The 72,089-nt window shown below is 40.2% G+C and overlaps 1 protein-coding gene across 4 annotated transcripts; it reads left to right on the top strand.

Moving 5' to 3' along the window:
- Positions 1-47,246: 47,246 nt before the first annotated feature.
- On the top strand, positions 47,247-69,361 carry PLAAT1 (phospholipase A and acyltransferase 1). Of its 4 annotated transcripts, none has more exons than XM_006050002.3 (5): positions 47,247-47,402; positions 55,212-55,345; positions 55,954-56,092; positions 62,059-62,327; positions 69,112-69,361. In XM_006050002.3, the coding sequence occupies exons 2-5, from the start codon at positions 55,283-55,285 to the stop codon at positions 69,211-69,213; spliced, it is 573 nt and encodes a 190-aa protein (XP_006050064.1). In that variant the 5' UTR covers positions 47,247-47,402; positions 55,212-55,282; the 3' UTR covers positions 69,214-69,361. The 4 variants fall into 4 exon arrangements, with proteins under 4 accessions (XP_006050064.1, XP_044799473.1, XP_006050066.1 ...); XM_044943538.2 differs by lacking the exon at positions 69,112-69,361 and adding an exon at positions 65,471-69,104; XM_006050004.4 differs by lacking the exon at positions 47,247-47,402 and adding an exon at positions 47,552-47,890.
- Positions 69,362-72,089: the final 2,728 nt, after the last annotated feature.

Raw genomic sequence — 72,089 nt, 5'->3', positions numbered from 1 at the left:
TCTTCTCTATTCATTACTGTATTCTGTGTGCCAAGAACAGAACTCATACTTAGTTCCTCAAATGTTCTTGCTGGTCACTTAAACTCTATGAAACTTGAACAAAGGGAGAAAAATCAAACTGTCTTGAAGTCATGTGGCAGAATCAGAATGAAAGAGAATTCATTTCCCTGACCTCCAAGTCTGGGTCAGAGATGACTCCTAAATTCTCCTCCAGCACCCAGAGATTATCCTTATGGTGATACTTGTTATAAAGAGCTTGCTTACTTTGCTCTAACTGAGGTCTATGTGATACCTGTGATGCTTAATTACATGGTAGATGCTCAGAGTTTTCTAAGTGAATAAATAACATAAAAAACAAGGTTTTAAAAAGTAATACGTCATTCTATGCATTCTTAGGCTGCTGTCTGAGGAAGGAGGGCTGCTGCTGCTGCTGCTAAGTCACTTCAGTCATGTCCAACTCCGTGCGACCCCATAGACAGCAGCCCACCAGGCTCACCCATCCCTGGGATTCTCCAGACAAGAACACTGGAGTGGGTTGCCATTTTCTTCTCCAATGCATGAAAGTGAAAAGTGAAAGTGACGTCGCTCAGTCGTGTCCAACCCTCAGCGACCCCATGGATTGCAGCCCACCAGGCTCCTGAGGAAGGAGGGCTAGCTTCCTCTTTAAACAATACCCAAGCTGGGGAAGGAGAGGGTAAACAGAGAGCCTGAATGGTGACAGCAGTCACATTGCAACTGATGGAAATGGGTAGAAAATGAAGGAAAATAAACACTGATTAGCTCCAAACTATTTCTGATTCCAGTTATGTAGCTGACAATCACCACTACACAATGCATAGCAAGCGTTTCTTTCAGTAACACGTCATATTATGGTTCTTTCCATTTTTACTTATTATAAATAAACTCTTGCAAATTGAATCCCACAGTGGAATGTCCTGCTCTAAGCAATATGTAGTCTTTCCTAATGGACTGATCTGGGTGAGAAGACTTTCCCATCCAACCTGTGCAAACTGATTCTGTGAGCAAAGTCTAGATGGATCCAATGTCATCTATACTGTTTTATTGAGATGAGATAATATAATTTCCTTAGTCAACAGTTTCTAGTCTATGAAGCCATAGGTCCATTTCAGGAAAACATCTGTCAGGTTGCTTTTATTCCTATGAAAGAGGTTGTGTTTTTTTTTTGTTTTTTTTTTTTGTTTTTTTGTCATGGGAAACTAATCTAGGAGAGAATATTCTTGTCTGGACTTTGCAACTTATTAGCTATGTGATCTTGGCACAATTAAATAACCTCTATGAACTATGATTTATTCAACCAAAAACTGGGATAATTGTAAGAGATGACCCCAAGGGTCTCTAATTCAACAATCACTTTCCCCAGCATCTAGTTTAGTTCAGTTCAGTCACTCAGCCATGTCTGACTTTGCAACTCTTGGACTGCAGCACACCAGGCCTCCCTCTACATCACCAACTCCTGGAGCTTGCTCAAACTCATGTCTGTTGAGTTGGTGATACCCTTCAACCATCTCCTCCTCTGTTGTCCCCTTCTCCTCCCATCTTCAATCTTTCCCAGCATCAGGGTCTTTTCCAATGAATCAGTTCTTCGAATCAGGTGGCCAAAGTATTGGAGTTTCAGCATCAGTCCTTCCAATGAATATTCAGGACTGATTTCTTTTAGGATTGACTAGTTTGATTTCCTTGCTGTCCAAGGGACTCCCAAGAGTCTTCTCCAACACCACAGTTCAAAAGTGTCAGTTCTTCAGCACTCAGATTTCTTTACAGTCTGACTCTCACATCCATACATGACCACTGGAAAAACTATAGCCTTGACTATACAGACATTTGTCAGCAAAGTAATCTAGCAGCATCTAGAAAAGTGTGTTAGACATAAAAGATGCTTGATAACTGTTCAAAGAATTCTGATACATGATACTGAGAAACTATGATTGGTCTTTTGCATTTTTATAGCATATCAACTCCTAGCACATAAGTAGAGTTCTGTACATATTTATTAAAAAGGAAATGATTTCCTTTTACTAGTAATAAAGAGTTTCAGATATTGCAATTTGAATTGTGGGTAATCTAGAGTTCATAATTTAAAAACTGTATTATTTAAAATGAATAAATAGATACAAGAAAATCAATCCCTGTGACTTGTGCTTCCCCAATCTTCCCTGGAGAGCTCAGTCATGTAGTTGCTGATTCATTGCTTTCATAAAGGGACTGTGTCCACATAGAGGAGCATCCCATGTGAATCTGAATCTGAAGATCTCAGGGCATGGTTTTTGACATGGAAATTGGGGAGAAAGTGAGGTCTCAGGTGGCTCAGTGTTTTCAGAGTCAATAACACAAATGTCAGATCATGAAGGAAGCTCTCACACTAGCAATATAAGGAAGAGACAGAATTTATGATGAACTATTTTCCTCCAGGAGAAGAGGAGCTCCTGTGGCATTGGTAAATGTCACCTACTACCCAGCCCAACAAGAAAACCTTAGAGCCCTCTTGGTGGACACAACATAGCCTAGAGAGTTGTGAATGGAATCACTGATTTGCAGGCTTCTATGGACATATGATTTTCTCTATCTTGATTTTTTGATTTTATGTATGAAGGAATTGTTGATGTCAGTCTGTTACACAAACATGGTTTCCCTAATGATGAGTTGTTTACTTGCAGATATAAATCACATAAAATCTATGAAGACCTCAGCACAGAACCATTAATCTTGCTGAGAAATGAATACCCTGTGAATGCTCTGGAGAATGGAGCATATCATCTTCTGTGAGATTAGCACATTTTGGATGAAGCTCTGTTTCTGTGTATCCAACTGAAAGTGAGTTGTCTTCCTTCTTAGAACATGGTTTCTCTCTTGAGGTCCAGAGAATTTCTTCCTTCTATTACAGTCATTTGGATGTGTGTTTCATTTTTTTTTTCTTTGTCCAGTCTTATATGAGATATAATTGACATATAACATCATATTTGTTTAAGGCATATGACACAATGACTTGATATATGTATATGTTTTGAAATGATTGCCATGATAATTCTAGTTAATACTCATCACCTCACAAAGTTATCAAAAATTTTTTGTGATGAGAGCTTTTAAGATATTCCCTCTTAGCAAGTTTAAAATATGCAATATAAAATTATTAATTATAGTCACTATGTTGTACACATTCCCAGGGTTTATTTATTTTAAACTGGAAGTTTTGACCACCTTCACCCATTTTGCCCATCCCCAACTCAAACTTCTGACAATCAATCTGTTCTCTGTATCAGTGAGCTCAGTTTTTTTTAGATTCCACATGTAAGTGAGATTAAGTATGGGCTTTCATTCCTTCACTAGACCAAGGGGCTGGTGTTGATTTCACAATCATTGCCTCCTGAGCTGAGCCAATTACTTGCCAAAGTGATTTCCACATGCATGTGTGTGTTCAGTCGCTCAGTTGTGTCTGACTCTGCAATCCCCTGGACTGTGGCTCAACCAGGCTCCTCTGTCATGGGACTTCCCAGGCAAGAATACTGGAGTGGGTTGCTGTTTCCTTCTCTAGGGGATCTTCCTGACCCAGGGATCAAACCAGTGTCTCCTACATTGACAGGCAGATTCTTTACCAGTGAGCCACCTGGGCAACATACTCTAGTAAATAGTAGGGAAAAAAAGGGATGGTTTAGGCATTAGTCTACTGTTTCAGAATTAATTATTATCATCTTCTCTTTTAAATAAACTCCACTTGATTCAGCTTTAGAAACTAATTTATGCAGAAGCCCTCTGGCTTAGTAGATGGAGTTAGCTTGGAAGTCAGGAGAAGTTTTTTACTGTTCATTTTTAAAGGACCCTTGGGGGAAAAGACCTTACTTAGTATTTCTTTCCTGGAATAGCAGAACTGAAAGGACTCACAAAGGTCATTCGGTATATTTCCTTAGACACAGAGGAAGTGGGAGCTGTATAGATTGGCAATATGCATTAGTGGTCAAGTTGAGGGCTGTGTCCTGACCCTCATCTATGTGACACCAGACAAGATAGTGTTGACTTTGGTGGCGAACTGGCTTCGAAGCGGTAGGAGGACACTCTATTAAGTGATAGAAATATTCTCTATCCAAATCTGGATGATGATTGCTGGCATGTGTAAACATGTAAAAATCCTGCACCTCTACACTTAAATTTATATATTTTATTGAGTATAACATTATATTTCAGAAAAAAGAAAAAAAAGGAATATTTTAATGAAACTACCTAGTTCCTCATCCATTATTTTATTATTTCTTATATGTCTGCCATTTTTCTGATTACAAAATAATGCATACTTAGTAAAAATTCTGTCATATCAGATATGTAAAAAGTTATATAATGAATAACTTTCAAAATGCCATTATCAAGAGAAGAAATATTGTTAAAATTTTATTATTCCCAGGGTGTACATTCATTTTAAAAACCAGGTCCTTTGAGAGTACGGAAGTACTAAGTGTTGCCTTCACCCCAACCACCCCCAGCCCCAGCTCATAATCTCTAGGAAATATTTACAGTGGAGAAGTAGTGACAGGCAGCTATCCGAGGCCACTCTGTCCCCTGCTTCTCAAGCTTGTTAAGCCCAAGTCTCCTTTTGGTTCTGGACAGGTCTTAGTTTTCTCCATCGCTGATTCTTCTCTAGACTCCAGAGTTTGAGGCTTGTTTACCTTTTCGGTGACTCCTTCATTCTGCCTTCCTACAACTGACATTAGGAAAGTATTACTGTGTCACTAGTTCTTCCACTATTAAGGATCTTAAAACGGGTTCATGTTACTGCTCTGTTTCAAAGATATGTTGCTGAACATCACAGAAGAATGAATGAGAGGTGTGATGTGAGTAACCAGCCAAGGAACTGACAGTCTCAGGGAGCTGTGAACACAGTTCTCCTTTGTAAGATACAGGTAGCAAGGTTTTAAATTTCCTCACACTCCTGTTCCTATTAGCAGAGGATTAGCAGTTGATTTTGTCTCCTTTTAAATTCCACACGTTGGATAGGAGCTAATGAGAACAGAAATTAGCTTGTCTGTCTGAGCCTGGAACTTGCCAGCTCATCTTCTTCCTTTCTCTTCCTTTCTGATCAACTTGATCCTGAATAAAAACTGGTGGGTCCAAGTACGTTAGATGTCAGGACTTAGAATATCTGGTTGTGCTAGAAAGCTAAAGAAGTGCTCAAAGGATGATGGAGACACATTAAAAGGACACAGAGCATCAAGATAAGCAATGGTAGTAAAGAATTATAAGCTATATTACATACATTGATTATGAGTCAGTAAATGAATCAACTGAAAGTGTGGGGAAGAAGAGGATAGTTACATAGTTTCAAGGTAGCTCAAAATGCTTGTTATTACAAATGGGAAAATAGTAATTTTACAGTGGATTGGCAGACTCTAATTGAATGATCAAAGTGCACATCATCAGTAATGGAACAAACTGAAGATCAGAGAAATAGAGTCAAGGGATTAGATCTGATAGACAGAGTACCTGATGAACTATGGACAGCAGTTTGTGACATTGCCAAGGAGACAGGGATCAAGATCATCCCCAAGAAGAAGAATTACAAAAAAGCAAAATGGCATTCTGAGGAGGCCTTACAAATAGCTATAAAGAAGAGAAGTGAAAGGCAAAGGAGAAAAGGAAAGATATAAGCATCTGAATGCAGAGTTCCAAAGAATAGCAAGAAGAGATAAGAAAGCCTTCCTCAGCAATCAGTGCAAAGAAATAGAGGAAAACAACAGAATGGGAAAGACTAGAAATCTCTTCAGGAAAATTAGAGATACCAAGGGAACATTTCATGCAAAGATGGGCTTGATAAAGGACAGAAATGGTAGGGACCTAACAGAAGCAGAAGATATTAAGAAGAGGCGGCAAGAATACACAGAAGAACTGTACAAAAAAGATCTTCACAACCCAGATAATCACGATGGTGTGATCACTGACCTAGAGCCAGACATCCTGGAATGTGAAGTCAATTGGGTCTTAGGAAGCATCACTACGAACAAAGCTAGTGGAGGTGATGGAATTCCAGTTGAGCTATTTCAAACCCTGAAAGATGATGCTGTGAAATCCTGCACTCAATATGCCAGCAAATTTGGAAAACTCAGCAGTGGCCACAGGACTGGAAAAGGTCAGTTTTCAATCCAATCCCAACAAAAGGCAATGCCAAAGAATGCTCAAACTACTGCACAATTGTACTCATCTCACACGCTAGTAAAGTAATGCTCAAAATTCTCCAAGCCAGGCTTCAGCAATACGTGAACCATGAACTTCCTGATGTTCAAGCTGGTTTTAGAAAAGGCAGAGGAACCAGAGATCAAATTGCCAACATCCGCTGGATCATGGAAAAAGCAAGAGAGTTCCAGAAAAACATCTATTTCTGCTTTATTGACTATGCCAAAGCCTTTGACTGTGTGGATCACAATAAACTGTGGAAAATTCTTCAAGAGATGGGAATACCAGACCACCTGATCTGCCTCTTGAGAAATTTGTATGCAGGTCAGGAAGCAACAGTTAGAACTGGCCATGGACCAGCAGACTGGTTCCAAACAGGAAAAGGAGTACGTCAAGGCTGTATATTGTCACCCTGCTTATTTAACTTCTATGCAGAGTACATCATGAGAAATGCTGGGCTGGAAGAAACACAAGCTGGAATCAAGATTGCTGGGAGAAATATCAATAACCTCAGATATGCAGATGACACCACCCTTATGGCAGAAAGTGAAGAGGAACTAAAAAGCCTCTTGATGAAAGTGAAAGAGGAGAGTGAAAAGTTGGCTTAAAGCTCACCATTCAGAAAACGAAGATCATGGCCTCTGGTCCCATCACTTCATGGCAGATAGATGGGGAAACAGTGGAAACAGTGTCAGACTTTATTTTTGGGGGCTCTAAAATCACTGCAGATGGTGACTGCAGCCATGAAATTACAAGACACTTACTCCTTGGAAGGAAAGTTATGACCAATCTAAATAGCATATTGAAAAGCAGAGACATTACTTTGCCAAGAAAGGTCCATCTAGTCAAGGCTATGGTTTTTCCAGTAGTCATGTATGGATGTGAGAGTTGGACTGTGAAGAAAGCTGAGTGCCGAAGAATTGATGCTTTTGAACTGTGGTGTTGGAGAAGACTCTTGAGAGTCCCTTGGACTGCAAGGAGATCCAACCAGTCCATTCTGAAGGAGATCAGCCCTGGGATTTCTTTGGAAGGAATGATGCTAAAGCTGAAACTCCAGTACTTTGGCCACCTTATGGGAAGAGTTGACTCATTGGAAAAGACTGTGATGCTGGGAGGGATTGGGGGCAGGAGGAGAAGGGGATGACAGAGGATGAGATGGCTGGATGGCATCACTGACTCGATGGACGTGAGTCTGAGTGAACTCCGGGAGTTGGTGATGGACAGGGAGGCCTGGCGTGCTGCGATTCATGGGGTCGCAAAGAGTCGGACATGACTGAGCCACTGATCTGACCTGATGAAAGTAACAAGCAAAGTATTCAGGCAGTGGGATAAGTTGTGGGGGAGGGAGTAGTGGAAATAATCCCTATAGAGAATTTTAAAAATATTAAAACCAACCAAAAGACCATCTACTTTTTATTATTACCATGTGCTAGTGATTGTAGATCACTGTCAGTGTTCATATACCACCCCTTTCAGGATGAACCATAGTTCTGCCCAGTCCTTCTACCCCGTCCTTGTTATATCAATGTATCATAGTGTTTAGGAATTGAAGTAAAACTTCAGTCCTGCGAGGACAATCTACAGGCTACAGAACACAACTCCTCTTCACACATACATCCACACACACACACTCACCCCTCAGTTGGCAGTACATTTTTGACCTTTCTTATTCAAGATCTAAAAGATCTTATAAGATTTTTGACAGAAGTTTGTCAGCTAACAAACTTTGACAGTTTGACTGTCAACTTTTAGTTGACAGTTCCGCCTGTCAACTAAAAGTTGGACAGGCAGCAGAATGTGGAAAGATCAAATCCAGGCAGGCCAACATCTTCTGGAATGTGAAGAACTGGCTGTGATTAAAGATGAAATTTTATGAAACTTCTTTTATATGGTGGACTATCTTTATCAACGACTTGCTCTTGCTTCATATTTTAGTTTTGAAATATTTTCTTTCATTGCTTCTTACTAAGAAACTATTCTATTTGGCTCCCCATAGTTAGCCAGCTAATGAATCATTTATAACTTGCCATTAACATCCAAGTTTTAATTTTTATATCTGGATATAATTTCTAGGTCTTTTTCAGACACAGCTTATAGGATTTTTTAAAACTTCTGTGAAGGTTCTTTAAAATCCTCAGAATCTACAAAATTCAAGTATAGAATAAAACTGAAAACTTTACTATAGAACATGATTAATAACTAGATGACTTAAAAAGTCTTTGTTAAAAGGAATATTATGTACTTGCAAGCTTATTGGGAGTTTTCAGTTTGTTTCTATTTATTCACTTATTATGTCTATCTTCCATGAAATCTATAAGCCTAAACAGAGGAGCTGTTTTAAGCATCCATCTGCTAATTTCAACCCCTCAGTCATCTCTGGGTCTGTTGCTATTGACTACCACATACTCCCCCCTGTTATGGGTGACAGACACCTTTTTGGCTTTTAAAGATCTAATTTTTTAATTATATGCCAGACATTGGCAAGGCTCCATTTTTAAGAGTCTGGCTGCTCTTCTTCCAAGAAACAGTGTTGAATTTTTTTATGGCAGGAATAATTGACTGCCAGATTAGCAAATTCCCTTGGAGACTTGTTTTTAAGCTTTGTTAGATGGGGTCTAGGGCTTCCCTGGTGGTTCAGTGGTGAAGTATCTGCAACACAGGAGCTCTGAGTTCGATCCCTGGATTGGGAAGATCTGCTGGAGAAGGAAATGGCAACCCACTTCAGTATTCTTGCCTGGAGAATCCCATGGACAGAGGAGCCTGGTGGGCTACAGTCGATGGGATCACAAAGAGTCGGACACTACTTAGTGACTAAATCATCTTCATCATCGTCAAATGGGGTCCAGTGCAGTCCTTAGTGGAGAGCCTGATCTCTCTGGTTCCCAGAGGAAAGTCTGTAGTTTTCAGTGGTCTCTTCAATTGAGATGGTCAAGCTCTATGGGAAGTCCAAAACCTCCTGAAAGCTCACAGAACCCCTGTAGCTATTTTCTGCCAGTTTCACTGAGCTGCCTTGTCAGAACCATATTTAGGTGAAGATAAGAGACCAATAGGTGGGTTTCTCGAACTCCTTCTCTGTGTGACTCCTTCTTCCCTGTACCCTGGCCCACAAGTCCCAGCTCCTTCAGCAGTCCCGCTCTGATCTCTGCTCTCCTGTCAATTCAGGGAAACTGCTCTGCTGGGGCTTCCCCTCCCCAACCCAGAGAGTGACTCACGCTAAAGCCCATCCATCCATCAAGGGCTCACTTAATGCATATTTCTTTTCTTAGGAGTCAAATTATTGAGCCACCCATTGTCCAATGTCTGAAAACACTGTCTTCATGTTTTATGCCCACTTTCATATTTGTTTAAAGTACAAGTCTAGACCTGTCAGTACCAGACGCAAAGACTAATTTGTTTGCCTTTACTTCTCTGTTTTCAATGTATTCAAAAAATTTTAAATACTTACTGATCCCTTAAAAAGTATTATCTGTGGTATAATTTTCCAAAGTGTGTTCCATGAAAAATTAAAAAGACTGTGTGTTAAAATAGCTTAGAAAATGCATTTATCTTGACAGCAGGACACCTCAGAGCCATAAAAAGCTAATATGGATTATACACTTTCAAGGGACTACATTATTTGCTTTTTTCAAATTCATTTTACCACAAAATCCATTTTTTAACAAATTGTCTTATGGTAGTACTAGACAATGGACCACTTTTTGGGCAGTGATGCTCTGTGGCTGCTATTTATTAATTTTATTAAAAATTTATGCACCTAATTAAAAAGGAAGTATGGTTATAACTATCTTCTAAAATTAATTTTTAGATGGAAAGTAAGCTCAGCTTCTTCTTCCTTTCCTTAACACACTTCCAGCCAAAATTATTCCAGGAAGTCCTCAAGACATCTAGGGAAATACATGTATACATATACGTAGATTCCCAATGGTTAAGTTTGCAGCTGGGCCCTTTTAATATTTTATGTATCATGAAAAAAAGGATAGTTTTAAAGGGATGAGTATAATTTTATATTATGGAAACATGTGTTTCATTTTGACATTTTTTTCTTAAAAGAAAAAGGCATTTTTTGATACTGTAAGATTAAGTCAGTATTTTTCATTCTTTGGAGTTATCGTCTTATTGTGCTATTTGATAAACAGGTGTCACTAAAACATGAGAATGATAAGCCTTCAGGAGAAGCAGCAGCAGCTGTGAGATCTCTTCTTTACCATTAATAATTAAACTATTTTAAGTGTTTCTTACAGAGCTGTCCTCCTCCAACACACACAAAGAGCTGAATACAGCTGGTCTGGTTGAGAGCAGTTCCTAGCTGCCACAAGTCTAGGAATTATATGGAAGCAGCAGGAGTGGGGAATATCCCCTGGAGAAAGAAATGGCAACCCAGTACAATATTCTTGCGGGTGAAATCCCGTGGAGAGAGGAGCTTGGCAGGCTGCAGTCCACGGGGTAGCAAAGAGTCAGACGCAATGTAGAGACTAAACAACAGCAGTAGAGGTAACAGACATGAAGACAACTGACCAAGGGACATTCAAGGCCCAGGGTATAATCTGATTATTTTGCTTATGTCTGTCAAGCAGTGTCCCTCTCTGGACCTTGGTTTCCCCAACAGACAACAAGCTCCTTGGACTAGGGAATTTCAGAATTTGCTTCTAACTCTTACATTCTCTGGATCTTGTTGAATAATACTGTGCTCAGATGCTCATTCATGTCTGACTCTTTCTCACCACATGGACTGTAGTCTTCTAGGCTCCTCCATCCATGGGATTCTCCAGGCAAGAATACTGGGGTGGGTTGCCATTTCCTATTCCAGAGGATCTTCCTGATCCAGCCATCAAACAGGTGACTCCTGAATCAGCAGGCAGATTCTTTACTACTAGCACCGCCTGGGAAGCCTTGAATAATACTGTGAGTGTGTTAGTCGCTCAGTTGTGTCCCGCTCTTTGCAATCTCTTCTGTCCATGGAATTGTCCAGGCAAGAATACTGGACTGCATAGCCATTCCCTTCTCCAGGGGATATTCTTGACTCAGGGATGGAACCCAGGTCTCCTGCATTGTAGGCAATAAGAATGTGTCAACTACAAATTGGCACTTACCAAGAGCATTGCCAATGACTGAACAAGGCATTTGCCACCTGCCTCTATGGAGATTGAACCCCGTGCTGCTATAGCTGTTGACCTTCAACAACCCCTGGGGGAGTTCAGGGTGGAGTGAGGCACTCTGTGCTCCAGGGAATCTGATGGGACAGGTCTTTAGATAGTTGGATGTTTTTAGGAACAGATTTGATGATCTCAATCCTTGCATCTCCTCATATCTAGAGAACCACTAAATCCCTTCATGGTGACATCAGATCCTCATGACTAACAAAAAACCTTTGTTAGCACTCAACCTAAATTGAGTGCTTCATGGTATTGAACTCCGCCTTCACCAAAACCTTATACATTGACTTTCCCCCACTGCCGCTTTGGAGCAGTCTCTCAGAGCCATCTGAGATGCTGCCTCCCGGACTGCAGTCCTCATTTTGCCCCAAATAAAACTTAACTCACAACTCTCAAGTTGTACATCTTTTTTTAGTCAACAAATGTCACTTCTAGACAGCATTCCTTCTGCCTGGAGTACAAGAGATGTGTTCTGGAAAACACCGGAAAATATGGCTGTCAAGCAACTTGTGGGTTCGTTTTAGCTTTATGCCTGTAAACGGAAAAATTCTTACCCCTCATATTTGCCCTTCATGACTTAAATAATTCCCCCCAATCACTACCAATTTGTTATCTGTCAAAACCTCTCATTTCGGTTCTTGTCAAGTGACAGAGGTGATGGCTTTTCTCCTGGAACATTATTCCATGTTCCTTCCTACCAATAGCAAAAGATTATAAAGCAGGAGAGAGGCTTTTCCTGCAAAAATACAATGGGATTTTGCAGAGAACTAGAACAAAAGGTTTTTAAATCCCTAAATGAAGTCAGGAGGAAAAAAATAAGTCATTCTGGTTTTAGTTGCTAACAAAGGCAGAGAAAGAAAAAAATCAGTTGCTATATTACTTTTCCATTAGCCAAGCTCAGCACAAAGTGAAAAAGGATTTCCTGATACAACTGTGTATTACCTTCAATTGCATTATTGGTTTAGATTATAGTAGAGGGGAAAAATCAAAGATTTCGCCATTGTTTTCCCTGGAGCCTCAGATGCATCTGATAGTGTATGTATCTCTAGGAGCATTATATACAGATACCATGGGATGCTCTGTGTTGTTTTCCTAACTAAGGACAGGTAAACCTGCAGAGCTGCAGGTCCTGAGGCTGCACTCCCTGAGGCAATGCATTTCCCCAGAGAGCTGGAGCACCTTAGCTAAGGGTGGTGCAGACTGGAGACTACCCACAAGTAGAAATGCAGGAAGGCTAGCCCTGAGGGGCAAGGCAAGTCCATGAAGTGGGGGAGGGGCATATTTGAGGTCTAACCAGGGAAGATGGCCCCTCACTGGGCCATTGATTCAGCTTTCTCATTTTGGAATCCCACAGGGCATAGTGGCTAAGACAAAGTGGCAATGACAAAGTCAGCTACTTATTAACAACATGAACTGAGGTGAGTTACTGAAATCCTCTGAACTTCAGTTTCCTTCTCTGTAAGATGAGGATGATAAATTTAAAACAAATAAAAGGGGTGAGGATAATAAACTTAACCATAAGATGATGAGAAGTATATTGAATGAATGAAGGCAAGTAAAGCACTTAGTACCTGGCTTGCCAAAGTTCAATGTTAGAAATACTACAGTCACATCCTTCTACCCTCTAGCTTTGCCTGCTTCCAGCTATTCCTAGTAGCTTCTAGAATGTAAGCTCCAAGAGGGCTCAGATTGTATCCTTAAGGTTCATGGTTGTATCTTCAGCTTAGTAGAGTACCTGGCACATGGTAGGCACTTCATGAATAATTGCTGAATAAGTAAGTTAATTAATAAATGAAAGAATTTCTGACTAGCACTCTTGGACAGCCTGCCTCCATCTCTGTGAGGGTGAGTCATGCAGCCACCAAACACTGGGGCATCCCAAGTTGACAGGCTTTGACCTGTGCCTGATCATTCATATTATCGACATACGGCTCTGATGATGTAGGCAAATGTATTTGCTTTTAAAAGGAAATGGCAACCCACTCCAGTATTCTTGCCTGGGAAATTCCATTGACAGAGGAGCCTGGTGGGCTATAGTCCATGGGGTCACAGAGAATTGGACGTAACTGAGTGACTAACACTAAGTAACTGTAGTTTCCAGCACTTTGGTCCAGATCTTGTATGTGTGTGGGACTGTAATGTTATCTGTTTTTGTTACACATAAACATTTTAAAATTCATGGTGCTGGGCCAATAGATTAGTAATATCACTTTGTCCTATCTCTCATAGAATTTCCCAAAGGAAGCAATTATAGCAGGCACTTCATTTCATCTGGTCTTCTACAGTAGAGTACATCTGTATACAGACAATTCATTATCCTGATACAAATTTTCCACACTGAGAGCCATTCAAAATCTTCTTTAAAGCTCTGCCCATGGAATGCCTATCACATTTTAATAATCTCTTGTGGAATCTCATTTCATAGGCGAGGAAAAGAGAGAGAAAAGATGGGTGAATAGAAGGAATGTCGGTGGTGGTGCACACAGCAGGCTTAGGAGTTGACAAATGAACTGGTGGAGGATAACACAGAAGATCAGAGAGGAACCAGAGACACGAAGGAGGTAGGCAGGAAGGCAGCTAGTCACTAACAGGCTCCCACCGTGTGCTGTTCCTACTTCTTATTATAGCATGCACCACATTCTATGCTATTTTTCTTTTTCTAAAAGTTGTTCCCTACCACTATATTGTAGATTTGATGATGTAGACCCTGTTTTAGTCTCATAGTCTAGCCTAGCCTCTGTCATATGGTAATTCTGAATAATTTTGAATGGGTTAGTGAATTAGTAGATGGAAGGATGGATGAATGGCCAGAATATAAGAGAGAAAGGAGAAAAGTAGAGACTGTTTAATAAGAGTGATCCAAGTATCTAGGACCCAGAGCAATTCCCAAGGTTGACCACAGGTGCAGAGTCTCTTTGGGTTTGGACTGAGGAAGCTTTTTTGAGAAGGAGAGGATGGAAAAAGGCACAATTTTCAGTCAGAAAGCTGAGTTCAGTATGATAGAGAAAAGTCTAAATATATTACCACATGAGAACAAGAATCAGCATCTAGTTTTGAAAGTAGAGGCAGTAGCTTGAAAAAAAAGTGGACAACATTCCAGGGTACTTACTGGAAACAGATACTGCTATCTAATTAGATTTGATGTGTCTTCTTAGGAAAGCTTATGTGTGAATGGCCAGTTCAAGTGTAGCAACCAATATTTCCCTGCCAAATCATTGATTATTAAAAACATAAACTTGGATTTGAAGGGTTGAGGATGGAGTCTGAATACTACACAGAAATCTTTCTTACAGAAAAGCTAGGTCATTGGGAGAATGAGTTCATTGTATTTGAAAGGTACAGGGGATGGAGACTTCAGCATGGCTTCAGGAGTCAATATGAGTATGGGTAGACCTCAGGGTATAACTCTTCTTGGAGGAAGAGAAGCTCACAGTGGTTAGTTTTGCTCTTATACTTGGGGTACCAGATACCACTATGTTGCCAAGCTGAAGATATAAAGCTCAGAGGCAAGAGCTAGCACATTAGCATAAGGGGAATGAAACCATTCAACCTGCAAAAGGAATGCTGAGGATTTTAAGTTCCAGAATATGAGATGATTTTCCAGGAATAAAACTTCTACCAAAGAAAAAGACTAGGAGTACCCTATTTAGTGATGTTTTAAGGGTTCCTAGATTTGTTTTAATCATATATGCTGAGACAAAAAGACATGGACGTGATTGTCACAAGGGAAGAAATTGGTTGTATTCACAGATTCCCTATAATCAGCTGGGCCACATGGAGTAGCACCAGGGTCAATTAGAAGTCAGATGGAGAGAAGTAAGAGGCTTTGTTGTGTTTTTTGTAGGATAGAACGGGTGAATCAGGGGGCTTCCCTGGTGGCTCAGGGATAAGGAATCCACCTACCCAGCAGAAGACATGGGTGTGATCTCTTGGGTCAGGAAGATTCCCTGGAGAAGGAAATGGCAACCAACTCTAGTATTCTTGCCTGGGAAATCCCATGGACAGAGAAGCCTGGTGGGCTACAGTCTATGGAATCACAAAAGAATCAGATATGACTTATACTAAAACAACAACAGCAACAACAAAGGGTGAATCAGGGTAAACAGGCTTAAAATTGGCTAGTTTGAATAATTTCAGCAGGCTCCAAGATTTAGGGGCTGTCACCAGTTATCTGCTATCTGGCTCTGATAGTTTTAGGTTTGACTTGACTGAGCCATGGTACCTAGATATTCAGTCAAACATTATTCTGATGTTTCTGTGACAGTGTTTTTTGTTTTTTGTTTTTTTTTAGATGAGATTAACATTTACATCCATGGACTTTGAGTAAAGCAGATTGCTGTCCATAATGTAGGTGGGCCTTATCAAATCAACTGAAGGCCTGACTAGAACAAAGACTGATCTCCCCTGAGCATGAAGTATTTCTGCCAGAAGTCTGCCTTTGTACTCACATTACAACTCTTCCCTGAGTTTCCAGCCTACCAACCTGCCTATAGATTTTGGATTTACCACATCTCTACGACCACAAGAGTCAATTCCTTAAAATAAACTCTCTCCCTCTCTTTCTCCACAACACACACAAACACACACTCATCCCATTGTTTCTGGCTCAGCAGAACCCTGACTAATTCACTGGACGTGGGGTGGTTAGAACAGATGGCTAGCAGCCAGGAGTTTGAGTGTAAAGGAAGTGGCTGGGGATGTAGGCTCTGGATTGGTTGGTTTGCATTCAAAAAGGACCTTCCCAGGAGAGTGGTTGCTACCTCTAGGAACTGGCTAGGCCTGGGACAGCAGTCCCTTCAGTGTCATCAAGCTCACTTGTGTCAAAACGTCAACATTTGGAAAATAAAAAGATATGGTTATTACAAGTAAGAAAGAAGAAAGCTATGGGAAACTGATGGAATAGATTGGGGGTCATTCATATCTCCAAATAAAAATGCTTCAGTAGCTGTTACTGAGAAGCTTCTATGATGTGTGGAGACCAGCAAGGCCCCTGCTCTCAATACTCTTACTTTTAGCATTGAATAAATGCCTGGAGAGAAGCAGTGGGAATCCTCAAGCTTACTAAAAGGCTAGCAAAAATATAACATATCTGACTCTAGGCTGAGGCTGGTAATTGAAGCAGAGAGAGGCTTGGCCAGGGAAATCTAAGCTCTTGGAAACTCAGAGCTCAGACCATTTAGAACAGATCCACTTAGAACAGGTCAGGGCAAGGGCAATTGTGGGTGACTCTCTTAGCACTGAGTTCATTCAGACTGAGACGGATTTCTAAATGATCCAGAGGACCTCAGCACAGCAAAGACAGTTGCAGTAGTCCTACCTGTGGTGTTACCAGGTCATGAATGGTAGAAGTAGAATGGTAAAAGTAGAGGTAGAATCCACCAGGTGGATGGGGAGGCTATACAAGCAATGAAAAAGGTGACCACTGTTTTTTTTTAATTAGAGTATAATTGCTTTACGATGTCACCTAGTTTCTGCTGTACAATGAACTAAATCAGCTATATGTATATATATGTCCCCTCCCTCTTGGACCTCCCTCTCCCCACCCCCTTAAGGCAGCTCACCTCGGTGCTCTTTGGTGACCTAAAAAGTGAGCACTTTTAAAAGGCACTGCCTTTCTCCAATTTATCTATAGGTTCCTATAATCTGCCTTTCATATTTCTTGGTCTAATGTCTTATAATAGAGGTGGCTAGCTGTTTACCAAATTAATTTTCTCTGGCAATTAATGTTTGTGGACAGAGTTTGACCACATTTTCCAGCCTCTTTTACTCATAGGGGTGGTCATATGACTCAGTCGGTGGAATGTGAACACAAGTGATGGGTATGGTTTCTAAGTTAAGGCTTTTAAGAAACAAAAGTGCCGCCTCCATGCTCTTTCCCCTTTATGGCTAACCGGGATGGCAACCCCCAGGCCAATCTTATAAATCACAAGTTAAAGACGGCAGATTCATTGCCAGCATGGGTCCCTGAATGACTTTACGGTCGGAACTGCAGACCAGGAACATCTACCTTGGACTATTAATGTGAACAAAAACCAGATTTTTGGAGCCATTGTTTATGTTACATCAATTCAATATCATGACCCTACTGTAAGGATAAATGAACAGTATTTTCTCTATGTACAAAGGGCAAAGAGACCATTTCCCCCTATCTTCTCTTAGTATTTTTTTGTGTTTTGAGATGCACTGAATCTGAGGTTTTGCTCTAACCTTTGGAATAAAGACAAATCTCCATTAAGCCCAGGCTACAGATTTTATAATATGGAGATATCTCCAAAGCCATGAGCCACATAACCTTAGCTTAGGGGCCTCTCATGAGAGGAACTGAGACTGTCACAAACTTCAGCCCTTTTGTCTCTGAAGAAGATAAAAAAGCTTTAATTGCTTTTTTTCCACCATCTTGCTGTATAAATTTGACTGAAACTCTGCTCATACTTTGAAGTCACTTTTTTACCTTTTGTGCATATAAATATTTTAATGTTCACTCAATAGTAGATTGTGTTCTCTCTCTCCTACATAGAAGGATTGAATTATTGTTGGCAGGATTGGATTATTGGATTCTCTCTCCAACACCACTCAGAAACTGATCCCATGAATGGGACTTTGCTATAACAAAACCCTAAAATATTTAGATTTGACTTAGTGGTCAAGCATCTGCTGGGGAGGAAACAGATATCATGTTACACAGTGGCAAAATGACAGGTAATATTTTCCCCTTCATTGACCTGGAAGCTAGAACAAGCGTCTTCTACATTTTTAGTTCTAGGGCAATAGGCTAGAAAAAGCAGGAATGTTTTCACATCCATTGTGTGTTTTAGTGCATTTAGTGAGGTATTATAAAGAAGAAGTGAAGCTGTACAAGAATTGGCTGGTTTGAAAGTAGAAATAAAAGTTGATAGAGATGTAGAAATTTAGGTCTGAAAAGTTCACTGCTTCTGGATTCCAAACTGGAAGAAACATAAAGGCTTTGAAGCTTTGAGAAAGTCTGTAAAAACTTACCAATTTAATGAAGAAACTCAGTCCTATAGCACAGATTGGATTAAGAATGCTATTAGTTTGAGAGAATTCAGCATAGGTGAAAAAATAAAGGTATACAGCCAACTGGAGTTCAAAGTCCAGGAAGGAACTTAGGGTATGGTCATTGGTCATTGATGGAATTGACAGGGAACACCCAGATCAGAAGCCTAGCGCTTTTGAAGGAAGTGAAAGTGAAAGTTGCTCAGTTGGGACCGACTCTTTGCAACCCATGGACCATACAGTTCTTGGAATTCTCCAGGCCAGAATACTGGAGTGGGTAGCCATTCCCTTCTCCAGGGGATCTTCCCAACCCAGGGATCGAACCCAGGTCTCCCATATTGCAGGCGGATTCTTCACCAGCTGAGCCACAAGGGAAGCCCTTTTGGAGGAAACACATTGCTAAAAACAAAATAAAACAAAAACTATAGTGTAAGCTTGGCCTTAAAAATTCTTGACTGCAAAAATCTTTGAGCCTCCATCTTCCCAGAAGATAGAGATATGGACCATAGAAAACTATAGACTGGGGAGTTCATCCAAGAAGCAAGATCCAAGGTTTATTAAGAATTTTCTCCTCTATAGAATAAGTGTTCTTCATAAGACCCATCCCTCAGTACCCCTTCCTTGCCATGAACCATTGCCTCCTAGGTGGCCTTACTTCCTTATCCAGAAAAGAAACTTTCATTTGGTTGCTCTGTCCAGGACTGCCCTTGGGTGGTGGGCTAAGTGTCCAGTGGCAGAAACTTCTTGTCTATATTCCCAAACTTAAGATGCCATAAACAGAAGAGAGAGAAAGAAACACATATCTCCAAGAGATTCTGGCCTTAGAGGTGGTAAGATGGAACTTTGGGCTGTCTCATTTTGGGAGGAAGGCAAGTGAAGCTTTGGGGAACAGATGGATAAAGAAGATTTTAGGAAGTTATGCTCTATATTTACTCATTCAATTTTCCTTTTTCTCTTCTTCAAATCTTTAGCAAACCTTGAATGTTTTTCAAAACTTTCAGAGCTAGATTTGTTTTTTTATTTAATGTTTTCCCCCAGACAGAGAGAGGTTTTAAGGCAGAGCAAATGGTTGAGATATGACTGTGTTATACACACATCACATTTATTTGGCTAAATAAGCACAGCATAGTGCAGATACCACTAGTTCATCAGTCTTTTAAAACAAGCATTATGCTTTTATCTTACAATTCAAAATCGCCCCTAAGTCCTGATAGTAGCTTGTTTTACCCATTTTCTGTTTCTATGAAGGAGCCCAGCTTGCTCAGTATATACATAGGTTATTATTACTTCTTTTTGACTCTAGGGTATTTCTGTCTTGAGCTGCAGAGCCAAAGAAAGAGACAGTGTTCTCATAGAAAATGCATGCTTTTCTTCCTCCACTGTGGGGATGGGGTGGCCCACGGTTGCACTGGCTTAATCATGCCTGCACCTGGCCATCAATCACTGTTCTGAAGACTGCATCCCATTAGGCATCAGCACAAAAAGGACTCTTGCCAAGCAGAAGCAGGGGCAGAAAATGCAATTCCAGTCTCTGACAGTGATTGAACATAGATTATGCCAAATCTTTGCCTGTTGTCCCTGGATATGAAACAGGCACAGAAAAGTTGCCAACTGAGTAGCTCGGCTCATGCTTCCTTTAGAAGAAAACACCATGTTTTTTCATTACACAATTTATCCACAAGGGACACAAAACTAAAACTATTATGTTTTTCCTAGAAGAGGAATTATAATATGATATGATATGCGAGGTATACTCCAAGTAGAAAGTTCAGTGGCAAAGAACTGATTCTGAATATTTCCAACCATGTGCAAGAATTTTGTGAATATTCTTTGCAGATTTAACCCTTTCCTTTTCTACCTAATCCCTCAACTGCCTACCTCATTTTGTTCCCTCCCCCAAACAGTTCATTTAAACCCTGGTCCAACCTAAATAGATCCTTCTTGAAAATCACAAGATCACAGAATGTTGAGACAGGAAAATTTCATGAGTGATTTTTGCTTCATTCCCTTGTTTTGAGTACTGAGAAACTAAGCCCAAGAATGATGAAGTGATCTAACCAGTTTCAAACAGCTAGAGAAATGTCAGGCTCAGGATTGGTTCAGAGCTTTCCTCTTATTTCTAAGTATTTTTCTATTTACAGGGAGGTTCCTGAATGTTGATCGACATTTTGTCAGCTGAGTCCAGTAGGTCTTCAACTACAATTCTAAATTTTAACTCTGCTGAAAAGACACTGAAGAGGCAAGTTCAATGCTATATTTGAGGAGAAAAAATAGTGCTCCCTGAGTTCTTTTATGAATTGCTTCCTTTGTACTCATAGATCTTCCTCAAACAAAGATTAGCTGCCTAAGAGTCTGGAGTGAGAAATATTGGCTTGTCCAAAAAAGGCATTTATCCTAGACAGATGAAAGTTATCAATTATAGACCTGCATATAAACAATAGTTATGTAAAGATGGTTAAAGTTGATAATCAAGTATTCAATTAGTTAATTCATTCTCTACTCATTTCATATGTAAATATTTAGTGCCTGTGATGTAGGCAAGATACGGTGCTAAGGTTGTTCATGAAGAACCCACAGGTGAGTAAGTCCAAGTCTGCCCTGAATGAGCTAATTTCTGGTTGCCTAAGAAACACTAAGAAATGGATTTTCAGCAGAGTATTTTGATTCTGTAGGAATGGAGAGAAGCAAGATGTTTCTGGAGGAAAAAGTTATCTAACACAATTTCTCTATATATCCATTTTAAAAAGTAGCTTTTATTGAGGTATGATTGACATACAATAAACCTCATATGTTTAAAGGGAACAATTTAATATGTTTCACAAATGTAAACATCCATGCAAGTCAAGTCAAAGTGATAACATATCCACAACACTGTAGTTTGCTAGTGCCCTTCGTAATCCCCTCCTCTCACTCATTCTTGACATTATAACCCAGCCCCCAAGAAAACAAGTAGTGCTCTCTGTCGTTGTAAATTAGGTGCAGTCTCTATAATTTATGTAAATGGGATCATCAAACTCTCTTTTGTTTAGCTTTTGTCACAGCATAATTATCTTGAGATCCATCTACACTGTTGTGTATATCAACAGTTTGCTTCTTTTTATTGCTAAGTAATATTCCACTGAATACATATAAATATATATATATATATAATATAGTAAATGTGTGCATGTGTGTGTGTGCTAAGTCATTTCAGTCGTGTCCTACTCTTTGCAACCCTATGGACTGATCCTGCCAAGCTTCTTTGTTCATGGGATTCTCCAGGCAAGAATACTGGAGTGGGTTGCCATGGCCTCCTCCAGGGGATCTTCCCAAGCCAGGGATCGAATCTGAGTAAGTGTATAAATATATAAAAATAAATATATAGTACAAACACTTGTATAATATATATAGATATTATAAATATTATCTATAAATATAATATATTTACAATATAAATAAATATTATATGTATATGTAAATATTTTTTTCAGTGAATATATATATATGTATATATCACAATTTGTTTATCCATTTATCTGTCATTGGAAGTTTGGGTTGCTTCCAATTTCTGACTGTTACAAATAAAGCTATAAATATTCATGTGCAAATCTTTATTTATGCAGACATATGCTTTTATTTACCTTGAGTAAATAGCAGGGAGTGGAACAGCAGCAACATGTGATCTATGAATACTTAACTTTTGAAGAAGCTGCCAAACAGTCTTCCACAATGGTTGCACCATTTTGCATTCTTACCAGCAATATATGAGAGTTCTAGTTGTTCCATGTCCTTGACAATATTTGGTATAGTAAATCTTTTTAATTTCAGTCATTCCAAAAGTATCTTTCTATATCCACATATACACTGATTTACAGAGAGGCTGGTAGCCTCTTTGGAAAAAACCTTGAACTACACCTATCATTTCCATTCAGACTTATATATGGAATAAGACAAAATGCACCCCTGGAAAAAAATGTATCCTAAAGGAAAAAAGAGTGTGCCAGCGGGAACCCAACTCAGGAATGGAGCCAGAGAAGACTATCAGTCCTGGAGACACTGTGGTGGTGAGGAAACTCATCTTGAGCCACTTTGCCGGCCTTACACAGCACACACATGCATGTGCGGCAGTTGTTCCTTCCCTGAAGTCTGAAGTACTCAAAGTGTGGGAGCCACCTGGCTAAGGGGCTCTTTTTCACCCACATATCACACATAAGGTGTGCCGTCCTTTTCACTTTACAAGGGTGATGGTAGGGATCTCTTAGGTCAAATTGTTCCCTATCCATCAACAATGGACATGGTAGCTTCCCAGCTCCACTGGGTCTCCTGTGATGGCAGTGGTATTGGTGGGGGCAGAGTTTCAAATCCAAGTAACACCTCTGAGGAACAGTGGGGCGCAGGCTAACTGAGGGGATGGTTTCTAATCAGAACTTGATTAAAGAAACATGACAATAGCCTTGAGGATAATTGAGAAGAAACTGTGCTTTACTGTTGCATTTCTAAAATAATCAAGCAGAAGATCAGTCATTGATCTGATCAATAGATCACATCAGAATAGAATAGATGGTAGAATAGATGGAACTATGCTTACCAATTGCAGAAGCCTGAGACTCTCAAGTAACACACTCATGTAGCCATTAAGTCAGAGAGAATTTAAAAGAGACATAATAGATGGGTGAGGGCCTCCCTGGTGGCTCAGCAGTAAAGAATCCACCTGCTAACATAGGAGACGTGGGTTCGATCCCTAGGTTGGGAAGAGCCCCTGGAGAAGGAAATGGCAACTCACTCCAGTATACTTGCCTGGGAAATCCCATGGACAGAGAAACCTGGTGGGCTACACTCCATGGGATCACAAAGAGTCAAACACAACTGAGCAACTAAACAACAACAAGAAATGGATAATGACAGTGGATATTTATTGAGAACTTAATGATGTATCAGGTAGTATTCAGAGTGCTTTAAATGGATAAACTCATTAAATCTTGCAGCACAAGGCTTTCATGTTGTAGGTTGCAAAGCCAATAAACAGAAGTCAGAGCATCTTCATAGAAAATGTGTGGGTTTTTTCTTAAGCTATAGGGATGCAGTAACATAGATTCATTTGCTTTATCATAACTGTACCTAGAGATGCTGTCAAAAATATTATTCCCATTTTAGAGGTGAGGAAACTAAGCCCCAATGAGCCTAAAATAATTGCCCAAGGTTATACAGCTTAGAAGTGCAGGATCAAGATTAGAACCAAGGTAGTCTGGCTCCACAGTCCATGTTTTTAATCATTCTACTGTGTTGTAGAGAGAGATGCAAAATGTTCCTGATTTCAGAGAAATGTAACATTAACTTTTACTGAGGGAATTCGAGGAGCCTCATGCACAATAGAATATTTAAAATTACATCTTTGCATAATTATGAAAGTAGAGAATGGGAGGTTTATTACCATTAGGTCAGGATGGAGAGCCTTTCTGCCTGATATCAATTATGCCAATGATTTTGGATACATTTTTTTCACTCTAAAATTGAGTGGAGTCAGCTTATATCAAATATAGCTGGACTGATTTATTAAGGATACATACATATTTTATTAACTTTTATATAATGTAACACATATTTGAATATTATCTTCGTGTCTTCTGACCACTTGGAGTCTTTTTTTTTTTTTTTGTAATTAGGAGAAAAACAAATTAAATAAGTAAAAGCAAAGTACATTCTGTTGATCATAGTAAATACAAAATATAAAATAATTCAATGTACTAGATCAAGGTATTTTTCAGTTACATTATTATGTTACTTAGAGTCTTTTAATGTGATGGGCTAGACAAGGCTGTGGTCCATGTGATCAGTTTGGTTAGTTTTCTATGATTGTGGTTTTCATTCTGTCTGCCCACTGATGGATAAGGATAAGAGGCTTATGGAAGATTCCTGATGGTAGAGATTGACTGAGGGGGAAACTGAGTCTTGTTCTGATGCACAGGGGCATGTTCAGTAAATCTTTAATCCAATTTTCTGTTGATGGGTGGGGCTATGTTCCCTCCCTGTTGCTTGAGCTGAGGCCAAACTATGGTGGAGGTAATGAAGATAACGGCAACCTCCTTCAAAAGGTCTGATGCATGGACTGCTGACCTCAGTGCCCCCAACCCTGCAGCAGGCCACCACTGACCCACACCTCTGCCGGAGACGCCTGGACACTCATGGGCATTTCTGGGTCAGTTTCTTATGGGGTCACTGCTCCTTTCTCCTGGGTCCTGGTGCTCACAAGATACCAAGGGTACATTTCATGCAAAGATGAGCACAATAAAGGACAGAAATGATATGGACCTAAAATAAGCAGAAGATATTAAGAAGAGGTGGCAAGAATACACAGAACTATACAAAAAAGATATTCATGACTCACATAACCACAATGGTGTGATCACTCACCTAGAGCCAGACATCCTGGAATGCGAAGTCAAGTGGGTCTTAGGAAGCATCACTATGAACAAAGCTAGTGGAGATGATGGAATTCCAGTTGAGTCGTTTCAAATCCTGAAAGATGATGCTGTGAAAGTGCTGCACTCAATATGCCAGCAAATCTGGAAAACTCAGCAGTGGCCACAGGACTAGAAAAGGTCAGTTTTCATTCCAAACCCAAAGAAAAGCAATGCCAAAGAATGCTCAAACTACTGCACAATTGCAGTCATTTCACATGCTAGGAAAGTAATGCTCAAAATTCTGTAAGCCAGACTTCAGCAATGCATGAACTGTGCACTTCCAGATGTTCAAGCTGGATTTAGAAAAGGCAGAGAACCAGAGATCAGATTGCCAACATCCGTTGGATCATTGAAAAAGCAAGAGAGTTCCAGAAAAACATCTACTTCTGCTTTATTGACTATGCCAAAGCCTTTGACTGTGTGGATCACAACAAACTGGGAAAAATTCTTCAAGAGATGGGAATACCAGATCACCTGACCTGCCTCTTGAGAAATTTGTATGCAGGTCAGGAAGCAACAGTTAGAACTGGACATGGAACAACAGACTGGTTCCAAATAGGAAAAGGAGTATGTCAAGGCTGTATATTGTCCCCCTGCTTATTTAACTTACATGCAGAGTACATCATGGGAAATCCTGGGCTGGAAGAAGCACAAGCTGGAATCAAGATTGGCAGGAGAAATATCAATAACCTCAGATACACAGATGACACCACCCTTATGGCAGAAAGCAGAGAAGAACTAAAGAGCCTCTTGATGAAAGTGAAAGAGGAGAGTGAAAAAGTTGGCTTATAACTCAACATTCGAAAAACAAAGATCATGACATCTGGTCCTGTCACTTCTTGGCAAATAGATAGGGAAATAATGGAAACAGTGAGAGACTTTATTTTTTGCGGGCACCAAAATCACTGCAGATGGTGACTTGCAGCCATTAAATTAAAAGACGTTTGCTCCTTGGAAGAAAAACTATGACCAACCTAAACAGCGTATTAAAAAGGAGAGATGTTACTTTACCAACAAAGGTCCATCTAGTCAAACTACTGTTTTTCCAGTGGTCATGTATGGATGTGAGAGTCGGACTATAAAGAAAACTGAGTGCCGGAGAATTCATGCTTTTGAACTGTGCTGTTGGAAAAAGACTCTTGAGAGTCCCTTAGACTGCAAGGAGATCCAACCAGTCAAATCTAAAGGAAATCAGTCCTCAATATTCACTGGAAGGACTGATGCTGAAGCTGAAACTCCAATACTTTGATCACCTGATGTGAAGAACTGACTCATTAAAAGACCCTGATGCTGGAAAAGACTGAAGGCAGGAGGAGAAGGGGACAACAGTGGATGAGATGGTTGGATGGCATCACTGACACGGTGGACATGAGTTTGAGTAGGCTCCAGAAGTTGGTGATGGAGAGGGAGGCCTGGCATGCTCCAGTCCATGGGGTTGCAAAGAGTTGGACACAACTGAGTGACTGAACTGAACTGAACTGAACTGAATGTGATGGGGGAGAGCATGTGCTAGGAAGTGGAACTACCCGTGCTGGTCCAGTTCCTGGCTCTACAACTTTTTAGCAGAGTGGCCTTAGATAAGTTGTCAACCTCTTATCACAACTGCAAGGAGTTTGAGATGTTTCCCCACTTGCCATCCAACAAGTCAGCCCGGTCACAGTTTCATGGATACTGGAAGAAGATATGAGACTTTTGAGTCAGAGACAAAGAACTTGAGTACTCATGGCAACAGCAGTGGCTAAAGTGCCAGCATCTGTGCCAGTCCCTTCAGCCCAATTCTTATAGGGTGATAGGAAGGGAGCAAGGGATGCCTACACATGCCATGGATTGTGTCCACAAGAGAGGAGCCTCAAGTGTAGGGAACCTGAATCTTTTATAGTGGGCAGTAAGCCTGCCTGAACTTTGTCCTGAAAGATTTATCTGTATTACACAGGACAATTAACAAACTTGCCCTTTGCACCTGAGGAAGATGTTATCTCTATTTTCCCAGCCTATTTGCTATACAAACATTTCTGAATAGATAGTCTGGGGAAAAACCCACCAGTGCCTCTGTTCACAAGTTGTACACAAACATGAGAGACTCATGGAGGATTGTCTCCCAACTTTTGTAGGTGCACAGTTTATTCATTTAAGAAAGAGGCTTAATAATACATCTTCACAGAATTGCTGTGATGCTATATTTGAAAAGAACTTAGAAGATTATATCCACATTTTAAACATTCAGTGTTAGTTGTTGTAGTTCTTGTTGTTGCTGTTCTTGTTGTTGCTATTATTAATTATTATTATTCCCTACATCCTTCCAAAAAGAAAAAAAAAAAAACTTGTGTACAATTTCAATTAACATCAAAAAGTCCTACAAATGATTACTGGGGTTTGCATATTATCCATTATTCTAAACTCCTGGTCCTGGTACAATTCTCTAATTTTTAATGTCTGTTTTTCAGATTCTCCAGTTCTCTCTGATTTGTTCCTAAAATGTGACCATAGTCTCATCTACTTTACCCCTGCCACAAGAACAAATAGAATATTCTTCCATTTCCATTGAAGTTTCCACTGAAGTAAACCTTACTTACTGGAAAACCATTAAAGTTTAGAAAAATGCAACATCCTCTCTTCTTGACAACTGAATACTTTCCTGTTCCCCTCCTCATAAAAGATGCCAATATTTATAAAATAGAAGCATTTATTTTGTCACATTAAGATCGTTTGACTTTCTTCATATGTATTTTCACACTACCTTCTCTTTTGAATATTGAGATGAATAAATTTAATTTTTCCTACTGTTCAAAAGCAATCAAAACAAAACTTTTTATATCTGCACTTTAATGAGCTTTGCTTTAATCGTTAATTTAATGTGAAGTTAGTCAACACTTAATCATTAAAAAAATAGAAAATAATTATTCAAATGCCTGAGTTGGGGTTCAGTGGTAGTTAAGTACAGCAAAATCATGTTTCAACTTTTTTAACAGGAACTTTTGGGATTCCCCAGTTGCTCAGCAGTAAAGAATCTGTCTGCAATACAGGAGACAATGCAAGTGATACAGGTTTGATTCCTGGGTCAGGAAACTCCCCTGGAAGAGGGCATGGCAACCCACTCTGGAATTCTTACCTAGAGAATCCCATGGACAGAGGAGCCTGGTGGGCTATAGTCCATAGAGTCACAAAGAGTCAGATATGACAGAAGCAACTTAGCACACGTGCACCACAGGAACTTTCAATTAAGGCTTCATTTTGTTTTGGAGAATCAGAAGAGCGAAGGAGGGAGTTACGATCAAATAAGACAGAGCAAAGTAGTTTTGCTCCACAGTGTGGAACAATTTAAGATAAATTCAGGTAAAACACAGACGACACCAAGCAGAAGAGGGGCACAGAGGAGAAGTTCAGCACTCTGGCAGTGGAGGTGGTAACGATGGTGGTTCTTGTGATGATGGGAGCTGTTAGTTTTTGGTTATTTTCTTACTATGGCTACTCATCTTGCTAAGCATTTTACTTGTTGAAGTACATTCATTAGGCTCTAAGACTCTTGCATTCAAGTCAAAGTGTGGAAATGTAATAGACAAAAGGTGAATATAATTTAATAATTTAAAAACAGAATTGGAATTTGTGGAAAGAAACAATGTTTGCCTTTAGGACCATTTCTAGGAGTTTTACTTTTTAAAATATAATTTTCACAATTGTCACTGGGGTCACTGGGGTCACTGGACACAGGAAGTTGGTCTCCTCAGAGCACTTTCAATGGATATGTTTCACAATGTGCTGAAATGCCTTGGATTTTATACATTTTGTGATTTGTCCTGCTGCTGCTGCTGCTGCTAAGTCGCTTCAGGCGTGTCCGACTCCGTGCGACCCCCATAGACAGCAGACCATCAGGCCCCGCCATCCCTGGGATTCTCCAGGCAAGAACACTGGAGTGGCTTGCCATTTCCTTCTCCAATTCATGAAAGTGAAAAGTGAAAGTGAAGTCGCTCAGTCGGGTCCGACTCCTAGCGATCCCGTGGACTGCAGCCCACCAGGCTCCTCCATCCATGAGATTTTCCAGGCAAGAGTACTGGAGTGGGGTGCCATTGCCTTCTCTGGTGATTTATCCTAGACCCTGACAAATTCCAGCTGGACTTTTTGGCCTGCAGTAATCAATTCACACAACCAGGCTCAATGTGGGTGATTTAGAAGATTTATCACAATAGTATAGAAAATATATTTGATGTACAGTCTAAGGAAGGACAAACCTCCCAGCGTGTACCTGTCTTCTGGAGCACTGAAGAGGAAAGATGGTTCCTCTCTGTTGGATTCAAATCCAATATCTCTTGGCTGGTTTATTTTAATTAGAGCTAGGAAAAGAAGTGAACCTACAGATTTTATTTTAATCAATAAATTCAGTTTTTTTCTACCTAAAACATCTTTTTTCTGAATTTTATTAAAAACCAAGCAAAGGGAATGGAATTAATTATACAATTTCTTTGCATAGTTGGAGTGTTAGAGTGTTACGTCTATGGGACTGAGACAAACCTAGAAAGTTTCCAAGTAATCTTTAACAGTTAGGATTACTTCTGATTCTGTATGAAAGGGAAACCAACATAACAGGAAGCACTCAGGGTTTAGTCTTCTAATAGAAAAGGAAGTAGAATAGGCTCTTCAATATTGACATGAATAATTAGAAAGTCAGACTCCTTCTTTCTCTCTGCCTTTGGCTTTCAACTTGAAGGCATTCATGGTCCAACACAACTACTGGAGAGCTCGCCATGTATGTAGCTCAGGCAACAGAAAGGAAGAAGCAGGATGAAAGAAGGTGCACCTCCTAGCTGTGTTAACTTCCTTTTATGGAAAAATCACAAAATTACTCCATAGTAATGCTTCCATTACCCTCTCCCTGCTCAGAACATCATTATACATGCATTAGAGAAGTCTGATAATTATAAGTTGTTCATGGGCATATTGCCAGTTCATATAAAAGTGGGATTCTCTATTGAACAAGAAGTAGGGAAATTTTTGGATAGGCAAGTAGCCATTGGACAGCAATCTAAAAAAATAAGCATCCAGGTGTTTCCTTTCACCTCAATTTATTGAAGTTGACTGTACAGAGAACCCATACAGAGTAAATGAACACCTGACACTTCTACCCAAATAACTCTCAATAATCGTCATGGAAATTCTAGCTGCTAGTGGACCTCACACAGACCAGGACCTGACTGAGAGTTAAGCATCCAGGCTATAGAATGGGTTTGAATCCTTGCACTACACTCTCTGAGTATATGACTTCATTTTCTTCATAAAATAAGACTGTCAGGGAACTCTGCCTCAAAGGACTGTGGGTTAAGAGAATGCAGGACAAGCCCAGAGGACTGTGCCTGGTACACACTGATCACACTATTAGCTACTCTCCCCAGAGAATTCTATTAGCTATTCTGTTAGCAGTTCTCTACAGCAACTTTCCTTATCACTTATCACACGTGACTTTTCATGACTCTAATCAAAATAGATTTATAGTCCTATTCTAAGTAGAATAAAACTTTATGTCCTATCCTATGTCTAATGACATAGAACCACCTCATTACGCAAGGAATAGCATCAGAAATGTCTGCACTGATTAGCCAGTTACCTCTCTGATGGGTGCAAAGGTGTTTTTAGGATGTGGCATTTCTTTGGTCTCTAGTCTCCTGTGGCTAAACTGAGTCTGCACATGTGGTCTTACATATATATGGCTTGTGGTGACAAGTGGCTAATGTACTTTGAATGGAGACCGCCTAGCAAAGGTCCCAGGTTATGGTGGTAGAGGTTGGTCTTTTACCTGGACCACAGAACACATCTCAGGCATTGTATTTATTTATTTATAGTTATATGTTTTAAGGTTTTTAAATTTAACACAATGTTAAAAGTATACCAGATGGCTAATTATAGCTTCCAGAAACAAAAGACCACACCTAAGTTTATAAGGAGTATTATGATGAAATCATGGTTCTATAAACTTGACAACAAAGCAGTGAATAAACTTTAAATTCAAATTTTGGTTCATTTAAAGTCTCATGCCACTTTGCTTCCCAGTAAACAACACAAAATGGTTGCTTTGCAATCACTGAAAAACCCAGAATTATCTAACAGCTACTCTTTATCTCCAGGTTTCCTTCACAATGCCTTCTTACTCATTATTTTAGGTGTTATTTTTCCCTCAAGTTGAATATCTATAACCACATTCTTCAACCAAAAAATCATATATTACTTGCTACAATAGTGAAAAATCAGAAAGGTCTAAATTTTAAACAATGGAATATTGTTTAAAAATTATTAACAGCTAAATAAAGGACCTCTGTACAGTCATTAAAAAAATCATGTTCCTACACTTACTATATCATCCAGTCATGCCGTTCCTAGTTATTTATCCAAGAAAAAAGAAAGCATACACTAAGACTTGTACATGAATGTTCACAGAAGCTTTATTTGTAATATCCCCAAACTGGAAACAACCCAAACATCCATCAACAGGTGGATGGATAAAGAAATTGTTGGCTATCTTATCAGGTATTGTATTCAGTTTGACCTTTTTGTAGAAATTCCTATATTTTAGACATTGTACTTAATTTGATTTTCCTAAAGAACACCATTGTGGAAAACCAGACCACCAGGGCTAAACTGTAAATAATACTGTATTACTACCCATTATTCCCCTGATGGGGAAGCCTTGGTAACTCAGCTGTAAAAAACCTACCTTCAATGCACCAGACTGCCTGCAATGAAAGAGACTTGGCTTTGATCCCTGGATGGGAAAGATCCCCTGGAGAAGAAAATGGCAACCCACTCCAGTATTCTTGCCTAGGAAATCCCATTGACAGAGCAGACTGGTGGGCGATAGTCTATGGAGTTGCAAGAGTCAAACATGAACGACTTGGTGACTAAACCACCACAACCACCACCATCCCTCTGATGAGTTTCAGTTCAGTTCAGTTCAGTTGCTCAGTCATGTCCGACTCTTTGAGACCCCATGAATTGCAGCATGCTGGGCCTCCCTGTCCATCACCAACTCCTGGAGTTCACCCAAACTCATGTGCATCCAGTTGCTGATTAGATGATTAGATTAGTCAGTGATTAGATTTCTCATCCTATGTTGTCCCCTTCTCCTCCTGCCCCCAATCCCTCCCAGCATCAGGGTGTTTTCCAATGAGTCAGCTCTTTGCATGAGGTGGCCAAAGTATTGGAGTTTCAGCCTCAGCATCAGTCCTTCCAATGAACACCCAGGACTGATATCCTTTAGGATGCACTGGTTGGATCTCCTTGCAGTCCAAGGGACTTGCAAGAACCTTCTCCAGCACCACAGTTCAAAAGCATCAATCCTTTGGTGCTCAGCTTTCTTCACAGTTCAACTCTCACATCTATACATGACCACAGGAAAAACCATAGCCTTGACTAGATGGACATTTCTTGGCAAAGTAATATCTCTGCTTTTTAATATGCTATCTGATGAGTTTACTATTTTGTAAAAGGATATTTAATTCTTTACATTCTCTAAACTTCATAAAAGTCCAGCAAGATCAGTAGGAATGGGGAAAGGATCCTTTTCTTGTTTTGAACACAAGGAAACAGAGACACAGCTCTCAGTGTCCTACATGAAGTCATATGCATTTCAAGCTGCAGAGCCAAGACCAGAATTCAGGCAATCTGACTACAAGCTGGTGCCTTTTCAGCTCTGCCAGAAAGCAAATCAGCAGGGAGGATGCTGAACAGCTTCTAGTTGTCAGAAAGCCGAGTTTGCAAGCAGTTTCTGGAATGGTAGTGATGACAGCAGGTGAGACAGGGCAGCTGTTTTTATCAGGTTATAATTCTGTGTTAGCAGCTTCCACAGAACATCCTTCATTTACCCGGGAGGAGTTAGTGAGAGTCACCTTACTTTCATTGGCATCTGAGGTTTTGCTGCGATGTGGTATTGGAGCAATGGGAACTGGCACTTGTGATTAGCAAAATGAATCCCTGGGGAGAAGTGCCAAATGATGGTAGGGAGACAGAACATAAAACAAAGACAAGCTCCTTCATATTTTCATCCCACTAAAATTAATTTAACCACTATTCATACATCTGCAGTCCTGAGTTAGGTATTAGGAACAAAATATGAATAATAAACTTCAAAACTATCAATAGTTTTGATTCTGAGGTGTTCACAATCAACTGGGAAAGAGATCAAAGCCCCTCTGACAAGTACTGTCTTAGAAAGTTATACAGAAATTGTAAGAAGAGGGACAGGCTCCTTTGTTTTTTGTGTAGTAATATTTAAACTACCCCTTGAGATATGAGGAGCTTTTATCACTGAAACAGAAGTCATAAGGGCATAATGGATGACATGTGTCATGCTCAGGGAATTCTAAGTGGTTCATTGTAGCTAAAACATATGGTGTAGGGACTGGGGCTGGAAGGGTGGCAGAGAGAAGTAGAGGTGAGAGATGAAGTCTGAAAGGTATAATGGAATCTGACATCAAGATGGAAGTGAAGGGCTGAGGAATTTACACTTTATCTCACAGGTAGAAGAGAAAGGTTTAATCAGGAGAGTGACATAATCAGAACTGCCTCAGAAACAATTCTGGTTCGCCATAAAGGTTAAACCCAGAAAAGTGATGCTAGGCAGGCATGAAAAGGTAACCCAGTAAAGCAATGAGTGTTTCCTGGATAGGAGAGCTGTTTTTGTATGTTTTTCCCCTTACATTTGCTTCTACTCTTTTATGTATTTGTTTCCCCAGTAGTTTACAGGCTTTCTGGAGACATTAGTGCTGTTTCCAACTAGTTTAGGCGTCATAGCCAATGGTCAACATTAATATTCATGGCAGACCGTACTACCATTTAACATGAGCAATTAAAGTGTGTTTAAACAGTCCTGAGGTCCAGGAGCCTCTGGCGGAGGCATGGGTTGATGGTGGCCTGCTGCTGGGCTGGGGGCACTGAGTGTAGCAGTGCATACATGGGACCTTTTGAAGGAGGTCACCATAATCTTCATTACCTTCACCATAGTTTAGTTCAGTTCAGTTGCTTAGTCGTGTCCGACTCTTTGCGACCCCATGAATTGCAGCATGCCAGGCCTCCCTGTCCATCACCAACACCCGGAGTTCACTCAAACTCATGTCCATCGAGTCAGTGAAGCCATCTAGCCATCTCATCCTCTGTTGTCTCCTCCTCCTGCCCCCAATCCCTCCCAGCATCACAGTCTTTTCCAATGAGACAACTCTTCCCATGAGGTGGCCAAAGTATTGGAGTTTCACCTTTTGCATCAGTCCTTCCAATGAACACTCAGGACTGATCTCCTTTAGAATGGACTCGTTGGATCTCCTTGCAGTCCAAGGGACTCTCAAGAGTCTTCTCCAACACCACAGTTCAAAAGCATCAATTCTTTGGCACTCAGCTTTCTTCACAGTCCAACTCTCACATCTATACATGACCACTGGAAAAACCATAGTCTTGACTGGATGAACCTTTGTTGGCAAAGTAATGTCTCTGCTTTTGAATATGCTATCTAGGTTGGTCATAATTTTCCTTCCAACGGGTAAGCATCTTTTAATTTCATGGCTTCAATCACCATCTACAGTGATTTTGGAGCCCCAAAAAATAAAGTCAGCCATTGTTTCCACTGTTTCCCCATCTATCTGCCATGAAGTGATGGGACCGGATGCCATGATCTTCGTTTTCTGAATGTTGAGCTTTAAGCCAACTTTTTCACTCTCCTCTTTCACTTTCATCAAGAGGCTCTTTAGTTCTTCTTCTCTTTCTGCCATAAGGGTGGTGTCATCTGCATATCTGAGGTTATGGATATTTCTCCCAGCAGTCTTAATTCCAGCTTGTGCTTCATCCAGCCCAGTGTTTCTCATGATGTACTCTGCATATAAGTTAAATAAGCAGGGTGACAATATACAGCCTTGACGTACTCCTTTTCCTATTTGGAACCAGTCTGTTGTTCCATGTCCAGTTCTAACTGTTGCTTCCTGACCTGCATACAAATTTCTCAAGAGGCAGGTCAGGTGGTCTGGTATTCCCATCTCTTTCAGGATTTTCCACAGTTTATTGTGATTCACACAGTCAAAGGCTTTGGCATAGTCAATAAAGCAGAAATAGGTGTTTTTCTTGGTAAATAACAGGGAGGGAACACAGCCCCACCTATCAACAGAAAATTGGATTGAAGATTTACTGAACATGGCCCCGCCCATCAGAACAAGACCCAATTTTCCCTTCAGTCAGTCTCTCCCATTAGGAAGCTTCCATAAGCCTCTTACCCTTCTCCGTCAGAAGGCAGACAGACTGAAAACCACAATCACAGAAAACTAACCAATCTGATCACATGGACCACAGCCTTGTCTAACTCAATGAAACTATAAGCCATGCAGTGTAGGGCCACCCAAGACAGTCGGGTCATGGTGGAGAGTTCTGACAGAATGTGGTCCAGCAGAGAAGGGAATGGCAAACCACTTCAGAATTCTTGCCTTGAACCCCGTGAACAGTATGAAAAGGCAAAAGATAGGATGCTGAAAGATGAACTTCCCAGGTCGGTAGGTGCCCAATATGCTACTGGAGATCAGTAGAGAAATAACTCCAGAAAGAAAGAAGAGATGGAACCAAAGCAAAAACAATACCCAGTTGTGGATGTGACTGGTAATGGAAGTAAAATTAGATGCTTTAAAGAGCAATATTGCATAGGAACCTGGAATGTTATGTCCATGAATCAAGGCAAATTGGAAGTGATCAAACAGGAGATGGCAAGAGTGAATGTCAACATTTTAGTAATCAGTGAACTAAAATGGACTGGAATGGGTGTATTTAACTCAGATGACCAAAATATCTACTACCATGGGCAAGAATTGCTTAGAAGAAATGCAGCAGAAGAAGGCAATGCCACCCCACTCCAGTACTCTTGCCTGGAGAATCCCATGGACAGAGGAGCCTGGTAGGCTGCAGTCCATGGGGTTGCTAAGAGTCAGACATGACTAAGTAATTTCCCTTTCACTTTTCATTTTCATGCATTGGAGAAGGCAGTGGCAACCCACTCCAGTATTCTTGCCTAGAGAATCCCAGGGACGGGGGAGCCTGGTGGGCTGCCATCTATGAGGTCGCACAGAGTCAGACATGACTGAAGCGACTTAACAGCAGCAACAGCAGCAGCCATCATAGTCAACAAAAGAGTCTGAAATGCAGTACTTGGATGGAATCTCAAAAACAGAATGATCTCTGTTCGTTTCCAAGGCAAACCACTCAATATCACGGTAATCCAAGTCTATGCCCAGACCAGTAATGCTGAAGAAGCTAAAGTTGAATGGTTTTATGAAGACCTACAAGACCTTCTAGAAATAACACTCCCAAAAGATGTCCTTTTCATTATAGGGGACTGGAATGCAAAAGTAGGAAATCAAGAAATACCTGGAATAACAGGCAAATTTGGCCTTGGAGTATGGAATGAAGCAGGATAAAGGCTAATAGAGTTTTGCCAAGAGAATGCACTGGTCATAGCAAACAACCTCTTCCAACAACACAAGAGAAGACTTGTACACATTGCCATCACCAGATGGTCAATACGAAAAATAGATTATATTCTTTGCAGCCAAAGATGGAGAAGTTCTATACAGTCAGCAAAACAAGACCGGGAGCTGACTGTGACACAGACCATGAACTCCTTATTGCCAAACTCAGACTTAAATTTAAGAAAGTGGGGAAAACCACTAGACCATTCAGGTATGACCTAAATCAAATCCCTTGTGATTATACAGTAGAAGTGACAAATAGATTCAAGGAATTACATCTGATAGACAGAGTACCTGAAGAACTATGAACCGAGGTTTGTGATATTGTACATGCGGCAGGGATCAAGACCATCCCCAAGGAAAAGAAATGTAAAAAAGGAATATGTTTGTCTGAGGAGGGCTTATAAATAGCTGTGAATAAAAGAGAATTGAAAGGCAAAGGAGAAAAGGAAAGATAAACCCCTTTGAATGCAGAGTTCCAAAGAATAGCAAGAAGAGATAAGAAAGCCCTCCTCAGTGGCCAGTGCAAAGAAATAGAGGAAAACAATAGAATGGGAAAGTCTAGAGCTCTCTTCAAGAAAATTAGAAATGCCAAAGGAACATTTCATGCAAAGATGGGCACAATAAAGGACAGAAATGGTATGGACCTAACAGAAGCAGAAGATATTAAGAAGAGGTGGCAAGAATACACAGAAGAACTGTACAAAAAAGATCTTCATGACCCAGATAATCACAATGGTGTGATCACTCACCTAGAGCCAGACATTCTGGAATGCGAAGTCAAATTGGCCTTAGGAAGCATCACTACAAATAAAGCTAGTGGAGGTGATGGAATTCCAGTTGAGCCATTTCAAATCCTGAAAGATGATGCCTTGAAAGTGCTACACTCAATATGCCAGCAAATCTGGAAAACTCAGCAGTGGTCACAGGACTGGAAAAAAATCAGTTTTCATTCCAATCCCAAAGAAAGGCAATGCCAAAGAATGCTCAAACTACCGCACAATTGCACTCATCTCACACGCTAGCAAAGTAATGCTCAAAATTCTCCAAGCCAGGCTCCAACAGTACATGAACTGTGAACTTCCAGATGTTCAAGCTGGATTTAGAAAAGGCAGAGGAACCAGAGATCACATTGCCAACATGGGTTGGATCATCAAAAAAGCAAGAGCATTCCAGAAAACCATTTATTTCTGCTTTATTGACTATGCCAAAGCCTTTGACTATGTGGACCACAACATACTGGGGAAAATTCTGAAAGAGATGGGAATACCAGACCACCTGACCTGCCTCTTGAGAAATCTGTATGCAGGTCAGGAAACTACAGTTAGAACTGGACATGGAACAACAGACTGGTTCCAAATAGGAAAAGGAGTACATCAAGACTGTATATTGCCACCCTGCTTATTTAACTTATATGCAGAGTACATCATGCAAAATGCTGGGCTGGATAAAGCACAAGCTGGAATCAAGATTGCCAGGAGAAATATCAATAACCTCAGATACACAGATGACATCACTCTTATGGCAGAAAGCAGAGAAGAACTATAAAGCCTCTTGATGAAAGTGAAAGAGGAGAGTGAAAAAGTTGGCTTATAACTCAACACTCAAAAAATCAAGATCATGGCATCCGGTCCCGTCACTTCTTGGCAAATAGATGGGGAAACAATGGAAACAGTGAGAGACTTCATTTTTGGGGGGCTCCAAAATCACTGCAGATGGTGACTGCAGCCATGAAAATAAAAAATGCTTGCTCCTTGGAAGAAAAATTATAACCAACCTAGACAGCATATTAAAAATCAGAGACATTACTTTGCCAACAAAGGTCCATCTAGTCAAAGTTATGGTTTTTCCATTAGTCACGTATGGAAGTGAGAGTTGGACTATAAAGAAAGTGGAGTGCAGAAGAATTGATGCCTTTGAACTGTGGTGTTGGATAAGACTCTTGAGTGTCCCGTGGACTGCAAGGAGGTCCAACCAGTCCATCTTAACGGAAATCAGTCCTGAATATTCATTGGAAGGACTGATGCTGAAGCTGAAACTGCAATACTTTGGCCACCTAATGCAAAGAACTGACTCACTGGAGCAGACCCTGATGCTGGGAAAGATTGAAGGTAGGAGGAAAAGGGGACAACAGAGGACAAGATGGCTGGATGGCACCACCGACTCAATGGACATGAGTTTGAGTAAACTCTGGGAGCTGGTGATGGACAGGGAGGCCTGGTGTGCTGCAGTCCATGGGGTCACAAAGAGTCAGGCACGAATGAGTAACTGAACTGAACTGAAATGAGGTACCTACTGCAAAGACCTGCAGGCAGACATGGGGGGACTCCTTTGCAGCAGCCCCATCAGGAAACATCCGCCGTGTTTACATGTCTGTGCCCTTCTGCCCATTGCAGGTCATTTTGCTTCAGATATAACAGCTCTGTAGTTTATGTGCAAAATCCCAGGTTCTGGCCTCTAAAAGGACAGCCTTAGCAGGATAAGACAGATACTGAGAATCAGCAGTCCGAGGATTCTTGTCATTTCCTGTAGCAATAAGCCACAGAGAATCACTATTCAAAGTTTAACATTAAGAAGCAGAGCTTCAGGCCGCCCTGGGCAGAGTTAAGATTAGTAATCTGTTAAATAAAGAAAAAAGTGGGGAGGGAAGCTGTTCCAGGCAGCCCAGAAGATACCTCCCTGTTTAGCTGGTTTTGTGGTCCTAATGCAATCGATCAGACAAGTGTGGACAGAGAAGAAAAAAAAGAAAAGGGTCACCTGAGCCAAAAACTTGATTTCAACAATTTCATTTCCTGAGTTGAATGACTGGTTTCTGGATAAATTTTCCAGGTAATTCAGTGACTTGAAGTCACTGTTTTATGTCTAATTTTACATATACACATGAATATGCATAATTTTCCAGGCAGTCAAGTTTTATGAATAGTCCCAGCTAGAGATATACGGACATCTGTGATCCATTTTACGTAAGGTAATGTCTTTTGTAAGTAAGACATATGGAAGTAAATATCATGCTATAATTTCTTTTGCAATTCTTTTTTTATTTGGAAACAAAATATTTATGTTTTCCTTGTGTCCTTAAATCTACTTAGCCAAAAATCTGCCTCCACTATATCCTTCCAAGCGTCTGCTCACTGACCACATGTCTACTTTGGGTAGGGACAATGACAATAATAGCTAACATTTACATAGCATTTGCCAGGTACTATTCTAAGTATTGAAGAGGGCATGGCAACCCACTCAAGTATTATTGCCTGGAAAATCCCATGGACAGAGGAGTCTGGTAGTTTACAGTCATAGGGTTGCATAGAGTCAGACACGAATGAAGCAACTTAGCAAACAGCACTTTCTAAGTATTTACTGCTTATTAATTTGTTGAATCCTCACATTAATCTAAAAAGATAGGTCTTCATAAAAGTTGGGAAAATTGGGAACAGAGATTTAGTAATCCGCCACAATCACAATACTACACATGGCAGAGCTGAAGCCCACCTCCAGGCAATCTGTCCTTCTTACCTTTCAGAGTTCAGCCTGGCCAGAGGCTCATACACAGCAAGCACTAGAATTTGATGGAAATCAAGTTCACTCAAGGGCAAAGTGTTCACCTTTAATATCCAGTATCTTTTTCTTTTCTTTGTTGATTATTCCACAAAAAGAACTGAAAGCCATTTTCTAATAGACTGGAGAACATGCCAATTTGATAAAATGTACTATATGTGAACCAGGGGGCAACAGGCCTGGGTGCTTATCCCAGATATCACATTTGACAAAAGATTTCACAGCTAGTGCTCATTTTTTATTAATTTTATTTTACCGGTTTCCCATCCATGCTTTGTTGAAAAAGAGATCCGAGTGGCTAGGCATTCAAATATCACATAGCTCAAAATGCCTGTGTCACATGTCATCATAACTATCATTACAGAACATAAAACAAAAAACAAAACAAAACAAAACCCCTCTGCTTACTCTTTAAAAGGCTGCAAGAGAAAACAGTGGGGTTACACAGTGTCTTATGATCTTATTATACAGGACTTACTCGAAAGTCCAGGAGTGTTAGCATCTGTAATTTTCAGGTCCACATTTTCAGACCTGATTCTAGGGCTCTGAGATTCAGAGCCATTATTTTCTTTTGCACCAGAGAACTAGATGCATGGGACGCAAAGTGCTTGAGATGAAAAGGTAAGAAGGCTTTCCTTGCTTCCTCTCTCCCTCCCCACTTGGTGTTCTATACAGATTGCTTTCTCATCTATTGCCCTACATATGAGACCTGAATTATGTCTTCACTCTCTGGTTGATACATTACGCCACTGATTGCTCATAAAAGACGTGAAGAGGAGAGCTTATCTGGCATCAGAATCTGAGTTTTTTCCAGATGCCCTTGGACCTTGAAGGACACTGTCCTGGGTTATAGTTATCAACCTGCCAAGAACCAAGTTTTGATACATTATTTAAAGAGAGAAAGATATGTCCAAATGTTACATCAAAACCTGGTCTTATTCTTTTGCAAATCATGAATAAGTATGTGATATCAAGTAGGAAAATATGGCTTCTGGCTTTTGTCCTTACTCCCCAACTCCCACCACTGACACAGCCGACCTTTTCTCAGCTCTTCTGGTCTTGTCCCTTTGGCCATTTTCTTTTATTTAACAATTCAGTTCTTTCCCTTGTTATACCCTTCTACCAACCTTCTCTAACAGAATTACATGTGTAATTTTTTCCACATAATTATGTGAAAATATTTTCATTTAATGAACTGTAATTAAATTGGAAAGGTAAGTCATATAGATGGCTACATTTTCAAGAAGTGAAGGGTGGAAGAAATAGGCATTACAGGGTGAAAGCGCTTACTGAGTGCTTCTGGTTTACTAAGTCTCATGGTTTGCTAAGTCTCTAATCAGCTGTGTGATATAACTGGAGTATATGAAGCACATAATTTTATCAGCATGGTGGTTTCATTAGTCATATGAGTCTCACCTGCCTGTGTCCTTCTTTAAAAGCCTAGAAAAGCCAAATACTCACTTTCTCAGCCTTTTTTGCAAATAGAAGTAACCCCTGACCCAGTTCTAGTCTATAAAATATGAAGGGAAATCTGCTGGAAAATTCTAGAAAAATCTTCTCCCTGTTTTCTCCCTGTTAAGAGAGCAGCGCAGGAGGAAAAGGCTCTCTCCCCACTGCTTCTTACTTGTATACCTGGTTATGTGAGGACATGATGGTGGGAGCTGCTGTAGCCATCTTGCAACAAGAAGAAGGCCCAGAGAATTTCAGAGACACTGACAGAGGGGTTGATATCATTCAGGTGCTGAAGTATTCACTCAAAAACTGTTGAAAGCTTATTATGCACCAGGCACTGTACTATGATAGGGGGTTCATATGCACAAAATAAACAATGTCCCTACTTACAGGAGGAAAAGCAACCAATAATAAATATACATCAAGTAGAGTTAAGAATTATGGTGAAGAATTATGAAGGATAAAGGGTCTGGGAAGTGATGGAGTGATATTATATATAGGTGGATAAAGTGACATTTGAGAGACCTAAAGGAAGTGAGGGAATAAGTCAGGCAGATATTGGGGGTGGGAGTGAGGAGTGCTCCAGGAAAAGGGAATAGCATATGCAAAGGCCTCATTGCCTCCCTGGAAGCAACAACAAAGGAGAAGATGTAAGTAAGATTTGCTTACTGAGATTTTGCCATGGAGAATCACATGAAAAAGAAACTGGACCAAGAAAGGAAATATGGTTGAAAGGATTTCTTTTTCAAGGAAACAATCAGTGCTTCTAATCTCCTTATTCTGATGAAACATATGGCAAGTCAATTCTGAGACTGAGTGAGGCTGGAAATGACCAAAAATAGACCTCTTTGGAAGGCTCTGGATAGTTTCATTAGAGCATTTAGGAAGTATATTAAAAAAGTAAAAACAAGTCAAATTAAGGTCATATTTTACTTAACTGAATATATTCAGATATTATCATTTTGACATGTGACACAAGCCACATTTCAAGCGTCCAGGAACCACTAATATGGCTGGAATATTGAACAACATATCTTCAGAGAACCAAACATGAAAAGAAATGTTTTTATTAGAAAACTTCTGTAAGTTTGTGTTTTTAAAACTCATTAATAATTTTACCTGTTTTAATGTATGGGCTTCCCTGGTGGCTCAAATAGTAAAGAATCTCTGCAATGTAGGAGACCCAGGTTTGATCTCTGGGTTTGGAAGATCCCAGAAGGGAATGGCAACCCACTCCAGTAATCTTGTCTACAGAATTTCATGGACAGAGAAGCCTGGTGGGCTACAGTTCATGGGGTCACTCTATTTTATGGAGTCAGACAACTGAGTGACTAACATTTTCATAACCAAAATACAGATCATTTTTAAATCAATAAAACCTAGAACAATATTTGAAAAAAAAAATCCAGGTCTTGCAAATTCAAGGGAAATGGAGATAATAATATCCACTAAGTTGATATATGTACTAAATGAGATGATATGTGGGTTTAAAAAAAATAGAGCACTGTAAGAATACACCTCTATGGATATGAATAGTATTGTTTTCTTGTTTTATTAGAATCTTGGTTCCTGGTCCCTGGTTAAATAAACACTTCAGAAATCTGTAGATAATTCTTTCTTTCCAATATTATTATGTTCATTGCCTTTAAAGCCATTATACACACTGACCAGGAACATATTTAAAGTCCTAGGAATAATCATTTTGATAAAAACTGTGACCTTCCCCAACATTTGAGAAATATCTGAGTATGACCACATGGAAAATCTAGATAGTTTCTAAAGTAGCTACAAATATGTGGGGAGAGGGAAATTCTGATGGTTTCTCAAGACTTTTCTGAATTAAAATCTGATTTAATTTCCTGTATTCTGAGAGATATAAGTAAATGTAAATATGTAAACATCTTCTTTATTGGTAATGACTGAGATTTCTGAATTTCTCTGTAATTACGTTTAGCAGGGGGCTGTGCTGAGCGGCTCCCTGAAATCTGTCAGCTTTTCATAACATAGTAACCCACCGATCCCTGCCTCAGACCTTCAGTAAATACATAGGCCATGTGCCTGCACTTACAGAACCTCACAGGTTTCCATGGATACCGGAATTTTAGTGCTAAGGCACATTTACTACCATTTTTCTTGTCACCGAGAGTCCTGTAAACACTTGTGCTGTAAGATTTTGTTCAGAAATTTACCATTTTATAGAGGACTGAGTCAGAATTGCCTTTTCCCAAATGCTTTGTATGATTTCCCCTTAGGGCAAAGTCCCTGAAATCATTTACATTTGTGGCCTCTTTTTAGTGATGAGCTTTTCTTTATTAGACTAATAAAAGACAATAAAGGCTTAACTGCATTGTCAGTATCACTTTTAAGGGACAGATATTTATAGTATATAAATGTTACAATTAATAAATAAGACAGTTTGATCTACATTTAAAACAGAAAAAAGCAAATAGGAAACCAAGAACAGGAATATTATGTAGATATTTAGCCATTTCTCTTCCTGAGTAGGGTGAAATATAAGTGTCAGTTTTAAGGACACCCCTGTGTCACATCTATTGACCAATCATTGTTTGAATGCACTCTTTCTTCTATTCAGGGTTTTTTTATTTTTTTGTATAATTTAAAGATCTTTTTGTAAATCTGTGAACATGGAAGGCTATGTCATTTCTTTTCTCATTTCCTATGTGTATAACTGAGGCTCAGGTTTAAGGAACATATCCTGTGTCACACAGCTAGCAAGTGGAAGAACTGGGATTAGAACTAAAGACTCCTAACTCACTGGCCAGGGCTTTTCCACTGTCCTTTTCCTGGGCAGAATACAGGCAACTTCCTCTATAGAAGGCATGCCCCTGTTCTTCCTTCCTTGCCACATGCTGATAGGTTTCTGTGCCTCTGACCTGGGCTCCATTAAATCTTCATTTTCTCTACTTGTTTTCCGATCATTCAGTCCCCAGACACTTCAGACTGCCTCAGACACTTGGTTCAGCTTAACACACCAAGCTGAGTAATTTCACATGCACATAACCATTGGAAAGCAGAGTCGCAGAGACATCACATAGCCTGGATATGTACTGCATAAGGACTCAGTAGGGAAACAGATTTCTAGTTCCAACCATATTGACCAAGAATGTACAAAACCCATTGAATGAGAGGCTCAAGAACTCCATACCAAAATGCAATCTGAGCAGACATGTTGCCTGGATAGTCAAGTAGAGAAAAAAAGCTTTTATTTTTTGCAGCATTGACTTTGGGAGCAGCATTGGAAGTATATGCTTGTCTCCACTCTCATCTGTTATGCTCTTGTAGCCAAAAACCTCTGCGTCGTCTCAGCAAGTATCTCAGTTAAGGTCATGAGATCATCACATCATTTTTGCATGAAGTCTCATTCACCATGTATTTGTACAGGCCTTTTGTTTTTGCAGTTTTTTCACCTAAAAGGAAGACATTGCTTTTAATATCTAACAAAAGAGGGAGTCTGGGTAGAGGATGAGCTCTTTTTAAAATTCATTATTAACTGGAGGATAATTGCTTTACAACGTTTTATTGGTTTCTGCTGTATAACAATGTGAATCAGCCATAAGTATACATATATCCCCTCCCTTCTGAACCTTCATCCCACTGCCCCCCATCCCACCTCCTTAGATTGTCACAGAGCACGTCATTGAGCTCCTTGTGTTATACAGCAACTTCCCACCAGCTGTCTGTTTTGCATATGGTAATGTATATGTCTCAGTGCTACTCTCTCAATTCATCCCATTCTCTCCTTCTCTTGCTGTGCCCACAAGTCTGTTCTCTATGTCTGCATCTCTATTCCTGACCTACAAACAGGTTCATGAGTACCATCTTTTTGAATTCCATGTATATATGTTAATATATGATATTTGTTTTCTCTTTCTGACTTACTTCATTTCATATAACAGGCTGTAGGTTCATCTACCTCAGTTCAACTGACTCAAATTCATCCCTTTTTATGGCTGAGTAATATTTCATTGTATATATGTACCACAACTTCTTTATCCATTCATCTGTCAGTGGACATCTAGGCTGTGAGGAAGAGCTCTTGACTAAGAGACCTGATATGGACCCTTCCCAGGGGGAGGCCCTGAGTGAGGAACTCCATGGCTCAGGCCTCAGAGTGACTGCCAGAACCTGAAGAATCATGTGTTTGTTGTCAGGCTCAAACGAGAGAAAGAATAGGAAAGTGCTTTGCTACTTGTAAAATATGCATTAAAAAATAGAGTTCTTCCGGATAAACAACAAGGTCCTAATGTATAGCACAGGAAACTATATTCAAGACCCTGTGATAAACCGTAATGGAAAAGGATATAAAAAAGAATGTCTACATGTGTACAACTGAGTTACCTTGCTGTGCAGCAGAGATTAGCACAATGTTGTAAATCAGCTCTTCTTCTATTAAAAACTAAACCAAACCAAGAGTTCTTTTGAGGAGTAACGTCACACATTGCCAATTGATTTTAGAGTCCATATGTTAACAAGGCAAATAATGATTCTTGTTAACACTGGGCTTTTGCTGGACTTTATTCATTTTACAACAAACATGATAAAAGTATCTCCATTATGGTTATTTCAATATGTTTCAACCCTTTCACCTAACTAGGCAGCAACTTAAAGTGTCATCCATGTGGTGCTTCACTTAATATAATAGTCAAAATAATGGGAATTAGTTATTTGGTTGTAATCTAATACCTGGTCCCATCACATATCATGTACAGCCCTTGACATCCCAGGACTACAACTCTGGATTCAGGCAAACTGGCTATTACTACCCTATGCTAATTCCTCATTCTTTCTGGATACAAATTTTAATTCTGTACTGTTCATCCATAGAGTACCACTGGGGAGTGGTATTAAGTATTCTCCAATCTGTAGAAAGGAAGAGAGAACTCAGAGTTCTCCTGAACAACAAAGCTTTCTCTGTTTCTCCTACAAATTCCATTCAGGCATCAAATTGAATTTACTCTTAACCGAATGCATTTTATCTATACCTGGCAGGGATCTAGAAGTAAAACTACAAGATTTATTTCATTTTAATTCTATCATGATGCATTTAATCACAAATACCCCCAAAAAATGAAAAGATAATTTATCATTTTGTTCTGACTGAGCAACCCTCCTTGGTTCATATTCATGAATCTATAATGCAGGGAGGAGAGCTGATGATTAAGTGTCCGATTAGAGAAAACAGATTAACCTGGCAAACATAATAAATTTAGCTCATAAGCAGGATGGCTTTATAAATGCTCACAATAACTCTCCTGCATAAAATCATGAACCACAGCCTTCAGTGATGACTCAATTGAAATAGTTGGGGAACATAAAGCAAATGCACGTTTATGGAGCTCTTTTTGACACATTAAAAGAACACTGAAAGCTATATCTAATTCAGTTTATAACTCTAAAAATACACTAAACAGGGAACAGGTAGGAAAAATATAAACTCATAAAAATAAAGCTACACTCTCGTGTTCGAGTTTCTACTTTATCAATAAATATGTCTAGATTCCAAGTGTTTTCAATGTCTACTGATTAATTTCCAAAGATGTCAAAGCCAGACCTCAATTTCAAAACCTGCAGATTCACCCTTAACCTTCACCACAGAACCTGGCTCCTTTATAAAGGCGGCTGCATGTTTAGGTAGTTCTTATTCCATCGGGACAAAACAACATAAAATTAGAGAGCTAGTTCAGCCTTTGAATCAGTAGGGAAAAAATCCTTTCTTTTAGCTGAGAGTCCACTTATATCAGAGTAAAAATCTAGGTTAGGACGACTTGTTTGAAGGCAAGTCCTTGTGCTGTGCTCCAGAAGGTTCACTTAGCAGTCTGTGGGCCTTCCTTACTTAGCTGGTTTGTTTTCCTGGCCTCCCTTTTTTAGCAAGGAGAAAATGGATACCCTTCACGCTCAGCTTTATTTTTAAACTCTCATGGCTTTATTCCTGGAGGCCTGAAAGAGAGTCAGATAGGTGCTGCCCTGTCACATGCACCCAGGTCACACTGAATAAAAGACCTGCTCTGCTCCTCTAAATAGAAGCAGACCCTTGTCAGGGGCGGGGCAGGGGATGTGAGGGAGGGGAGTTGGCTGCCTCCGAGAGCCTCTTTAAGGAAGGCCGCATCTGGAGCCAGGTAAATTTCTCACTGGAAGAAACGGGGACCTGTGCACCCTTCCTACCTCCGTTCCCCCACTCCGCCCACTTCTGAAGTTGATCCTGGGCTGCAGGGTGGCGACAGGGAGGAGGCCAAAGTGGGTGGGTGGGGGGGGGGGGGTGTCCATGCGTGTCCCCACAGTCCTGGGCGCTGGATCCGGCTCACAGAATACACCATGTGTGGTGGGAAGGAGGAAGGTTTTTTAAGGTCACTGCTTCCTTCCCCTCCCCTTTCCCCATTACCCTCCCCCCACCCCCAGCTTAGACTGAGGTGCTTTCTTGGGGCACAGGGACCAGGACCCTTTTCTACTGACTCCGAGGGTCTGTATAGAGCTAGGAGGGGGCGTACTTCGAGCGGATGCAGTGTGTATTCATGCTTACATTTCTGGGCTCAACAAGACAAGTTAACTGGACAACCTCCGCGCCTTGACCAGCCAGGACGTCCCAGTGGCGGGGCGCGGTTCCTTGGTTAGTTCCCGCGCTGGGGCTGCGCCTCGGCTGTAGGATTTGTGTGTGTGCCTGTGCGGGCGGAGGGCAGGTGTTCTGTGGGGGCTCCCAGGAGTGCGGCGTTGGGGGTGATAGAGACGTGTGCGGAGTCGGGGGCGAGCCAGCTGAGGGTACTCTGGCGGCGGCGCGGGCCGGCCGGCTGGGCGGGCGGCAGGAGCGGCGAGCGTGCGTGCGCGGCAGCGTCGGGGCGCCGGGAAGTCTCCGCGCGACAGGGTGGAGTTGGCGCTGGAGGCCGCCCTGGTTACCGGTAGACGGCCACTGCCGCCTTGACCTCCCCCCAGGTGGAGGGGAGCCCCGGCCGTTAGCGGGAGGGGCAGCAGCGGTGAGGCCGGCGCGACCTCAGGACCCTCGCCGCTGCCACTGGAGGGGACACCAAGCCGGCGTCAGAGTGAGGTGTCCTAGGGATGGGGAGGGAAGCCTGCTAGGCCCCCAGACAGCCTTGCTGAACCTGTCAGACGAGAGCCCCAAGAACCAGTGGAGAGCATGTAATTTCACCCACATCTTTTCTTTCTTTTTTTTTTTTTTAAGAGGCCACAGGGAAAGAGAGACTCGCTTTCCCAAATCACACAGCTATCAAATGGCAAAACAGGGACTGGACCTGGTCTTGCTTACCAAAGCCTCTATCCCTTGTGTGTGTGTGTGTGAGGTGGGGGTGGTGGTGGTGGTGGTCGTGGGGTGCGCAGGGGGGTGGTAAGTCGCTTCAGTTGTATCCGACTCTGCGACACTATGGACTGTAGCCTGCCAGGCTCCTCTGTCCAAGGGATTCTCCAGGCAAGAACACTGGAATGGGTTGCCATGCCCTCCTTCAGGGGATCTTCCCGACCCAGGGGTGGAACCCGCATCACTTTATGTCTCCTGCATTGGCAGGCGAGTTCTTTATCACTGTTGCTGTTGTTCAGTCGCTCAGACTTTTTGCAACCCCATGTATGCCAGGCTTCCCTGTCCTTCACCATCTCCCAGAGCTTGCTCAAGCTCATGTCCATTGAATTGGTGATGCCATCAGACCATCTCATCCTCTGTTGTCCCCTTGTCCTCCTGCCTTCAGTCTTTTCCAGCATCAGATCCTCATGGAAATGAGTTATAATATAAACCTTTATTATTATGCTCTGTTAGGCTTTGGAACAACCAATGGTGATACCACTTTGACATTCAGAACTGTTAAATGTAATTTATGTGCTGGAAAAGCCCAGCCATTCTCTTATCCCTCAGCTTGGAATCCTCATTCCTTCATTTATTAAACATTCTGGGCAGTTATTTGAGCCAGATAGGCTCTGCAGCAAACTGAAGGTGTAGAGGTAAACAGGAACCGGCCCTCTGCATGGAGCAGAAAATTCCCTAGACACCAATAAGGGATGCAGGTGTGGGAAACATAGTGGGTGTTAAGAGAAAGGAGCAGTGGTAATTTGGAAGCACACAGTCAGTTCTGGCTGAGTGGAGGAAGACCCTGGGGAGGAGATGGTATCTGATCTGGACCTTTAAGAGTGGGTCATTTGGAAATGATCAGCAAATGCCAAGTAGAAATTTCGTTACTAGCAACGTAACTCCAGGTGAAAGTGAGGAATACTGGTCTGATTTGCTTAGAACATAGGGATGAATAAGGAGTCTGAGATTACAGATGGGGTGCGATGCAGACTCAACATGAGGATCCATGGAGGGGTTCCAGGCAAGGAATGACTGGGCAGTGGCTGAGGAAGGTTCATCAGACTGGGACGTGGAACCCTCAGCTGTAGGGAGAAGATGTTGGACCAAGGATCCTTGCAGCTCTGAGAGTTTGTGAAGTAGCCAATCTGGGAACAGGGAGATTTGTGGAACCATCTCAATGTGGCAGGGCTATGGATGAAATGTGCTGCTGGAGTGGGAAAGGGTCCAAATTGAATTGGGAGACTTTTGGACTATAAGGATAGCCCGTGATCATGTTTCAGACTGCGGATAGCATCCTTGGGAGTAGTTTGTGAAAAAGTGCTTTTAGTATTCTCGTAGCACAGGTGGCTCCATGAACATGAGCAGCAGTTAATCAGCCTGTCCCTCTCTGTGCAGGGGTCTGTTGTTTCTTTTGATGTATCCCCGGGAACCTACAGGGAGCTATAAACAGGGCAGCTTGTTTTGGCAGTTGAAAAAGGAAATTTCTTGCATAAAGATTACAGACTTACTTTCTTGTCACTCTTTATTATAAACTAGTCAAACAATTCTGTGCAGATGAACTGTTAAAATGAAGTATTTTTACCTTAAAGGTGACACACACAGCTTTCAGCAGACGACTTAAAAATGTATCTTTAATTGGTTCTGAATTATTGTCTTTCAGAAGCACGACATGACATACTTGGGCTTGAATGAAATGGGTGGATGGCCATGAAAATAAAATTATTCAAGCAGACAGGTTTTAGACATTTCTCTAAGATATGAGTCTGGGAACCTTCTAAATGCATCTAGAACCTTCTCATCTTGACACCTCCCCTGCAGAAGAGCAGGGGTTCCCTAAGGCTCCACTTCCGATGACTCACTGGTTCCATGTATGAATGTTTAAAACCTTCCTATGTTGTTTTATGAAATACACATTCTGTATGCTTTTGCAGCTTCTTTATCTGATGGATATTTGAGGAGAGGGGAAAGATGAAATTTTGTTTTGTAGCAGTTCCTTTGGTCAATGATGGAATCAGTGATGTAAGGAAGGAGCATGCAGTCTGGAAAACAAAGAGACTTGGGACTGAATTATAGTTCTGTCACTATCTGTGTGACTTTAGTTCTGATACTTAAATCATATGAGTCTCTTGTTTCCTCATCTGTAAAAAGGTGATGGTAATCATCAGGTCACAAATGTCACCAGATCTCAAAGGTCAGTTAGGGAGGAGATACAGCACATATGGGGACAAGCAGTTTAGGATGAAGAAGAGCCTGACCTAGGTGTCGGCTGATCTAAGTCCAGATGTGGGTTCTGCCCTTTCCCACTGTGTGACTTTGTATGAGTCCCTGAACTGTGGTAAATGTCAGATTCCTCATCTTTAAAACGGGGGAAATAATTATATCTACTTTGTGGGGTTGGTTTGAGGATTGCACAGTTACTGGGAAACAGAATGAGATAAACACTGGAGATCAAAGAGAACTTGGAAGGCCTCTTTTCCCTACCACCATCTTCCCCACCTCCCATGGAAATCTTCTTTTTATTGACTGTGACTGTATTTAAAGATCTTCAGTGACAGGGACTGCTATCTGTACAAGGTCCTCCATTTCATTGTTAGATCACCTTCAATGTAAGAAGAATTTTCCTCATATACAGCTAAAAGCTGTCTCAGTATAATTTCCACATATTGATCCTCTTCTCAGTGGGAAAAAATACAGTGAATTTTCTTTTTCTGTTAAAGATTTTTATTTTGAGGTAACTATAGATTCACATGCAGTTGTAAGAAATAATGCAGAGAGATCCCTTGTACCATTGCCTGCTTTTTCCCAGTGGCAACTTCTTGCAAAACCACACTGCAGTATCACAAACAGGTTATTGACATGGACCACATGGAGAGGCAGAGTATTCCACCACCTCTAACATCTCTCATATGTTGCCTTTTTATAGCCACACCCACTTCCTTTTTACCACTTCCTTAACCCCTGGCAACCACTATTCATTCTCTATTTTTGTAATTTGGTCATGTCAAGGATGTTGTATATAGATGGAATTATATATATAACGTGTTGTGTCATTGGCTTTTTTCACTCAGCACAGTTCTCTGGAGATTCATCCTGGTTACGCTGTTGCATTTGTCAGCAGTTTGTTCCTTTTTATTTCTTAGTAATGTTCCATGCTGTGGATGTGCCACAAATTGTTTATTGTTCACCCATGGACGATCATCTGGGATGTACCAGTTTGGGACTATTATGCTATAATAGGTTTTTGTATAGGTTTTATACAGGTTTTTGAGTCAATATAAGTCTAATGTCTTCAATCTCTGGAGTAAATATGTAGGAGTGCAAGTGCTGGATCATATGGTAGTTATAAGGGCTTCCTTGGTGATTCAGTGGTAAAGAATCTGCCTGCAATGCAGGAGACATGGGTCCCATCCCTGGGTTGGGAAGATCCCCTGGGGGAGGACTTGGCAACCCACTCTAGTATTCTTACCTGGAGAATCCCATGGATAGAGGAGCCTGGCAGGCTACAGTCCATGGGGTTGCAAAGAATCTGACATGACTGAAGCAACTTATGCACGCACACTTGGTAGTTATGAGTTACATTTTTAAAGGAATTTCTAGACTGCTTTGAGTGACTGCAACATTTTATATTTTCACCAGCACTGAGTGAATGATTCAGTAACTCTACATCCCTGCCAGAATTTTCTCTGGTCACAGTTTTTTTATTTTAGCTATTGTGATAGGTAAGTAGTGCTATCGTGGTTTTAATCCAAATTTCCCTAATTGCTAATGATATAACATGGCTTGCTTGACATCTGTGTCTCTTCTTTGACAAAATGTGTCATTGTGTATTTTGCTCAGATTCTAACTGTAGTCTTTTCTTTTTAATGGTTAAGTTTTGAGTGTTCTTTTTATGTTCTTGATGTTGGTCCTTTCTTGGACATGTGGTTTTCAAAAATATTCTTCTGCTTCATAGCTTATCTTTTTTGTCATTTTAGCAGAATCTTTTGTGTTGCAAAAGTTTGACATTTTGAGGACATCAAATTTGTCAGTTTTCCCTTTTATGAATAGTACTTTTGGTATCAGTTTCCCAGGTAGAGCAGTGCTAAAGAATCCACCTGCCAATGCAGGAGATACAAGAGACACTGACTAGGTCTCTGGGTCAAGAAGATTCCCTGGAGAAGGAAGTGGCAACCCTCTCCAGTGTTCCTGCCTGGGAAATCCCATGGACAGAGGAGCCTGGCGGGCTGCAGTCCATGGAGTCGCAAAGAGTTGGACATGACTGAGCACACATATGCACACTTCTGGTATCAAGTCTAAGAAATCTTTGTTTACCCTGGAGCCTGAGGATTTCCTCCTATCTGTTTTTCTTCTTTATGTTTTATAGTTTTATATTTTGCATATAAGTCCCAAAGTGACAGAAGTAGCATAGAGAAGACCTGAAGCAAGAAATCATATCTCTCACACTTAGGCCAGTTATTTTTTTCCCTCCACGTTTTATAATTCAAGGATTTCAGTGAGTATTTTTCAGAAATTGGCATTTGCTACTATCATTTTAGCTGTAAAATGGGATAATAACATAATAAACTCAAATCATGGTAGATTTTTTAAAAAATTAATTAGGGTTAATTGAGATAATGCACTTGAAAAAAAAAAACATGCTGTACTACAAAGTACTTTCTGTTCAAATGGTGGTTATTATTGTAAGCTTGGCTAGGTCTCTGAATGCTAACAGGCAGCTGTGTGTGCTTGCTGCTTCCTATTCATGGGAAATGTGTTTGTTTATATCATAGTATAGTATCTATTTTTCCTTTTAGTGCCCATGTGGCCAAATTTTGAACTGCCATTTTAATAAGACTCAAACATATTTGAGAGGGTGGTTAGACTTAACGGTTTCCATAAAGTTGTTTTAATAGTTGTTTTTCAACAGATGGACAGCTTGCATTTGGCCTCATTTCTGTGACAGGGTGATGATTGAACTTGTCAACAGATGGCATACAAATACTTGAGAAAACACCCTCCCAATATTAATTGTTGTAAAAAAAGACTTTTAGCGTGCCAGGGAAATAATAGTCTGTATTCCCAAGTCCTTTGCCTATGCTATTATAATTATAATTTAAATGATTTGGAAGTTTCCCTTTCTGGCACTGGGGTTTATTTTGTAAATGAGTATCTACATTAGAGTGAGAGATGCCGAGGAATACTCTGTTGTCAATTAGATGTTCAACATGGATATAGCATAAAATCCCTTTTTGATTATCAATGAATGTACATAACTTCCTTTTACTGAGTCATTCTGCTTCAATGCTATACATAGGAAATGTAATGTTCCATAAAAATCACCCAGCAGAGACTTATATGTTCTTTCTTAAAAATACTCTCTTCCAAGGAAAAAAATCACCAAACTGAGAATTTTCAGACATACACATTAATATGATGAACTTCCTAAACTTCAAAATTGTCTCCTTTCTGCCTCAACTACTTTGCACTTGTTTTGGATTCAAAAATGAAGAATTAGACAGTAAGCAGGGCAGTTGAGGAGTGGTGGAAATCTGGAGGGTGTTTGTGGTTGTCACAGGAACAAGGAGCATTTACTGATATTTAGTGGGTATGTTGCTGAACCTGGGTTTGGGTCCTCTTGCTTGACATGCAGCAAAGTCAATCTCCTGAGACTGGGTTGTGATGAAGGAAAGTATAGCATTCATTGCATGGTGCCAAGCAAGAAGAATGGGCAGTTCATGCTGAAAAGATCTGAACTCCCCAATGGCTTTCAGAGAAGGGTGTTTAAAGGCAAGGTGAGGGAGGGGCCACAGGCTGTGTGATCAGCTTATGCTCAGTTCTTATATTGGATAGTATCCAATGTGAAGTTTCAAAGATGATTAATCTTGTGGATGATTTCAACCATTTGGGGGTCTATATGCTTGAGGTCAGTAGTTTTCACCTGTAAAAACAATTTAGGAATGTGAGATCTTTATCTTTCAAGGAACTAGGAGTTTGGTGACTCTACCATGTGGCTGATTTATAGTCTAAATTGTTACCAGTTTCCCCACTCAACAGCTATTCCTTTTTTCTACCTTTTCACATTTCCTAATCATTAACTCTTCTTTTAAATTCACTAACTCTTTTTTTGAATAGAAATTATAACAAAAAAATATTTGTGGGGAATATCCCAAAGATTAGCTGTTTAATTGAGACAGTTGAGACAGATATACTATTTGTTATGTGCCAACTACTTCTTTACTTATTTTAAATTTAGTTTTAATTGGAGAATAGTTGCCTTACAGTGTTGTGTTGGTTTATGCTGTGAACAGTGAAAGTGAAGTCACTCAGTCGTGTCTGACTCTTTGCGACCCCATAGACTGAGGAGCCTGTAGCCTACAGGCTCCTCTGACCATGGGATTTTCCAGGCAAGAACACTGGAGTGGGTTGTCATTTCCTTCTCCAGGAGATCTTCCGAACCCAGGAATTGAACCTGGGTCTCCCGCATTGTAGGCAGATACTTTACCATCTGAGCCGCGAGGGAAGTGCTTGGTTTATGCCATACACCTAATCATTAACTCTTGAGCCAGCCTCTTGAGACTCAGGGGAGGTCTGGGAGACTCAGATAAAGCTAAAGACTTTTACTTCAAAGGACAGTGACACGGGGAATTGTATATGGTTTCAGGCAGAGGCAAGTGTGCCTAAGTCTGCACAGCACAGTTCAGCACAAGGAAGAAAGGTCCTGTGTCTTACAGTATGCCTGGATATCAGACTGGACACTCTTCTGAGCCTGGAACTTGTGTCTGCTTAAAACACAGAGTAAGTTTTGCAATTCAAGGTTTTTGCTTTTTTTTTTTTTTTTGCACAGAATGTTAGTGTCTACAAACCTCTTCTTTTTGATTTTACTATGTTGCTATATGAAAGGCTGAAAGACTCTGATCTTCTACTTCTAAACCCTGATGTATTTTATTATAAGTGCTTTATTATATTTTTGGGTATTCATGAACTGAGCATTTACACAGTAAAACAAGTATTATTACAAATTTACTTCCCCTTTCTATTCCAAATAGGGTATCATATTAATTTTTGAAATCTTGTGTATAGGTAAATTACATTATCCATGAATTTCTGGATTTAAAGAGAGAATTATGAAATGCTTATTATAACAAAGGAGCCCTGGGGTTAATCAGTATCAGAAGCATTGCTGTAGAAAATTAAGCAATAGCTGACAAATTCTTTCTCTGCTTGCCTGTATGTGCACACATAATTCTGTGCTGGAATCATTCAAAGGACAGTGGTGTGAGTCTAAATATTTAATAAGGGATGCAATCCCAATAAAGTCTGTATTGTTATGTTTCTATAGAAGCCTTGAACTGATTTTCTTTTGGCAAGTCATATCAGTTAGATCTTGGTGTCTGTCATTGCAGATGGCATTTAATGATTGCTTTAGTTTGAGCTATCCTGGCAATCCTCAGCCAGGGGATTTGATTGAAGTGTTTCGTCCTTGTTATCAACATTGGGCACTGTACTTGGGTGATGGGTATGTTATCAACATAGCACCTCTAGGTAAGTTTTGCTTTCTGAAGTTCCTGGGAGTTTTTTAGCTTTCTTGCTACAAGAAGTAATCATGAACAAAATCATAAAATAAAACAAACCAGAAATACAATGTACAAACTAGGTACATCCAGCTGATCTAGGTTTTTGGAAGGATATTCTAAGACATCCTGGGGTGTGAAGTCAAGTAGGCCTTAGAAAACATTACTACGAACAAAGCTAGTGGAGGTGATAGAATTCCAGCTGAGCTTTTTCAAATCCTAAAAGATGATGCTGTGAAAGTGCTGCATTCACTATGCCGGCAAATTTTGAAAGCTCAGCAATAGCCGCAGGACTGGAAAAATTAAGTTTTCATTCCAATCCCAAAGAAGGGCAATGCCCAAGAGTATTCAGACTACCATACAATTCACTAATTTCACATGCTAGCAAGATTATGCTCAAAATCCTTCAAGCTAGGCTTCAGCAGTAAGTGAACCTAGAACTTCCAGATGTATAAATGCCAACATCCATTGGATCATAGAGAAAGCAAGGGAATTCCAGAAAAACATCTACTTCTGCTTCACTGACTACACTAGAGCCTTTGACTGTGTGGACCACAACAAACTGTGGAAAATTCTTAAAGAAATGGTAATACTAGACCACCTTACCTGTCTCCTGAGAAGCCTGTATGCTGTATAAGTCAAGAAGCAGTAGTCCGAACTGGACATGGAACAATGGACTGGTTCAGAATTGGGAAAGGAGTACGTCAAGGTTGTATATTGTCACCCTGCTTATTTAATTTATATGCAGAGTACATCATGTGGAATGCTGGTGTCCTGTAGTCGATGGGGTCCCAAAAAGTTGGACACGAGTTAGCGACTGGACAACAATGAACAATTCTAAGGCTAAAGTGGCATTGAAGAAATCACAAAAACCAAGTAACATTAGGATTTTAAACTTATGGATTTAAAAAAAAAAACACAAAAAGTAAATGAACAACAGACTGGTTCCAAATAGGAAAAGGAGTATGTAAAGGCTGTGTATTGTCACCCTGCTTATATGCAGAGTACATCATGAGAAATGCTGGGCTGGAGGAAGCACAAGCTGGAATCAAGATTGCCAGGAGAAATATCAATAACCTCAGATATGCAGATGACACCACACTTATGGCAGAAAGTGAAGAAGAACTAAAGAGCCTCTTGATGAAAATGAAAGAGGAAAGTGAAAAAGTTGGCTTACAGCTCAGCATTCAGAAAACTAAGATCATGGCATCTGGTGTCATCACTTCATGGCAAATAGATTTGGAAACAGTGGCTGACTTTATTTTTTTGGGCTCCAAAATAACTGCAGATAGTGATTGCAGCCATGAAATTAAAAGACGCTTACTCCTTGGAAGGAAAGTTACGACCAACCTAGACAACATATTAAAAAGCAGAGACATTACTTTGTCAACAAAGGTCTGTCTAGTCAAGGGTATGGTTTTTCTAGTAGTCACATATGGATGTGAGAGCTGGACTATAAAGAAAGCTGAGCGCCAAAGAACTGATGCCTTTGAACTGTGGTGTTGGAGAAGACTCTTGAGAGTCCCTTGGACTGCAAAGAGATCCAACCAGTCCATCCTAAAGGAGATCAGTCCTGGGTGTTCATTGGAAGGACTGATGTTGAAGCTGAAACTCCAATACTTTGGCCACCTGATGCAAAGAACTGACTCATTTGAAAAGACTTGATGCTGGGAAAGATTGAAGGCAGGAGGAGAAGGGGACAACAGAGGATGAGATAGTTGGATGGCATCATTGACTCGATGGACATGTGTTTGGGTGAACTCCAGGAGTTGGTGATGGACAGAGAGGCCTGGCATGCTGCAGTTCATGGGGTCGCAAAGAGTTGGACATGACTGAGCGACTGAACTGAACTGAACTGAATCAACTGGGGAAGATATTTGCCACAAATGTGACAAGAGTCAGTGTCTTTATATATAATACAAATAGATTATTTCAATCACTTAATATCTATTTATAGATTTTTCTTGTATGTGCCAAATATTATTCAAATGCTAGGGATACATAAGCCAGTCCCTCCACAGTAGAACTTACATTCTAGTGGAGAGAGAGAGAGGAGACAGAGAGCCTGAGAGAGGGAGTATGAACAGAATACAGAAAGCAATGTTAGATTAGAGATAAGTGATACGGAGAAAATAAATCATAGAAGCAGGATAGGAAGTGCTGGGGAGTTGTAGTTGCTACAGTTTGAAATTAGCTGGTCAGGAAAATCTCATGAGAAAGTAACATTTGAGAAAACTTGAAAGAGGTGAGGAAACCCAGCACATGATATTTGGGGCAAGAGTTTCTTCCTCTTAGGGAACAGCAAATACTCAAATCCCAACAAACAAATGGATAAAAGATTGTGAACAATTTGTAGAAGATGAAATTCTCCAATACCCATTTTTAAAGCATTCAGCTTGTCAGTCATCTAGGAATTACAAAATGATGGATTTTATGCCTCTCACATTAGCAGAATTTTTTTTAATTTTATTTTATTTTTAAACTTTACATAATTTTAAAAAATGAAAATCAGTGTTGATAAAAGTATAATGAAATGAACACAGGATATTGTTGATAGAAATACAAGTTGATAAAATCATTTCCCAAAACAATTTAGCAAGATGTATTAAGAGTCTTGAGCTTCCCTGGTGGCTGGGTGGTAAAGAATCCGCCTACAATGCAGGAACTGCAGGAGACATGGGTTTGATCCCTGGGTCGGGAATATCCCATGGAGGAGAGCATGGCCACCCACTCCAGTCTTCTTGCCTGGAGAACTCCATGGACAGAGGAGCCTGGTGGGCTACAGTCCATGGGATCACAAGGAATTGGACATGACTGAAGTGACTTGGCATGCACTCATGTTAAGAGTCTTAAAAGAGTTTCCATGCTCTGATCCTGTAATTTTACCTCTATGAATCTATACTTGGGAAATATTTTTAGAGAACTTATTTAGGATTTGTGTATTAGAGTGTTCACTGCTATCTCATTTATAATGGTTTAAAAAAAGGACAATGGGAAAAAAGTAACTATTGATTTTTTATGGTGGGTTAAAAAAATTAGACAATGGATTAATAAGATTAAAAAGATAATGGTTAAATGAATTATGATTTAGCCTTAGACATTAGGATTTTGTGTTTGGTAGAACTTTTTAGTTGCAAGTAACATAAATCAAATTAGTTCAGACAAAAGGCAAATTCATTGCTTCACTGAAGTGAACTACAGGAAGGGTAGAGATGAGGCTGGTCTCAGGGATACCTGGATCTAGAAGTTTAAACACTATCAAAACTCTTTGTCCCACATCTGCATTCTTTTTGTATATATTTTATTTATTTTCCCAGGCTATGTCTAAGAAGCTGAACTGATGACCCTCGGCATCCTTAGGCTCACATCCTTGTAGGCTGGTGACCCACAGGAGAGAGATACTCCTTGTCTGCTAAAGTTAGAAAAATCATGGAGAATGACTCTTGATTGTCTGGTGTGGGTCCCCTGTCCATTACGGAACCATCACTATGTCCAGGAATGGGACAGTATGACTGGCTTAGACAGAGTCTTTTCTAGAAAGAAAGAAGTAGTGGTAGGATGAGGTGCTAAGCAGACTAAAACAGTGGCCACTTTAACAGCTGAAAGTCATTTCTAGATATCTTTAATTGCACGAAAGATGATCTTGTGTGATAACTATTGGCAAATTACAGATTAAAAATTCAATGTGTAATATGGTATCGAGTTTGCAAGGAAATCATATATACACACATACATGTTAATGTAAACACATACATGTATATTTGCAAGTGATAAAGACAGTATAAATACATTAAAATAATAATGATAGTTATTTCTGGCAGGATAGCAGGTAATTTATATTTAGTGTTTATGCTGTATTTTTCTGTATTTTCTACATGTTTAGAAATGAGTACAAGCTATTAAGAAAAATGTATGCAAATAACAAAGAGCCTAGAATATTTTTTCCCTCGAGATACCTTTAAAAAGAAGTGTTTACAGGCTGAAGTTTTACCATCTTGAGAGCTTCTGAGAACTTTTAATGAAGTGATTTTTGCGAGATTTTGAGCTATTTGCCACTTGTTCTGGAATACTGGAAATGGAAATGGCAAATAAAATGACATTTACGATACAGAGCTATTCATTCTGTAGAGTTTAGTGATTAATACTAAGGAATTCTTTATATTATCTCTGCAGCTTTCACATTTAGAAAACAATATGAGGCTTTTGCTCTGTTTCCTTTTTTTCACATCTTAAGCTCCATACTAATATGGTTCAAGCAGTGAGCTTTGACTGAAATTAAATTCCTGTTTCTGTTAACTACTTGTGTGATGTTCCACAAGCCAGTTTCTCTCTCCACGCTTTGATTTTGTCATCAATAAATTGATTGCTTCAAACTAGTTGATGAGTAATTCTAACTAGGATATACGTGTTCTATGAACTTGTACTGTGTAAGAATTTGGAATATGTAAGGTATTGAAAATGCTACTCCAATGAAAAGGAGTTCAAAGGAGTGAAAAAAAAGAGGAGTAGGAAAAAAAGTTTGCTTTTAGTCATTACTGAAAGGAAAAGTGTCTAAACACTGGTTATATAGCAGCCTTTCATCTCATGGTTTACTTCAATAATGGCCAAGCATAGCAATCTTGGGCAGATAGAGAGGGCCTAGGGCCTGGCTTTAAAGCTGAACACTAAGGAATCACTTTTCCAGTCTCAGATAACAACCATGGCAAGTCAGGATACAGAGATTTGGGGCTGTTTAGGCAAATGCTTGGGAGAAGGCAATGGCAACCCACTCCAGTACTCTTGCCTGGAAAATCCCATGGACGGAGGAGCCTGGTAGGCTGCAGTCCACGGGGTTGCTAGGAGTCAGACACAACTGAGAGACTTCACTTTCACTTTTCACTTTCATGCATTGGAGAAGGAAATGGCAACCCACTCCAGTGTTCTTGCCTGGAGAATCCCAGGGATGGGGGAGCCTGGTGAGCCTGGAGTCTCTGGGGTCGCACAGAGTTGGACATGACTGAAGCAACTTAGCAGCAGGCAAATGCTTACCAATAGAGGCAGTAAGATGGAGTGGTGGGGCACAGGGCGTTGTAACAGGTGGGTGGACCACAGAGAGTGGAGAGTGCCTACTGCATTAGGCTTAGTTTTAGGACTTAGTTTCTTGGCTAAAGGAACTAGCAAAACAAAGACAGGGCTCCAGCTGATCCCAACTGACCCTGTCAAATGCGTAGGGTCCCCAGCAGATTTCAAAGTAAAGCCTGATTAAAAGAACAAGTGTAAAAGCAGAGAGGTGGCTGTAAGAAGTGCAGCTTAGTTGTAAGAGGAGAGCATCAATCTTAACACTCGGCTGCTAAGCCCAAGCATACTAATTTAGAAAGGTTCTGATGCCAAAAAACAGGGGCTTTATAGAAAAAGGGGGCAATGATCTTCTCTATACTATGTTAGAAACATATGCCAAAATCCCTAATAATAATACTAATTGATAGAGAACTTATACCTCAAGAATGAGTAGATTTTTCACACCCAGTTTGTTCTATATGTTGTTGTTTAGTCGCTCAGTCATGTCCAACTCTTTTGCAACCCCGTGGACTATAGCCCACCAGGCTCCTCTGTCCATGGGATTTCCCAGGCAAGAATACTGGAGTAGGTTGCCATGGCCTACTCCAGGGGATCTTCCCAACCCAGGGATCGAGCCCTCATCTCTTATGTCTCCTGCATTGACAGGCAGATTCTTTACTGCTCAGCCACCAGGGAAGCCCAATGGGGAGATAGAAATTTTCAAAAAGTTTTCTTATATTCTCAGTCTTAGAGTATTGAATAAGTGTTATTGGTAAATTAGAGAATGAGGGTTGATGGTTAGTAAGATTAAGTGGTTTCTGGTTTGAGGATAAGTTAGGATGGCATTGGAGTTCACTGGGCTGGATTGTTGTGTTTTGCTAACCAGAATTCTCCTTATAGAGGATGGCATTTCCCCCTCGTTTACAAGTGCCAAGTCTGTATTCAGCAGAAAGGCCCTGGTGAAGATGCAGCTTTTGAAGGATGTTGTTGGAAAAGACACATACAGAATAAACAATAAATATGATGATACATACCCCCCTCTCCCTGTTGAAGAAGTTATCCAACGGTCAGAGTTTGTTATTGGGCAAGAGGTGGAATATGACATACTTGTCAACAACTGTGAGCATTTTGTGACTTTGCTTCGATACGGAGAAGGAGTTTCAGAGCAGGTGAGTTTTCTTTAGGAGAAATAAAAATTTCTTACATTGGGAAGATAATAACTACCCAGTCTTGATCAAGTTTTCAGACCTCAAACAAATGGAAAAGAACAAGAATATATGAGAACACTGAAGGACAAAGAAGGGAATTGAATTACCCAAGGTCACTCAGAAAGTTCATGACCAAACAGACGAGAACATTTTGTGTCATGAATCTGGGGCTAGAAGGGACTTGAAGCAGAGTCAAGACCATGTCTTTCTGTCTGTCTTAATGCCCCCGTCCTTCAGTATTTTTTTTTCATTACCGTACCATACAGCAGTTAAATCAGTAACTATATATATTGAAAAGAATGTTGACTTTTTTGAGTGGGAGTTCCTTTGCCAAAAACATAGATGATAGTACTGAGATTCTTTTCCATTAACTGAAAGAGGCTAACTGATACCATGGATTTGTGGATGTCTTCAATTTCCTTGCAACACTAATTTCAAAGAAATGTTGTGCTTTTAAGTGGATCCAACGCTAAAGCATCTGCCTACAATGAGGGAGATCCAGGTTCAATCCCTGGGTTGGGAAGGTCTCCTGGAGAAGGAATGGCAACCCACTCCAGTATTCTTGCCTGGAAAATCCCATGGACAGAGGAGCCTAGTAGGCTACAATCCATGGGGTCGCAAAGAGTCAGACACGACTGAGTGACTTCACTTTCACTTTTGATTCATTGAGCTTTTGGATGATTTTTTAGTGGATTAATTGACTTTATTTTTAAAGTAGCTTATAGTTTTGGTATTTACCACCACTGTTCGGTAGTGTAGCAGCTTCCTCACTGAAAGCAAGCTTGATTCAGTTGCCCTTTCCCTACTTACCTTCCCAGCAATTCAGTTGCATCATTGATGTTTTAACCCAAAGATTTATTAAAATTAATATATAAAGGCTCCTAGTATCTTGAAATGGTGGATCTGTTGTATAAATGTCTATTCTAAGGATTGAAATTATAACGCCACTCACGAAAGCTTGGAAGAATGGAAAATAGAACATAATGAAAGGATACATTTGTTTTTATTAAGAAATAATTTAATTGGAAATTCATTTTTACTAGGAAATACATTACTATAATGAACTATACACATGTAGCAATAAATTGTTTCTGAGCCAAAACATAGAAGATACAGACATAAATATCTGCTCATTTTTGCATTGAAAAGTAGTGTATAGCTAGGAAATAAAGTTGTTAATGATAAAGTTATCCACAGTACTCAATCAGCAATTTTTTAAAATGTGGCTAAATCAAAAGATATTACAGGTCTCTTTTTGCTCTGACTCTTACTTGTACTCTATCTTCTTTTCACCTTTCATACCCAGATAAGACCCATGAAAAAGTAACTATTTTTCAAGAACTAGTAGAACTCTTCTCTAGCAGGTTCTGATGGGTGTAGTAACAGCCTTAAAGACACATCTGAGCTTTGGAATTCTGCTGATCTGAGCTAGAACCCCATCTTCACCACTTCTAACCTGGATAACTTTGGACACGTTTATCAGTTTCCTAATCTGTCAAACAAAGTTGTTTCATAGATTGTAAGAGATTTTTAAAGTCTCTTAGCATGTTCTATTAGCAGCAGCGGCAGCATGTTCTGTTAAATATTATTCATCCCAATAAAAGGTATACTTCCATCAATATTACTTTTTATTTTAGCAATTTTATAGCTCTTTGTTGATACGCTTCAGTAATATTCTGTTGATCTAACAGAAACTGCAGCATTTGAATTACTATTTTTATTACTATCAATAATAGTACTAATAATAGCTAATGTTAGATTTGTTTCTGGGGTCCCTTTAAGGCTCAAGGATCTTGAGCATAGAACAGTTTCCTTGGGAAATGGCTGTGTATTTCCAGTTCAGTTCAGTTCAGTCATTCAGTCGTGTCTGACTCTTTGCGACCCCATGAACTGCAGCACGCTAGGCCTCCCTGCCCATCACCAACTCCCGGAGTTCACCCAAACACATGTCCATCGAGTCGGCGATACCATCCAACCATCTGATCCTCTCTCGTCCCCTTCTCCTCCTGCCCTCAATCTTTCCCAACATCAGGGTCTTTTCAAATGAGTCAGTTCTTCCCATCAGGTGGCCAAAGTATTGGAGTTTCAACTTCAACATCAGTCCTTCCAAAGAACACCCAGGACTGATCTCCTTTAGGATGGACTGGTTGGATCTCTTTGCAGTCCAAGGAACTCTCAAGAGTCTTCTCCAACACCACAGTTCAAAAGCATCAATTCTTCAGTGCTCAGCCCTTTTTATAGTCCAACTCTCACATCCATATGTGACTACTGGAAAAACCATAGCCTTGACTAGATGGACCTTTGTTGGCAAAGTAATGTCTCTGCTTTTGAATATGCTGTCTAGGTTGGTCATAACTTTCCTTCCAAGGAGTAGGCGTCTTAATTTCATGGCTGCAATTACCATCTGTAGTGATTTTGGAGCCGCCCCCCCCCACCCCCAGCCAAATAAAGTCTCTTACTGTTTCCACTGTTTCCCCATCTATTTCCCAGTTAAACAAAAAATGGTAAATGATAAAAAGATTAGAAAGGTGGAAGGATTGTGGGTCCTATCCTTTTCTTCTTTGTACTTTTCTGTATTTTTTTAAAAAATTAATGGACTTTGCTTTTTAGATTTTTAAGTTTACAGCAACAAGTATATACAGAATTCCCACATATTCTCTACCCTCCACCCCGACACACACACACACATATCCTTCCCCACTGTTAGCATCCCATAGCACTGTGGATTATTTGTTATAAAAGATGAGCCAACATTGATACATCATTATCAACCAGAGTTCATACTGAAGGAAACCAGAGCATACCACCCCAAATATTAACATATTAACTTTGGCATAAGGATTATTTTGAGCAGTTGAGAAGCAATTGAGTAGGAGCAGAAGGAAATAAAGCTCACTGCCCTCCCCCTATTTTTCTAAAAGTAGGACAGAAATTTTCAAAGGTATCCTGCCTCCCCACTCTACCAGGAAGGACAAAAGGTAATCACCCAGGACAGCCCGTGTTTAATGTACGACCCTTAGCAGCCTGGAGAGGGCACTAGAGGAATCTACTTAACAAACTTCTTACAGGCTTCTATATACCATTAGTTTCCTACCTTCCCACAGGTTGTTGCCCTTGGAAGAGGAACCACTTTTCCCTCACTTCTCTACAAATTTATTTTTCTTTGGTGAAGATGCTCTATAAGTCTGAATTCTAAGCAACATCTTTGAGTTACTTCTTCCCTGAATTTCTACCATGAGTGTATGAGACGTGCATGTTAATCAACCGCTGTTCATTTCCCTCTTGTTAATTTGTCTTTTATTACAGAGCCTCAGCTGAGAACTTAAGATGGGTAAAGAAAAGAATTTTCCTCTCCTCGGATAGTTAACATTAGAGTTCACTCTGTGTTGTACCTTCTGTGGGTTTTGACAAATATATAATACATGTATCCATCATTACAATATCATACAGGATAGTTTCCCAGGCCTGAAAATCTCTATACTCTGCCTGTCATTCATTCCTGCCTCTCCATAAACTTCTGATAATCACTAATATTTTTTTTTTTACTGCCGTATGTTTTATCTTTCCCAGAATGTCATATAGTTGAAATCATACAAAGCAAAATGCACTTAAAATTCCTCCATGTCTTTTCATTAGATGGTTTGATTGCTCATTTCTGTTTATCACTGAATAATATTCCATTTTCTGGACGCACTACAGTTTATTTATCCACTAACCTACTGAAGGATATCTTGATTGCTTCCAAGTTGTGGTGATTATGAATAAAGTTGCTAGAAACATTTGTGTGCAGCTTTTTTGTGGATGTAAATTTTTGACTCATTCGGATAAACACCAAGGATTATGATCGCCAGATCATATGGTAAGAGTATGTTTAGTTTTGTTAAAAGAAAAAACAACTGCCAAGCTAGCTTCCAAAGTGGCTGTACTATTTTGAATTCCCACCAGTAATGAATGAGAGTTCCTGTTGCTCCACATCTTCTTTAGCATTTGGCATTGTCAGTGTTTTGGAGGTCAGCCATTCTCATAGGTACGTAGTGATATCACCATTGTTTTAATTTCATTTCCTTAAATATGTATGATGTTGACCATCTTTTCATATATTATTTGCTATCTGCGTATCATATTTGGTGATGTATCTCAAACTCTTTTGCCCATTTTTAATTGGGTTGCTTACTTGTTTTCATGTTTTTGAGTTTTAAGAGTTCTTAGCATATTTTGGAAAACAGTCCATCAAATATGACTTTTGCAAATGTTTTCTTCCAGCCTGTGGCTTGTCTTTATTTTTATAAATTCCTAAAATCAACATTTCTCACTGTGAGTCTAAACAAGTTACTACAATACGCCTGTCTTTGTGCACTATGGCAGCACCCTTGAGTGTGCCTGTGCGAGCTGACACGCAGTTCACCTGACTGTGCTTCATTGCAGCACTGTAGCCTCAGAGTCTCGGGGGAAGAGAGATTTCTGATAACCACTGTAGTTGTCTGTGACCCAGCTTCACTGATACCTGGACCCAGCTGCTTCTGCTGTAGCTAACATTTCACTGGGCATGTATAGATCCTCAGAATCATGCCTGCCCCCCATCCCACACACACACCTGAAAGCCCTGTATAGGACAAAGTGTGCAGGATAGGATTTGGTGATCTGATAATTCTAAATCAGTCACAAAAAGTTCTTGTTCATGCTGGCTCACCACAGACATCCTGGGATTTTTTTAATCTTGCAGATCGATCCTGTTACACATAACTCTAAGGGACTGTCCAAATTATGTGGGATTTGTCCATTTAGAATGCAACTTGAAATAAATAAATGTTTGGAATTTGGGGACCTGCACACTGGAAGTGGTTTATTATAATTTTATCTTGCCTGTGCAGTCTCAGGGGATTTTGATTTAGGACTGAGTTGTCTGTCCTCTCCCCAGGTCTCTTAGATGTAGAGATTTCTCTCACGTGTCCTGTTTCTAGTGGCTGAAAGACATCCAGTGAGTTGGGACTGCATCTAGCTGTCCCCCTCCCCTCCAGGATCCTGCAGGTTTTCCCAGGGCTGTCCCCTGCTGCCATTTGACACCTCTGTTTACAGACACCAATTACACCTTCCAGTTTTTTCACTGCCTGCCACTCTTCCTGTGTCAGACTCTTTGGGATCTCAGCATCTGCCTGGAATTGCATAAGGTTTGGGCTTGGTTTGCAATCCTTGATCCCTGTCTGATTATTGATTCTGCCCCTTTTTGGAATTCTGCCAGGTATCTTGTATCTCCCACCCCATTTTTGCTCCCTATGTCCTTTGTGGGTAGTTCTCTGCTACAGTGAATTCTGCTTGGAAACAATTTAGGTAGCAACTAATTAAGAATTACAAATAAAAGAAATAGCCAACCAACCAAATACATAAAATTAAGAGTTGTAAACTAAAATAGGATTTTTCCATTGTTTGCCAATGTCATTCTCCCTGGCAACTGGGGATGGTGGCAGAGCAGAGAGTTACAATTATAGGCCATGTCCCTACAGACCACAGGGTGGTGTAATGAAGTGAATACTCTTTGTGCTGCTTTCCTGGCCAGAGCCCTTGCTGCCTGTTCCCCACAGGGAAGCCTCAGTTAGGGAGGGACATTATGTTGCATAGGGGGGTGGCAGGCTCAGTGGTGGAGGGCTATGGGTTAGAGGGCATGCTCCAGTGTTAGCTGGGTCAGGTTTTTCAGCATTTGGGCTGGTCCCCAGAGTTGTTTAGGAAAAATGTTTAGCTTTATTTGAAAGCCTGACTCTTAACTCTTAGAAAACAACTCTTGTTTTCCCAAATATCTGATGACACTGAAGTATCTGAATGTGACCTTTGGGTCATAAAATTGCACTCAAACCCTTGCAGATGGAAGGTAATATTAGTTGAGTGCCATGCAACCATGAATATTCATCAGTTCCCTCATCATGATGATGATTAATACCCTTAAAGCTATAAATGTCTGAACTCCTTTATGGACAATTGAACTTGAAAGTGATTTATTTTTGTTTGTCTACATGAGAAATTAATTTTTGCCATAATAGTTAACATTAGTATTGACTTATCTTGAAGTTTGTTTATTGGAATATAAAGTGTATCTACCAAGTAAGAGTGTATGGTATTTAGCTCAGATCACATTCCTGAATTATTTTCCTAACAGCTTTAAGTCAGAGAACACACACACACATGCACACACACGTCCATCCAAATGCTGTCATCTTTTTAATAGACTTCTTGAGTGAGTACTCCTGTTTTCTTGTCTACACTCCCTCGACCAATGCACACACATACACGCACACACTATTCACCTTGGTCTAGACCCAGCCAAATGAGTATGTGCTTAGGAGGAGAGGGTATATAGGGGGAGGACACATGATTCAGGACTAAACTATATCTAAATGCCCTGGTGCTACTACCTCCCTTGGGCAAATGACTTTTAACTTCTCAAATTGTATAAAACAGTAATGCTATACTGTCCAGGTGTACCATGATTATGATTAGGAATTGTGGCATAATAAGTTTATAAACTATCAGAGGCTATAAAAATAGGACTATATACCTATGTGTATTTATATCTTTGTCATAATAATTACATTTATTTCATCTTCGTACAAAATTTTAATTTTGCATTCGCCTTTAAGTTCATCCATTGTACATTAAAATGAGTCTCTGATTTAGGAAACAAGCTAAAGCTGAGGTTTAGGACACTAAGATGCTTTTAGAATAAGATGTGTTTTTGATTCCTTTTTCCTTGTAGGCCAGCCGAGCGATAAGTACCATTGGGTTTGTGACAGCTGCTGCTGGTGCCTTCTCCTTCCTGGGCTTGTTTCCAAAAAGACTAAGACCAAAATTCTATTAATTTACTGAAGAGATATTGGAGCTGAAGGAATTTGTGAGGAGGAAAAGTAACCTGGGATGAATACTTATTTTCAATGCATCATTATTGTTCCAAATTTCCAGTGATGGATGGCAGACTCTTTAATAAATTGCTTACTGGCATTATCTCATCATTGAGCCATGGAAATTTTTCTTCCTTAGTAGTATAGATTCATGTGGTAGCTTGAACAAGAAGCAGTGGCCTTTTGAATGAACCAGTGGCAGATCTTAATATCACATCATCATTTATCCTTTTTCTTCTATAAATATTGTTTTTCTTTCCCCTGAGGGTAACTATTTTGCCAGAGGGATGAAGAACCTTTTATATGTGACCGAAAAAAATGTTAAAAACCCTTAATTGTTTAGATTGGTATCAAAATTCATATGCCTTTTCTGATGAGAGAAGAAATTTGAAATAAAGCATTTGGTCAGGTAGCTTAAGAATCTTTTATTAATAAACTATCTGAGAGTGGATACTCATCTCCTTGACCCTGTGTAGGTGTGAGCAGGAGGTGAATGGAGAAGGAGCTCTTGGTTCCAGTGTCTCAGATCCAATGATTGCCCTGGCAGCAACTCCTTTGTTAAGAGTATGTGACAAGCAGGAATGGGCTGTTGCTTCTACCAAGTTCCATTGTTCCCTTTGGATTTTAAAGTATTTGAAGAGTTTGGCCCTTTAAACCTAAGTTCAGTTCAGTTCAGTTCAGTCGCTCAGTCGTGTCCGACTCTTTGCAACCCCATGAATTGCAGCACGCCAGGCCTCCCTGTCCATTACCAACTCCCAGAGTTCACTCAAACTCACGTCCATCGAGTTGGTGATGCCACCCAGCCATCTCATCCTCTGTCGTCCCCTTCTCCTCCTGCCCCCAATCCCTCCCAGCATCAGTCTTTTCCAATGAGTCAACTCTTTGTATGAGTTGGCCAAAGTACTGGAGTTTCAGCTTTAGCATCATTCCTTCCAAGGAACACCCAGGGCTGATCTCCTTTAGAATGGACTGGTTGGATCTCCTTGCAGTCCAAGGGACTCTCAAGAGTCTTTTGAACACCACAGTTCAAAAGCATCAATTCATTGGCGCTCAGCTTTCTTCACAGTCCAACTTTGACATCCATACATGATCACTGGAAAAACCATAGCCTTGACTAGACAGACCTTTGTTGGCAAAGCAATGTCTCTGCTTTTCAATATGCTATCTAGGTTGGTCTTAACTTTCCTTCCAAGGAGTAAGTGTCTTTTAATTTCACAGCTGCGGTCACCATCTGCAGTAATTTTGGAGCCCCCCAAAATAAAGTCTGACACTGTTTCCCCATCTATTTCCCATGAAGTGATGGGTCAAGACCATAGGTTTAAGGTGCCATATTTAGAAAACAATATCCTATATTACTTTTTATGGCTTTTACTAGAGGTTCAAGGAGTGTGGCTCAGACTGTAAAGCAGCTTCCTGCAATACAGGAAAGTTGGGTTCGATCCCTGGGTTCGATCTCCAGGGAAGATCCCCTGGAGAACGGAATGGCTACCTACTTCAGTATTTTTTGCCTGGAGAATTCCATGGATGGAGGAACCTGGTGGGCTATACAGTCCATGGGGTCCCAAAGAGTTGGACATGACTGACTAACACTTTTACTTTTTCAATCAGGGAGAGACTCATGATTTTATTCTTGCATTTTATTGATTATGTGTTGGATGAAGCAAACAACTTTTTAATACCTTTCCAATGGAATTCTTGTTTGGTAGCTGATGGGGAAAAATGGATGACAGTCTATCCTGGGATTATATCAGATATTATAACATTACCCTCCAAACCACATTGCTAGTCAGTGACATCTTTATTGTATCATGGCCAAAAGCATGACATTAAATAAAGGAAAAGTTTAAGTAAATATGGGGGGTTGTGGTGCAGGGAGGGAGACAAAAATACGGTAAATAAAGGTAACAAAACAGCTGCCTCAAAGTCTTTGACATAGTAAACTGATTTGATTTTACTCCTGGGCCAGAAAGTCTGTACAATCTAATTGTAGGATTAAGAACAATGATAACAAGAAATGGCCATGTGCTTCCATCAGGGCCCATAGAGAACCTGTCTTTCTTCCTCTTCCCTGACTAATCCCTTCCCTTTCTTATGGCACCAATTCTGTTTCCAGATAAACCCCAAAACTCTGTCTTCCTCCCCTGTTCCTCTGGGAATAGTGTCTTCTATCTAATAGCATGGTCCAAAATTATCCTTTCATTTTTATACTAAATTCAATTTCTTATTCCTATTATGTCCTACTCTTAAGTAACAGTAACATTAAAAAAGAAAAAACAAACAAACAAACAGGCTGTTTCCTAGTATTGTCAAGTCTGGGCAGAACTGGCAGCAGCTTTATGTGTTACATCCCCCAGGATATGCTTACTTTTTAGTAAAGATGACTGCAGAGGACAAATCTTAGCCTTGAACAGGAGACCTGGGTGTGGTGGAATTACCACACTGCCTGTGACAGAGGGAATGGAATTGGCAACTCAGAGGATATTTTGAGGATCCTTGAACTTCTTTTGGATAGCTGGACGTGCCCACTCCAGAAGACAATCTTAGCAATACTGAATAATTGTTACAAATGCACTTTTAAATTAAATTCATGGATTTATTTCTTCACAAATAGTGTTCAGGGCTCTAGTAATGTTCCACCTTAAGGGTCAGCACACAAAGTTAGTCATCAGTTTCCCCCCAAAATGGCCACTCTTGGTGACGGGCAGCTTCAGCCTGTCCATTTATATGTGGCCATGTTCACTGTGCTTTTATCAAACATCTTTTTCCAAGACTAGTAAACATTTCTCTGAGTGTATTTTTAGTGAATTAGACTAGATTAAATCAAAGTCTAGAGACC

Source organism: Bubalus bubalis, chromosome 1, assembly GCF_019923935.1.
Source record: "Bubalus bubalis isolate 160015118507 breed Murrah chromosome 1, NDDB_SH_1, whole genome shotgun sequence".
Taxonomy (NCBI): Eukaryota; Metazoa; Chordata; class Mammalia; order Artiodactyla; family Bovidae; genus Bubalus; species Bubalus bubalis.
This window is presented reverse-complemented; position numbering and strand designations above follow the sequence as displayed.

What these genes read in the sequence shown, in the direction of transcription:
- PLAAT1 (XM_006050002.3), top strand. Translation starts at nt 55,283, where the DNA reads ATGCCTGGATATCAGACTGGACACTCTTCTGAGCCTGGAACTTGTGTC. An exon ending in GTGTCTGCTTAAAACACAGA is followed by an intron (nt 55,346 to 55,953) that starts GTAAGTTTTGCA and finishes CTGTCATTGCAG; the next exon opens with ATGGCATTTAATGATTGCTT. An exon ending in GAGAAGGAGTTTCAGAGCAG is followed by an intron (nt 62,328 to 69,111) that starts GTGAGTTTTCTT and finishes TTTTCCTTGTAG; the next exon opens with GCCAGCCGAGCGATAAGTAC.